This window comes from Trachinotus anak, unplaced genomic scaffold (genome assembly GCF_046630095.1).
Source record: "Trachinotus anak isolate AG129_WGS33_773 ecotype Australia unplaced genomic scaffold, CSIRO_AGI_Tana_v1 ptg000011l, whole genome shotgun sequence".
Lineage (NCBI taxonomy): Eukaryota > Metazoa > Chordata > Actinopteri > Carangiformes > Carangidae > Trachinotus > Trachinotus anak.
This window is the reverse complement of record NW_027273862.1, coordinates 9,843,053-9,911,923: the sequence shown is the minus strand read 5'-3', so window position 1 is coordinate 9,911,923 and position 68,871 is coordinate 9,843,053. Positions and strand designations below refer to the sequence as shown.

The 68,871-nt window shown below is 39.2% G+C and overlaps 4 protein-coding genes across 13 annotated transcripts; 2 read left to right on the top strand and 2 right to left on the bottom strand.

The window, feature by feature from the left end:
• Positions 1 to 6,177: 6,177 nt before the first annotated feature.
• Positions 6,178 to 8,032, bottom strand: serf2b (small EDRK-rich factor 2b). Its single transcript, XM_071489912.1, has 3 exons — positions 7,875 to 8,032; positions 6,962 to 7,070; positions 6,178 to 6,610 (listed from the first exon to the last, which is right to left on the bottom strand). Exons 1-3 carry the CDS (start codon positions 7,879 to 7,881, stop codon positions 6,538 to 6,540), a joined length of 189 nt encoding a protein of 62 aa, XP_071346013.1. The 5' UTR covers positions 7,882 to 8,032; the 3' UTR covers positions 6,178 to 6,537.
• Positions 8,033 to 25,120: 17,088 nt separating this feature from the next.
• LOC139627654 (RNA polymerase II elongation factor ELL2-like) lies at positions 25,121 to 52,029 on the top strand. The gene is made up of 12 exons (XM_071488638.1): positions 25,121 to 25,331; positions 25,949 to 25,996; positions 39,157 to 39,284; positions 40,468 to 40,631; positions 42,621 to 42,865; positions 44,269 to 44,393; positions 44,948 to 45,062; positions 45,439 to 45,925; positions 46,625 to 46,676; positions 47,194 to 47,365; positions 47,499 to 47,543; positions 48,917 to 52,029. The coding sequence occupies exons 1-12, from the start codon at positions 25,194 to 25,196 to the stop codon at positions 49,025 to 49,027; spliced, it is 1,830 nt and encodes a 609-aa protein (XP_071344739.1). The 5' UTR covers positions 25,121 to 25,193; the 3' UTR covers positions 49,028 to 52,029.
• Positions 52,030 to 53,330: 1,301 nt separating this feature from the next.
• wdr93 (WD repeat domain 93) lies at positions 53,331 to 60,409 on the top strand. Of its 9 annotated transcripts, none has more exons than XM_071488639.1 (16): positions 53,344 to 53,655; positions 54,035 to 54,133; positions 54,402 to 54,603; positions 54,801 to 54,865; positions 55,156 to 55,234; positions 55,335 to 55,420; positions 55,941 to 56,025; positions 56,232 to 56,382; positions 57,123 to 57,193; positions 57,542 to 57,631; positions 57,799 to 57,930; positions 59,100 to 59,316; positions 59,392 to 59,452; positions 59,568 to 59,724; positions 59,915 to 60,101; positions 60,234 to 60,409. In XM_071488639.1, exons 2-16 carry the CDS (start codon positions 54,065 to 54,067, stop codon positions 60,340 to 60,342), a joined length of 1,761 nt encoding a protein of 586 aa, XP_071344740.1. In that variant the 5' UTR covers positions 53,344 to 53,655; positions 54,035 to 54,064; the 3' UTR covers positions 60,343 to 60,409. The 9 variants fall into 9 exon arrangements, with proteins under 9 accessions (XP_071344745.1, XP_071344749.1, XP_071344740.1 ...); XM_071488643.1 differs by having other exon boundaries at positions 53,348 to 53,655; positions 59,100 to 59,307; XM_071488642.1 differs by having other exon boundaries at positions 53,350 to 53,655; positions 57,545 to 57,631.
• Positions 60,410 to 63,499: 3,090 nt separating this feature from the next.
• On the bottom strand, positions 63,500 to 68,257 carry LOC139627656 (putative gonadotropin-releasing hormone II receptor). 2 transcript variants are annotated; one of them, XM_071488650.1, is made up of 5 exons: positions 67,850 to 68,257; positions 67,105 to 67,237; positions 65,891 to 66,494; positions 64,858 to 65,062; positions 63,500 to 64,284 (listed from the first exon to the last, which is right to left on the bottom strand). In XM_071488650.1, the coding sequence occupies exons 3-5, from the start codon at positions 66,437 to 66,439 to the stop codon at positions 63,758 to 63,760; spliced, it is 1,281 nt and encodes a 426-aa protein (XP_071344751.1). In that variant the 5' UTR covers positions 66,440 to 66,494; positions 67,105 to 67,237; positions 67,850 to 68,257; the 3' UTR covers positions 63,500 to 63,757. The 2 variants fall into 2 exon arrangements, with proteins under 2 accessions (XP_071344751.1, XP_071344750.1); XM_071488649.1 differs by lacking the exon at positions 67,105 to 67,237 and having other exon boundaries at positions 67,850 to 68,254.
• Positions 68,258 to 68,871: the final 614 nt, after the last annotated feature.

Below are 68,871 nucleotides of genomic sequence, written 5' to 3'. Positions count from 1 at the left end.
CGCTTTTCACCTGTTTATGGAAGCAACAATTTAATCATCAACCGTCAGAGCAATAATTTTCTTCTTATAATATGTTTGGTCCTGACTTCTTTTCACACATTTTCAAAGACTAGCCGGAATATTAATGGACACAGGTAGACACACAGATCTGGATTCATACACAACTGCTTTGTGATTCGGCCATTAATCGAAATTTACAAAGTCAAGTCAAGCTGATCACATCAAGTATGCATTAAAGTATGGTTATAATCATAACCCTTGATCTATGCCCCTTTTTCACATAACACTTTCAAATTGTGTATCAATTTTTTTCTTGATGGTCAATTTACAACTATCAAAGGAGCAAATCAACCCTGGAAATAATTAAATGACCACACAGAGCAGGTCCACTGAGGCTGTTGCATGCAACAAAAAGAGTCTGTTTTGTGCTTGCATCAGGATAGGTAATTACAGCTCAATTCACGTAATGCACTAATGAGAGAGTTCATTTTCATGAACAAGCTGAGACTGACCTCAGTCAGTATTCTGCTGAGCCTCAGACCCAAAATCAGCCTCAACAGGTACAAAAATATCCTGCAGGAAATTCTGTTCATACAGGACAGTGCACTGTGAATAAATCTCAGCTTATTGATGTCCTAGCACTCCTGCTGAGGAAGAGATCTGCTGCCAGCAGGAAGAAAAGACCCTCACAGACTGCATATACCCACTGCCAACTGTGAATGTGCAGAGGACTCTCATCCAGCACCATTCCTCGAAATGACTCGGGGACAAGGGCTCTGCCCTTGTCTGTCTTTCTTTCTTCCTCTTTTTCTGAATCTCACCAAACCTCAATGTGTTCTCTCTCTTTTGATGCCCTGTGACAGATTCCATTTACTTTCCACACCAGCCACTCATCTGCTGTCACCGACCATTTGATGAAGAGCAAAGATGGTAATTTGCTATTCATTATTAACAAATCACTGCACTGTGAAAAGTGCCTTTTGGTTGCCGCAGCCTTGAAAACAATTACAGTCAGCGTGCATTTCAGCTATGGTTGCATTGCATATTTCATGGCAACGCTTTGTTGAGGGTGATATTGAAAAGTAGATTTACTTTTCACAGTCAAGAAAAGGAAATCAGTCCAGACACAACTTCTCAGGTCACACACCATTTCATCTCTCTTTAAAACGGGATGTTCACATGATAATTAATATTGTTGAATGGATGATAATTTTTACTTATCTGGTAATAACCCAAAACATCTCCTCTTTAAAGTAATCCAGAAATAGAACTGGCAATTTCTGACTTTCGTCCGATTCGGTTTGGTTCAGTCTTAATTTCAGTGAATAGGATACAGATTTTTCAGACACACTAGGCTTTAAGCGGATTTTGAGCGTTTGTGTACAGTGTAGTGCAGTGTTTATTGTCCTGCGGGGAAATTGTTTCCACAACTTGCACAATCTTGTGTCTTAAGCACAAGCAATTAGACACAAGCCTGTGCTTGTACATCAAGCTGAAGATGTGAGAGCCTGGTTCAAATTCCTCCTCTTTTCCTGCTCCTTTTATGTTCGGCAAATTATAGTTATAGCTTGAAATTTTTGGATATACACTTATTCACTTATTCTTGTTCTTGCACTTATTCTTATTCACCACTCTCATGTCTCTATGATAAACATGAAGTCAGCAGACAATTATCTTAGCTTGACACAAAGACTGGAAACTGGAGACTGCTAGCCTGTCGCTGTCCAGAGGGGACATGTGCTGGAGCAGTGACCTCCTGCAGTGGTCATGTCATCTAGCGAAGGTCAAGAAATAACATAACACATAAACACATTTCACAAAATGTCAAACTATTCCATTAAAGTACTTTTAATTCTGATGAGGACACACACATTTCCCAGCCAGTCAGAGGCCAATCATTTAGCTCCAAAGATCAATGATCAATGACACTTTTCATATGGACAAATATGCACATTCACACAAAATATAGGTATATGTGAGCATGCACTACTATCCAGGAGCTGAGCTGACTCTCTAGTTCATAGAAATTGTGATAGTGTAGTAGTGAAATAAGCTTCAGCTACTTGGATTTCCTTCATAAGAAATCGTTATGTGCAAGATGTTCATGTAAAATCAGTTTATACAACAATTAGTTCCGACCAAGTAATTTGATTGGACAAGAGACGTTCCATGACTGCTGACAGGCAACACCACGGGGACCTTTAACCTCATGTATCACTCCGCTCTACAGGTGTTCTATTAACTTTGCACCGCAAAGATGAATATATATTTCTAGAAATAACATTTTAATAAAATTATGTATGGTCATCAGAAGAGGATGAATGGCAGGAAGGAAGTCTGGATACTGGTGACAAGGCTCTTGACTGGCTGCTCCGTAACAGCTGACAAAGTAGCAAGCTAGTGTGCAGGTCAGCAAAATGTTTATGTGTTGCTCAGCAACAGTCCAGTACCAATCCAGCTGCAGAACTATTTGTGTTGGAGTAGCCAAATAACTGATGAAATAAACAAACAAATCATTTATTATTATCAACAGATCATAATCTGGTGTTCCTTATTACTGTTAACTAATAAGGTGCTCGTAGAACTGTTGTACAGGTCTGCAGCCTCGTACCACTGAGTCACAATGTTGATATTCAGTACAGCATCACTCCCTCTCCTGTGATATTGCTTAAATACAATTATATAGTGCTGTGATATTAAAATAAAAATTGTATTATTCAATTTTTACAGACATATAACATTTCATCAATATTGGTTGAAGCTGACTCACACAGCAGCTGAATGAGGTATCCCTGAGGAGAGTTTATAATTAATGTATGTTCCTCCTGCTCCATCATTGTTCATAGTTATACAAGTATGAAGATACAGTTACTGTGTTAATGCTCTGTGCACAAACTGTGCTACATTTCATTTCGGTTACATATTTCATAACACCATCACTCATTGTGTAGCCATTATCTAAGTGACTGCAACAGTGTTATTGTTTAAAGTGTTACTGAAACACTGTTCTGCCTTCACCCTCAAAATAATGAAACAGGAGGAGTTCCTGCCTGTGGCTATATTTATCAACAAGATGAATGTGATGATCACTTCTTTCTTTAAAGGAGAATCCTCAACGCACTGATTCTCAAGGGGGTGTTACATGTAGCTGGTAAGCAGGCAAGTCTCACATTATTTGCAGGCAATTTTAGTTTTATAAGATATTTTAACAGACATGTTAACTGAGACTAGGGGTTATGACAACAGTGATATGGGTTTTAAACTACAATCTCTGCCCTACTGAGCTCTGAGTACTACGTGTTCCTCCCCTGACTTCCTCAGTCTTCCTTCCAGTTAGTCAGATAACCACTCTGAACAGAAAAGCATCTCAGCATGCACAACATGTCGAACCTTGAGGTGGACCACATCAGGTTCCACTCCTGTCGGTCAAGAACAGAAATCTGAGACTGCAGTGGGCACAGTCTCACTGAAACAGTGACAGTTAAAGCCTGCACACTTAAGGCCCCTTAATACCAATCAATCATTGATCGAATGCCACAGTCTACCTGACTATGTGCAGCCCTTTAAGGACACAATTTATCTCTACTGATAGATACTTCCATATGATAATGCAACATGTCACAACGAAAGAGTTGTCTTGAAATGGTTTCATGAACATGGCAGTGAGCTCCGTAAATTTGTGATAGAGCAGGAGATGTGCAGCATAAATGTGCAGCTGACAAATCTGCAGAAACAATGTGATGCAGTCGATTCAAATGGAGCAGAATCTCAAAGGAAGGTTTCCAACACTTTGTGAAATCCATGCCACAAATAATTGAGGCTGTTTTGAGAGCAAAGGGGGGCCCGACCCAGTAATACTGTGGTGTTCCTGATAAAGTGCTCACTGAGTGTATGTTTTATCATTATCTACAGACCCTGCATAGCTGAAGTTGCCTGGATTACTGAAGTGCAAACGAATAAATAAAGCTTGACTACACTCATCTTTGCTGTGGGTAATTTTAGACTATATTTAACTTGTGTAAATCCAGCAGCTACAGAGCATTATTGTCCATCTTCTCCTCCCCTGCTTGCACTTTGACACTGGACTATTCAGCATTGTAAGTAGCATAAATGAAGCACCCTCCTTTCTGCGGCAGCTCTGCTACAACAATGCAATTTTTCTAGTGCTCCCGTATCTCAACAAATTCAGCAGACGGAGCATAAAGACATGAGGCGTCTTGTATGAATTTAATTAGACAAGCTGACTTCATCTTTTCTCTGCATTCTGAGCTCCTCTTGTGGTCTGCTTTAAGAAAACTTGCCAGGACCCACAGACAAGTCAGTCTGTTAGGCCTTATGCCTGAATTAAACTGAGATCCACCCAAAGCTGTAAGCAGGGTATCGTGTACGATAGAGGATAAGGTTTGAATTTTCTTGAATTTTAAGCAACCTGCTGATTCTGCATTTGTTCCTCATCACTATTCAGCTCCTCAGCCACATTCCGGCTATCTGAGATGGAAGAAAGCTAAACTGGTGACTTAATTATACGCCCTGTAATCCGAGGACACAAACTCACTGTATTTCAGTAAGTAGACACACAGCTTATTGACTATAAATAGGCTGAGCTGCAGCTTACTGGCTCAGTGAACACCATAAAATATCACCAATATGCATTTTGTGCTCATGCTGGTGGATGACAGTCATAATACAAAGGTTCTGCAACAGCAGTGCTTGAGCGGGGTACGTGCGTGTGTGTGTGTGTTTGCTTCCTTTCAGCAATATAAAATTTTCATCCAAAGCCTTTAAACTGACTCATAACCTTTTATGCTGTATGTTATTTGTAAGAACACGATACAACAAAACCAAACCATTCAAACACAATTTCCCTGCATAACCATTCTGAAATAATCCAATGCTCACCATTAAGAAAAAAAGAAAATCAAAAAAATTACCATGGTGTATGCTTCCACCTGGTGGTCAGTGTGTCACAACAGCCTTATGTTGTAAAAGGCTGCTGGCATATTAGGTTTCATTACAGTGAATCTGGCAGGCTCCAGTGTTGCACAACACAGACATAGCAGAAACACAACGCAGATGTATCCTCTCCTTAAGCACAAGTTATGTGGGCAGGGTGTTATTTCTTGTGTTATTCTCTTCTTGAAAGAGCTATTTTGCACAATTAAAGTCAGGATGTAACAGTTAAGGGAATTGTGTTGAACGTGACTATAAACGCACTTTAAATGCAATGTGTGCCACTTGTCAAAAAATGTATTTCAGAGTCCTTAAAGACTGAACAATGATCATAAATGGATACAATAACATAAATACCACTTTTAAAAGCCCAAATGGCATGTTGCTGAGGGAGTTTGGCAAGAATTTGTGTACTCCATGCTGTGCCCAAAATGTATTTTTCCAGGATGCACGGTACCTGTGCAACAGATAAAATCATTTATCCTGTAACAGTATCACATTGACGGCGTCCTGTCACAGAAGAGACTGCAGTGGCAATTAACCGATTCATTTGCCTTGCCTAATTTGTCCAACTTTTCTTAATGATATACAGCCATTTTTCAGCTAATTGCTTTGTTTGTGAGATTGCTGAATGCATCTCCATGAACCATGTTATCAAAACCCACGATGATGTACCTCCTTTAATAGAAATTGGTGTGTTCAAAGGAAAAAAATTATATTCTAGTTTTTTTAGTAAACATCACAAAAGCAGCTGATCATTGTGCTGTCTGCCCAGTAAATGCTATTTATAGGTTGAAAAGTTTTGCGGTGTTTAAGCGGAAGGTTAAAATGGTTTCAGCAGCATGGGTGAAATTATATTTTCCATTACTGTAAATATTCCCTTTTCGGATGTAGGAAATATTTACAAATAAGTATTTGCCATGGTAATTGTTTTAGGTTTTAACCACATTCCTATCCCGATATACTGAATCAAAGTATGAAACTCAAATAATCCAAAAACCAGAGTGCATAGAGAAATTTCTTGAAACAGCTGATTTACTTACAATTCCTCATTCCCTCTGCCACATTAAATATTCAGTACACTGCATATAAATGTGATGCCTTTAAAATGATGCCAACATTAAGAAGTTTGCCTTTCAATACTCCCACAACAGAAGTACAGTGTGATATATTACATGTATGTGAAAATATTATACAAACCAACATTCAAAGTAACTCAGACAAGCATGAACTAAAAAGATACACTTTATTTGAAACCAGCAGGGGACATTTTTGTACAAAAATACACAACTGTTACACAGATGTTTTGTGTCAAGATTTGTTCATCTCTCTCCTGCTGCTTACACCACTGATGCTCCTCTGCATGCAGCACCAACGTGGGACAACCGCTAACTTGCTCAGACATAATTTCACCAAGTAAAATAACAAATCCGACAAGCAATGTCATTTGCCATAGGGAAGAATGTAGGATCCTAGATTCTTGAGTCTAGACAAAAATGACAGATCCATTCTCATAAATATCAGGAAGAATGCTGAACATGGGATGTTCTTGAAACACTGAGTTGAATTAATCTCCGGTTTCATTCTTTACTTGGACTTCGTGGTACTTTTCCCAGTTTCATCTGCTTTTTTCTGCTTCTGTTGCATTATCTCGGCATCCCTTGAGGATATTTCAAGAGAGAATACACTTTGTTAGGGCAGACTCCACTACTGTGCAAAGCAAACCAGTGACATCAGTAATTATTTAACTGGAATAGATTATATAGAAAAAATAGCTTACATTGCTTTTTTTAACCAAAAAGTACTGTGAGGTAAGTTTTATTATCAGTAGCTACTGTATCATTAGCAGGTTTGAATTGTTTTTTTTAAATGCAACTGCATGATCAGAGAAAGGTAAAACAGACCAGAGGCCTCCGTTGACAAAACACGTCTTGGTTACAGAGCTGCAAAATTCCATTACTGGAGTTTGTGAGCATCCCACTTCTTCAATGTCGTGCACACTGCTGCTTACCTCTGCTTCCGTGCGGCAGCAGACAGCCCATCATCGCCCCTCTTCCCTTTACTCTGTTCAGTCTGCTTTTTGGCATGCTTCTGGCGTGCAAGCTCACGTTGGTTTCCTCCTGCAAGTCAGACAAAAAGGGAAAAATAACAATGTAGCTGAAGAGACTGAGTGAGCAACACATCAGACATCTGAGCTACACCCTTAAAACACCTGCATTTCTAGGCGCTACAAAAGAGAGCAAGGGACACCAACCACTGACGGGCAAGTGTCTACAAGCCATTTTTATAATGACTAATAGTCTGTTGATAATAAGTAGGCTGCATGATAGCTACAGTAACGCCGATCCAAAACATGCGAACAGCCGACGTGGCAGGGAGGCGCTCCAGAGCAGCTTCATGCCCAGAACAACAGGGAGCACTGTCCACCAAGGTTTGTCGCAGCAGTCAGGGAAATGAGGACAAGCAACGAAGGCAGAGCCATATTTGAACGAATACAAATAATTAGTGATGATCAGTTTGTCACCCTGTATGCTACAAGCAGCGTTAATACCCAATCAATCGTGTTATGTCTCTGGTGACAATGGCTTTACAATAGGCCGAGGCTCGGACTAATAGCTGGGCACGTAACGACCTATCGATGTTGACAAACGCACAATACGCACATAATGCAACACAGCTACGTTACACAACAACAGCACAAGCCCGTCTACTCCATCTAAATCAACACATCTAGTGGTGTGTGTGTGTGTTTTACTAACCCAGGCAACAGCGACGTGAATTCAAGTAAAATAACGTTATGTCTTTTTCAGCAAATAGACGGAACCCGGGTCGGCTGCGGACGAGGCTAGCGAGCGGCAGAAACAACAAGCACGGACCACATGCAATCGAAATAAGTACATGAATGCCTTACAGTCGATACCCACTGGTCATTTTAGTACTCGACGCTTCTCTCTCCCGAAATCCAGATAAGCTCAGCCACAGGGCCGCTGGCTCCCTTCCTGTCGCTCCAGTCGCTGTTGCTGCTTTGATCGCGCCTCACTGTGGCTGCCGAATGAACGCGAGACTTCCGGACGAGAACCAGAACATTCCGTCTCCCCGGGCCCCACTGCGCATGCGCCAGAGAAATCTGACATCGCGATAAACGAGAAAGATCGATTATTGTTATTATTATTGTTATTATTGTTTTTATTGTTCTCGACATATTCGAGAACAATTACGAAGAGCAGATAGGCCATATGAATACGATACCTAAGTAAAATTAATCAATTAAATTGAAAATAATGTGCTATTATTATTATTATTATTATTATTGTTATTATTATTATTATTATTATTATAATGGCAAGAAGAAACAATTTTATCAAAACCATTCCTCAAGACATGTCTGAGGATATATAAAAATAATCTCAATAACAAATTGTGTTTGATATGATTTTTCCATTTTGAAAAAGTAACATACCTGGTTAGAAATTCTTAAAATGAAGCATACTCCATCCTTCTCCTTCTTTCTTCAAAATTGCTGAATGTGAAATTATTTTTCATTTCAAAAGGGTAACTAATGGATATAAAATGTCTCTTACATGTCTGAATGTCCATTATAAGTGTATGTGCAATGCAGGCTTCACGTTTCCATATTATGTTTGTGTAAGTTACTGGACCAGGACCAGCCTCCTAGTTGCTATCACAAATGAACATGTAATGAAATTAAACAAAATGAACGACTTAAACTCAGATTGTAGGTGAGCACAGAGATATTTCCTACTTTCAGCAGAAGAATTTGAAAACAGTCTTCCTGTGTCAAACTCTAAGCATGCATTATTCTGCAAAATGAAAATCAAACATCCAAGTGAAGTAACAATGACTAAACATATTTGTGAGTGGAGCTGGACTCTTAAGGAATATTCCAGTGACTTTTCTTCTCCTCTTCTGCCATCGTGGCCAACACCAGGAAGGGGACACATACAGAGAGACAGATGGGCCCGCATGTCTTTGTACACTGTTACTTTGTATTCAGTGTAAAAATGTACTTCAAATCAATTTCATTTGCATTGATTGCACTTCGTGTCCTATAGATGTCTAAAGGTGCCTTTTCAGGTACTGTCATTTGGAACATTTTACTGAAATTTGTCATGTGCTACTATAGAGCCAGCAGGTGGCAGACCTGGACTACTAGCAAAACTATACTGCCAACAGGCAACTAATAATTTAAAAATTATAATTTTAGAGTTTAATTATATACATTATAGTAATATATGATATAAAAGTATTGTATACTGAAGTAGATTTTATGTAAAACACTTAAACTGATAAAATGAATTTCACTGTTGTGTATTGTGACACCAGAAAGAAGTTTGTATAACAATCACACAATATGGTCACATCATTACGACATTTTTCCACTGATAATATTAAATTACTGCCCAGCCCTGAGTTAAAGTGCAAAATGAAATGTTCTTATTTATGTTCTGCAATAAAAAAAAACACACACACCACGTTTTCCTTGCTGTTTTGGTAGCGTGACTTTATTGACTGTCTGGTTGTTAAATAGGCTAGATGACTGAGTCATGTCTGCCTAAAACTGAACTTGTATTGAGACACTGAAACTATGAATAGAAGAAGACAACACTCTGAATGCAGCTGAACCTCCATGTGCCTCATGCTCTGAGGGTCATGGCACAGTAAAACGACTGTGTTTTCCAAGTCAGCACATGTTTCATTTCAAGAGTCTGCAGCTGCATTTAACTGACCAGTGTCATAAACATGACAGGTTTGGTTGAAAATGAGACATTTACTTAAATGAAGTAAACATTGCTTATAATTGATGTTTAAATGGCAAAAAGCAATGGTTGGCAATATGATAACAACAACAGAGTCTGCATATTACATTTGGAATAAAAGTCTTAAAATGTCTTCATAATGGAGGAAGTGAGCTGTGGGAGGAGAGTGAGGACTGGTTTGGGTTTCATGCTGAAAGACGAACGCTGTATTTTAAGGACATAATTACTATTTGAATACAATGAGCCATCAAACTACTGCTGTAATTGTCTAGCAAACAGTTCATTTGGGTGAAGAATAAGATCTTTGAAATAAATTATATGCTGCAAGTTTTTCCTGGCCTGCAGGTCTCTGCAAATTATTTCTTGATTGATGTTCAGCTAAAAACTTACTTCAACTGTTAAAAGTGAGCCCAGATACTTTTTGGACATGTTTCTCATCAAAGCCGGGAGGTCAAAACCATGTGTATTCTTTCTGAAGCATATTGAGCAGTAATTTAGAAATGTCCTTGTGACGTATGGTCATGTATCACATTGTCTCTCATTCTCCTTTCTTTATTGATTTTAACTGTAGGCTGAAGTTTCAATATATTTTGCATGCATTTGACCTGACCTAAAGCCCGAAGCTCAAGCTGTAGTTAAGAATGCAGACGAGCATCAGCAGCCAAAAGTTATTTGGGCACAAAAAATCATTTGTTCACTGGTTAAACTCGAGCGAGCGACTACAGTCATGTTAGCAGCTCTAACATGCTTATGTATAGGAGGCATAATGGAGACTGTCCTCCTGTAAAAAAAAAAAAAAAAGAGTCTACAGGTTGTTTGTGCTGCAGGTTATTATGACCTATAGTTACGTTTTGTTGTTAGGCAACATCTAGCAGCCATAGTAATTATGACAGGAGCAAAGGGAAAAGTGCGTTGTCGCAGAGTGACACAGTTAACATCATGACGAGGTCTGGGCGGTTGGATGGGTCAACAAAACAGAAATATGTCACAGGAGAGCAGTCTTCGATCCCCATGTGATAGAAGTAGTTTATGTTGTTTCTATTATATGACTTTTAAGTTAACCACGTTGTTATTATTGTAACCATGACAACAAAGACAATCTAATTTTACTACTGTAAGTACTTATTTTAGCTGAAATCACAATAATTTCCTAGACCTAAGTAGTTTTAGTGGTAGGTACGTCGCTGTCAGTGTAGTACACGTGCTTGTTATTGTAACCATGACAACCAAGGTCTGGTACGCCTGCTGTAGGGGTGCTATTTCAGGAGACCCTCCAATGGGTCTCATCAGAGGGTTGAAAAAACATATATGGCTGCACAGGTTGGAGGACTTGTTGGTTTATCATATTCACAATTTTAGTTTATTGTGTTAGCATGCTAATATTTGCTACTTTGCAAATTACGGCTAACAAAACCCCCTCTATACAGATTGAGAAACTGAGATCTTAATGCTAGCAACTGCGGGGCATTCAGTGAACAAACAGCCACGGCCTGCTTGTGCCACATATGTGCTGGAGTGTGACGACTTTAACAGTGTGTACAACAGCATGTTGAACACTGTGGTCAGTTTATTGGGCTGGTGGCGACACGACAGCCCAGGATGTCTGACTCTGACTTGTTTTCTCCACAGCTGCTTTCAGTGACAGCATCCTGCTTAAAGCAAACTATTTTTGTCTACCAGTGCAATTATCACCACCTGGTAATTTTGACAATGTTGACTGCTTCTTCTTTACAAAGCCCCTAAATGTTAATGCTGTGCTTGTGTTACTGCTGCTGCCCTGGAGCTCCGCTGCTCCTCACGTTGCCTGTTATGTATCCAATTAGATTTTTTACATTTGATTTCATGATATATAAATGTTGATTTAATATTAAAAGTAAAAGAGTAAAAGCCCACTGAGCCCACTTATTACCTCCAGCACATTTGCACACTGACTACTAAGTGACAGGGATCCTTTTGCATGATCTCGTGTAAGTAAATAGTTCAGTTTAAGAGCCTACATGTGTATGTGATGCTTGTTTGTCCATTAAATACCTTTTTGTGAAATAGATATGTTGGTTCCCCTGCCACCATTAAATTGCACAATGTTCATACATGTAGGCTACCCTGTTTAGAGTAGTCTTTGTTAGAGCTGATCATGAAGTGATGAAGCACTGATGTGTGGCAGTATAAACTTAGTGTGACAAGCTGGGTGTATGGTGCATTCCTCTCTGTCTCATTTCACCGCTGTCATCCATCACACTGCCAGAGTCCTGCCTGCTGTCGTGGATGATTGATGGGACTTGCTGAGCCCATCTTCTGCGCTGCCGTAATGTCCCTCGTGCCTGGATCGTCGGAGCTAATTTTGACATGAGCCTGTGTTGTTCATGTTATAGACTACTGTACATGTAATTTTCTTCTCTTCTTAAAGAGAGAGCACACGTCACCGAAACAAATCCATTGAATGGCGTATGATCAACTGTAACACATATATTTGAAAATACATGTATTGTTAAATTTTACTAGGATTTGACATGCATTATGTGATCTACATTAACCAAGCTAGTGGTGCACTACATTTTTTTTTTTAATCAAAAACTGCAACTAATATCAGAAGTGTTGCTTGTTTTCAGAATTCAGAGCATTTTGTGAAAAGCACATTCCTAAGTACAACGTGAACATTTCTAGGTGGCATTACATGGATCCCAGAGATTTTTTATAATGCAAAAAACTTGTATGAGGAAACTAGTCGGCAACCATGCAGTGCTTTGAGCTAAATGGTAATGCTAGCTTGGCAATATGCTCACAGTGACAATGCTAACATGCTGATATTTAGCAGGTTTACTGCATTGAGCATTCAGCGTGTTAGCATGCTAACATTTGCTAATTACTATACTAACTGTAACTAACTATAACTAAACACAAAGTACAGCTGAGGCTGATGGGAATATCATTTGTTTTGCAGATATTCGTTCATAAACCAAAGTACGAGAGTGAATATCTACAAAAAATATAAAAAATTTCATGGCAATCCATTGAATAGTCGACTAAAGCGGTGGTCTGACCTGCTGATTGACAGTTCTAGAGCCACATCACTAGCTTGGCTAAAAATTGGCTGCTAACAGTAGCTGGCAGTGCTGATGGATGTTTTTTCCACTTTCCAACCGCAAAAAGAGCTGTTATTGCTTGATTGACACTATAAACCTTAGTAGCATAACATAGAAGAGAGTGTATGATGCCAACGCAGAGAACAATTCTGAAAATTATTTTAGGGAAAAATGATCACAAACGTCGTTAGGATGATAGTGTGGAATACTCCTTTTTTTCATCCAAGTTGCACAAAGTAGTTGTCCGGGTTAAAGTTGGGGGCATGATGTTGAGTTTTGCAACTGGAGTTTCTGTTGAGCGTCTGTCAACAATTAAGACTGGAAAAACTGAAACTTAATACATGAGTTCAGTCAAAGCAAAGACATTTTCAAATTTGCTGTTTCTTGAGACCAGAAAAATGAGTTACATGTGCAGCTCTCATGGGTATCACCGTTCTACATTATGCAATGCAGTGATTCATTTCACCTGCACCTTTGTCCTCCTCTGCACTGAACATAAAGCTTTCAGTAGCTTTCAGCAGTATAAACAAAGTTTGCATTGTGGAAAATAACACTAAAGTGGGTTAAAGTGTGACACTGTTGGGGGAAATAGGGCATGTTTGCATGTGTTGGCTTCTCAGCCAAAATGAGTGAAATCCTTGATAGGCTGTTGTACATATGTTAAACTTGAGGTGAAGGGTTTATTGATTACACAAAAAAATGTATTTAACCTTCTCATACTTAAAGTAGATCATGTATATAATATTCATTTCTTTTTCTTTTTTTCCTCTCATTCTTAAGGAGACATAACTGAAAACGCACTGCTAGGACATTAAAACATCCATTTGAACAATAAAACTTTGGTGAGTCAGGCCATCGAGTTCACCTGTGTCTTGCACAGACAAAAAGGGAGGTGGAGGAGGGAGATTTTTGCTATTTTGAGGCAATTGAGCCAGACAAAACCACCTTTTCCCATTCTTCTTTAGCATTTCCAACCCCATTTTGGTCGACCCATTGTTTCACCCTTTATCTACGGTCTAACTACCAAGCCTGAGGGGAACTAGTCTACTTGATCAAAAGGTATTTGGGCACAAAGGTAAGGCACATGATCGTCCAGGTAATTTCTTCCGAAGTGCAGATGCACTGGTTGACCCTGTGCTGTGGAAACACCAAGCACAATCCAGCAGGGGTGGAGATTAGGTTGGATTGAATTTCACTGACATGAATGTAACTTTCTGAAAGAACAGAGAAACAATTCTGAACTTGATATATTTAAATATGAACAGGTGATTTGGTGACTTGTTGCTGACGATTAAAAGTAGTTCTCATGTATTTTTCACACAAAAAAACATTTTGAGCAAAGAATGATTTTGAATGAAGTTTCACATATTTGGGTGTCTCTGTGGGTGGAGACTTAGCCCTTTTCATCTCTCTGAATCAGTGCTGTCACAAACACAATGCCTATGGTAGAAGCTGTGACACCAAATGAACATTGTGTTGTTGTTTAATTTGTCAACTATATATTTGTGAACTATAAGTCATCTAAGGAGAAAAAGATGGATTTATTTTTCTACTTTTTCACCAGATGTACACGCTGTCTTCTGGTGTGCTGCTCTGGTGTTTGTACCTTGGTTTAAGTCACCTAAAACCTGCTTTTAACTGCATGAAATGAAGGTGTGAATCACAAATTCAGTTCAAGTTCACAAAGTCCCCGAATCTGTACTACATTTAAAGCACTTGAGGAAAAAGAACAAAGCCCACAGACAAATCCATAATCCGCTTTTATGAATTTCATTGCTCACGTTGTCACTATGCTGAGCAAAATGGGCTTATATCAAGACCAGTCTCATTACAATAATGAAATGAAATCATGACATTGTCCAGATGATGTGTTTTCAAATGGTTGCCAGGGTAACAGCAATTTTCTCTGGTAATGCATTATGTCCAAAATATAGGGATGTCTGAATATAGGGAAGCCTAGATAACACTGGATGGTGTGCTGGATCATACAAAGAGCCTCTGACAAGGTTATGGTCTAACATCAAACTGATTTTGGAAATAGGGTAATTGCACCAGAACTGCAGTAAACACACACATTCATCTTTTAAGGTGATGTAAATTCACTTTCAAAATATGGATGATGATTTATTTTTGCGAACATATTTGCTTTCTGTCTGCGTCTTCATCATCCTGCTGTGGATGAGCTCACCACTGTCTCCTGGCTGACTCATCTTGGTTGGTTCCAGCGACAGACGATCGGACTGACGTGTCCCCACTCTGCATGTACAGAGAATCATCCCATCTCTTTGAAACCTGTAGAACGTGCAGCCCAGAGTCAGTGGACGCACTCTGTATGCATGAGGTGTTATTGATTCAGCTGAGCTCTCTTTTGGGCCAACGTGATATTGAGTACATACTGTACAACACATACAAGGTGGACGTGATGTGACAGACTGTAATTTTTAAGACAACATAACAGAATGTAATGTCCAATCCAATACATGTTGTAGCTACAGAAGCAGTATATAACGGCCTATGATGTAAAGCTTGTCACATGAAGCGTGTGCTTTTCTATGCCATTAAGTTGCGTTTAACAGTCAGCTGCTGCAGTGGCTGTACTGCAGCAGCTTAAGCAGAGTTTTATGGATGCAAATGTCTTGGTCAGTATACTTTGCTTCAGCTGAAGACTGTTGAATGGTTAGCTATGAAATTTGTATATACACTCACAGATTAATGTTAATGATCACTTGGTAATGCCCTGACCTTTCCTGTGGTGGCACCAGCAGGTTGACATTTGTGGTTTGACAACTATGGGATGGATCGCCATGAAAATTGCTAAATTGGGTCAAAATTTTGTGGCGTACATTTTTGGACAGTCTCTTCTGGAAGACATTTATAATATTGCACTCATAGTTAATCATGAAAAGTCAAAGTGGATCTGTACAGAATGAACAAAGCGAGCTGGAGAGAGAAGCTCAAACCCAGCCTACTTTCCCACCTCCACGGCCCTGGCCAACCATGGTGTGACGTGGGTGTGAATGTAGGACTGTCAGTTTTGGAGAGTTACAGAGCTTTTAAAAAATCCATCAGGTTTGTTTGGAGAAGTGGAGAAGTTATGATTTAAAATATAATTTCACTTTATCAATATCTATGGTTATGTAAAGAAATAAGCTACGAATGTGATACAAACCATTCAGACAACAAATGGATCCTTTCCACTGTTTCTCTTCACAAAATATAAATGTTAAGCACAAACCCACAGACGTTCCCAAAAGAGTGACTCTAAAAGTAGCACCCCAGATGTGGGAGTCTCCTCCATGGCAACTTGTCTTTACCAGGCCTCAATTAGCTGAGTGGCAGGACACATGGGAATCCCTTACCCATCCTGAGACAGGGCTCCTTGGACCGGAGAGGAGGGGAATGAGTACAGCAGGCTGGTTCTGTACAGTAAAGCCCATTATTGTTGGTCTGAGGTGTAACAAATATCCACAGTGCCTTTTCCCTGAGAGAACACGTGGAGACAAATATTATGAAGGGTGGAATCAGATGCAAGGTGCTCCTTTAGTCTTGTCGCTGTTCCCAGGGCTCTTCAGCTATAAAAGCCTGTGTAATGTGGATAATGATGACTACTTAACACAGTCTGTGTTGTGTGGGAGTTCATTATTTCATGCCTTCATTTTAAAGCATCATCAAGCAGATGTTAGACCTGACAAAATATATTTTGGTGTGAATTGTTGAATGAAATAAAAATAAAAAACTGCACATAATATCTTTAATTGTGAACTGTAATCTTGACATATTGTCATCTTTGAATTGATATGGCAAACTTGCCAGTAGTTTCTTTTTCACACTATAAGCAGACAGAGAGCAACATTATCATTCATTATTATTATCATTCATGTTTCTGGCCACCTGATGAGTTTAAGTCCAGTATTTTCTCTTCTTTTAGCTCTTTAGCTTTAGCTTTTTCGGTGTCCACCAACTCCTGAGAAAATGTATGGCTCTTTAGTTGTTTAATTTAGCTGGTAACATGTTTCTGTCTGCCATTTGGTGCTGAGTAGGTAGCATATAAGAGGTTTAAAGTGGTTTTATTTCACAGAAAATGACTGGAAACAGTGCTGATGAGAGCTGTGAGAGTGAACCAAAACAGTAAATCTGTGGGCTGTAAAACCAAAACAATGAGCCGAAAGACACTAAAACACTGCACAGCACTGAGCAAAATTTCATAGTTGAGCAATAATTTTCAGTGGTTTTGTTACTAGTGGCACAGTTAAAATAAAAAATATTGCTTAAACCAGCCTTAATTTTGTCCATGTAATTCAATGCATCAGTGTTTTAGGTTTAGATCTTATCTACAAAAAAAAAAAAAATGTTATAATAGTGCAGCAAAACAAATATCAATATGCATATGAAACCATTACTTTGAACATTATGTCTGGTCCCACTCATCCACAGTAACAATGAAGTTGTGCTGCATGAAGCAGGGCATCACATTCACATGCATGCAAGTGTTTAACCCATTCTTTTAAAAAGCAAAAAAAAGTAGTGATAATAATTCATAACAAAAATGACTGAAAAAGACTTTTTTTGCAATATATTTTAAAAAACAGAAGAAAGACTGAGATTTTTGCTACATGAAGCCCTCTTTCCTCTTCTGTCTTGTGCCTTTTTTGGCTCATTTAATGTATCTCTCTTCCCTTTTAGGAGATTTAACTGCCATGCAGCTGTGACAGTGTGAAGACACCTGCCCTGAATAAAATGACGTCTGTGGCCTGAGTGAGTCATCAAGCCCCCTAAGTGCTGGGGGAAACTATAGCTGGCTGACTGTACCCTCCTCTTCCCCCAATAAAGCCCAGGATGAGGCAGCTTCAATCATCCAGCTGAACAACCGGCACAGAATGAGCACTATTAAATCCTGAGATAAGTCACTGTCCAGCTCTTTTGTATGTTTCTAGTCCTTCGACTTTCAAGTATGATTACCTGGTTGTATAACACAGCTCTTCACAGGGCAACGACTTTAATCAAGCTTCAAAGGGAACAGCATCATGTGGTGCCCACGCACACTCACAAAAAAGAGCACACTGATCTGTTTTTTTTCTTGTTCACAAAAGCACAGAAATATGTCAGCTAGCCGGAGCTGGACATTTTAGTCACACATTGATAGTGTCGAAATATGAGCTTCTAAGCATGTGGTGTACAGTGACTAATGAGTGGACATACTCATCTCTGCTTTGATCAACACTGGTTGTCCACTGCTGCAAAGCTAATTTCTATCATCCTCTGCTGTAGGCTACTTTGTGTTGTGTGCTAGTTGCTAAATATGAGCTGTTGCTAACACGCATTGATAACATGTTAAAAAAGGATGGTAATTACACCAGCTAAACATCAACATGTTAGCACTGTCGTCCTGAGTATATTAGCAAAATGACATTAGCGTTTAGCTTACAGCACTGCTGTGCCTAAACATATCCTCATAGAGCTGCTTGACTCTTAGAAAATCGGCAAATCAGAAAATCAGTCATTTCCCTCTTTCACGAGTTTAAATGAGATTTATCTGTGGCTCACATTTTGCCTGATCCAAGACTGAACCAGTTCATTAGTGATTTGAGACAATGAAATCCCCAAAATGATATTACAGTCGCATTTCAATACTACAGTCACATCCTAATTTGGATTTCAGAGGCATGAGATTCATCAGAGCGTGAATGTCTGGTCACTGCATTACCCTGCTCCATCAAAACATGGAGCAACAAAGAGACACAGCCTCTTCCTGGTCCCTTGATATAAATGCTTCAGTAGTCTGGTGTCTGACTTTTATTGGATCGCTCGGCTCCTGCTCCCAATTACCCAATCCTGTTTCAGTGTCAGGCGCCGTTGCTGTTGTCTATTGTGTGTAGTGGCAGACTAGACTGATATTTTAATCAGAATTTTTCCAATTATGCCAATTACGCTGTAAAAACACAGACATTAACCATCCCACCACGACTGAGATTTTGCTGTAAGTAGAATGTGGTTGGTGGTGGAGTGATTGCAAACACTGAAGTGAGATAGATTATGTGTCCCTGGTATCTTTTTCAATACCATTGTTCAAATGTAAACCTCCTTAAATGCCAACAACAGAAGGGAATAGTAGTGTAGTAGTAGTAGTGATCAACATTGACTACATGATGTTTGGAGGCTGTTTTCCAGGGCAGGAAAACACAGAGCAGTCCTTGTTTGACTGCTGTCTCTTTTCATGCATGGAATGATCAGTCACACCTGTACAGTCACTGTAAAAATGGTGGTTGTAAAGGGCCTGTGATCTCAATAAAATACCAAACACCTGGGTCTGCTTAGCAACGGGTGTATATGTGTGTGTGGGTGATGGCATAGATACACACACACACACAAAGGGAATGAAAAGCTGATTTCTGTCTGATTGTGTTTCTTTGTGGGAAAGTTTGCACCCACCTTCACTTTGAAAACAGTAAAAACAAATGTGCGGATCTTAGATGTGAACATAATCCACAGACTCTGCTGAATAAGCCTGCTTCTCTGTGGTCACAGTGGACTATTACTAGGTCCAGATGTTTTTCTGTTATTTCAAAATTTTTGGAGGAAGGAGGTGGTTTGAGCTAAGCCGTTGTACTTCACAGCCTGTGAAATCATCAGGTAGAGTGTTTTGATTAAATCTTATCTGACATAGTGGTGTGACAGCTTCAGGGGCTTTTCATTTCGAGCCAGGTTACCATAGTAGCTTTGAGTCTGTTTGAGTCTCTCTTGCACGGCCCAAGCTGATGAAAACCTGATACTAATTTTGTTATGTTTATCAGAGCAAAAGATAAGGTCTCATCAAATTCCTTAAAAAAAGCAAATGTTACTTAGCTGTATTTCATTTATTGTGTTTGTTCTGTTGGCTATAACACATCACAGCAGATACAGGAAACCACCCTGAATACTTACTGCAGCTTTTAGTGAGAGATGGAGAGGTCTTGGACCCATCTACTGCCAACATGCCTTGCAAGTAACACACAGCCTTGAAATTCCTCCCTTTCTGAAACACAGAAGCCTTGACTGAGACTTGATGCAACAATATGAAGATTCCTAACTGATCTTTACTGTCAGGTTTTACTCATATGAACAGGTACTGCAAATTTGCATCCAGTACAGTTGTCAAACAAGTTTTCTTTCTTTTAACTTTAAAAAAGATTTACAGATTTTTGTTTTATGGTTGTTATTTTGTTTTGTTTTTGTTTTTAGATCAGTATTGGGTTTCAGCAGTAAAATTGGATTTACAGTAATCAGAATATAGTATTCTGACCTTGCATTAATCTTAATCTAATTATCAAGAGCATCTGTTAATGGGATTGTTAGAGCTCAGGAAGAGTGAAATGCCACAAGAAGGAATTAGCACAATAGATGGTATTTTGTAATGTTTTTTGAACCCACTTCAGTGAAACAGTGGGTTGTGGATGTTTAAGTCTTTTAAGACTTTTGTATATAAGAAAAGTAATCTTCAATCATCTTCCTATTATTAGAATATAACATGGATACTCATTTATACAGTTAACATATTACACATGAAGGCATTAATTTTGTGTATAAATGTTTTGCAATCAAAAAACCATACTTGTACTAAAATGTAGTGATGGCAGCTTTCTTTAATACAGTATAGAAGCATTTGCTTAATATCTTGTCCTTCTTTACAAAATGCTGAATGAAACGTGACACACTCTACACAGATGGGTGTGTTGCATGTCTTGACACATTTGATAACATGTCTCAGCTTATTTGGTTAGACGACATTTTAGCAATTCATGTTAACGATCATGAAAGTCAGTTATGCAAAAAAAAAGTGATCCAACTGACCACATCTATCTGCCTTTTTAAATTATCAGAAAACATGATGATATTATGTGAACTTCATCACGCTCATTTGCAAACATCACATGTGCCTCTGGGAAATATCAAATAACTGATCAGCTCAGCCAGCATCCAGCTCTCTCACAGCACATCTTTTTAACCGGTAAGGACAAGCAACAGAGTCTGACTTTTTACTGACTTTTGCTATACTTTATGTTTCTTTGTGTCCTGAGCTTCATAATGTCAATCCTCATGTTACACACCTAAAACAACCATTTCCAATTATTCAAATTATTTAAAAGAGACAGTCCAAATTTTCAGCAGTCTGTGAAAGAACTCTATAAACATGCTGTTGTGTTTGACACTAGGCAAAGTGTTAGTCTCACACAAAAGGTGTTAGAGTGTCTAACTCGATACCTTTCCCAAATTCAGTGCTTTCGCACTCTGCCAGATATACCATTCCTGCTAGCTGAAATAACTGTGTATGTGTGTGTGTGTAATATGAATATGACTATCACACATCCATTATAAGCCTCAGTCTTTCAGTCATTTGCTCTGTCTTTATGAAAATTTTACTGGGTTTTACAGCCAAATGTGTAGTGACTGAATGTGTGTTGTGTGCATGTTTGTGTTTTTATAGGTATCACTGAATATAGATAAACATATGCTCTATGTGTTAACCTGCACATGGGTGTGAAGACAGCTTATTTATATAATATATTCTACATGTACACTGCATTTTCGAAGACCTGCCAATATTTTCTCTGCAGCATATTGAACATGTTAAAAGGTAAATCTATAACAGTAACAATTGTATAACAACAGTTGAAGATAAAGAGCTGCAGATGTGCTACAATAGTCTTTTTAACTTTGGACATCTAACATGTACTCTTTGCAAAATTTGGTGACGTTCAAGACTGTGCTCTTGTAAAAATGACCCCATAGGTCGTCTGAGCAAGAAGTTTATTACAAAGTTTTACTCTTAAGTTAAGGCGTCATTGTAATTATGACAGGAGCAAAGAAGGAAGTGTAAAGTATAAGTATAAAGAATGACTAAGTCCATGTTAGGTGGAGGTTGGAGTGGATTGATCGATTGACAAAACACAGGACTGTCACTCAGGAGACCTGACATTCAGGAGGCCTTAACTATACCTGCATGTTTATTAGTGTAACAGTGATGATGAAGGTCCTCCAACCTTGAGGGAGAACTTCCATTATTTTCATTTTTGTGCATAAACCTACTTGAACTGTGATGCTTCCACAACCTTAACCACCTGTTTATTATTGTTAACAGGACAATGAAAGCCCAGGTACTCCTCCTATAGGTCATATCCAGGGGTACGGACAGACAACCTGTGTGGTCGCTTCCGTGTTCAGTCTCTTAAGGAAATTTTCTCGTCAGTTTACAGATCTTGCACGAAGTGTGATGAACTGTCTGAAGTGATCTTTATTAAAGCTACTAATTGCAGTGCTTGATTCTTCTGTTGGATGTGATTAGATAATATACCATAAGGTTTCAGTTCCAAACTGGTAATAAAATCGCCTCATAAATTAGAGGTTCTGTAGAGACATTAATTGCATTCAGAATGACTCTGCTTCTTCTAAAACTAAGTGAACTGTATTAAAAAAGTATTTCATCATGTTATTTGAATTCACTGAAGATTATGCAGCCTAATGCAGGTAAGACGTTGCAGTAAGTCTCCTCATCTTTTCAGATCTGAAACACATACATTGAAAACACATACATTAGCACAGGCCATCTTTGAGGCTGTGATGTAAACTGTATTTTTTAGCCTTTGGTGGTGACATATTGGACAGATTACAGTTTTTCAACACTGACTGATCTGCACAAAAGAGCGGAAGCATGAGGGACAATTGTACAATGTGAACAAGCTCTGCCTCTTGCCAGTTGCAGGTGTCCTCAGAGTCATTGACCTCAGGTGTGAAACGTCACTCCCAGGGGGTCAGTGTGCATTAGCGGTCTCCCATGCAGCAGATGGTAAACCACAGACAATGAGTGGATGAGACAGATGAGCCAGGTAAGAAAGAGGGAGGGGCTGAAATGTGTTAATCTCCCACAGCTTGGCTGTTGGAGGAGCGACTTTAGACCTACATGCATCAGTGAAAGGGGCAAGGACTGCTGTATTTAAGTATCATTATACAGTGTGTTGTCTTCTCAGAAGCTGAATTTACAGATATACAGCATGTTGTTAAAATACAAGGTTTATTGGACTGCAGAGAAATTCATAATGATCAGAGGAAATAAGGTTTTTTCCAAATCGAAGATTCATGGAAGTGAGGCGGGACGTGAAGAATCAGCACCACCTGTTCTCTGTTGACCTCCAGTAACCGCTCCCCCTCCTGTTATGTACTTTCATTCAGGGAATAGCTTAACAATTTAGCTAAATAGGCTTACTTGTCAGACTCATCTGCTTTGCAAACCTCCACCATCACTTGCTGGCTGTCTCACAGTTATGCAAACGCTTAAGGTGCTTAGATTTGCTGTCGTTTCAGCTTGGTCATGTTTGCTGGGCTGTGAGACTCATGAATTTGTTTCCTTAGCAGAGAACAGGTCTACTCAGTTTTAGCTGCTCCCATTCCTGTTCATTCACTGTTTGACCTCAACCTACGCCACAAAGGAAAGTTGGACAGACTGTCAAAAATGACGATTACTAAGCCCATTAGCTCCTCAGGATAAGCATCTTTTCTGAAAAGGATTATTTTCAAACTCACCCACAATGTGCTTGTTGATACTTTTTCTTTTTTGTAGCCCCTCAGGTGGTTCACCAGCCAATTAAGAGTGTGAAAAAAAAATTGAAATAAAAATAAAGATAATATATATTTGCAGATTTTTTTATGTCTAATTATTTGAATACTAACTCTCATTTAATTCAATTATTTGGCTATTTACTTCATATTGCTGTTCCAATAAGCCTACATTACATTTTACAATTTAATACACAGTTCAACCATTGTTCTGGTTGGTTTTTGACAATAAGTGTTTAGAGCATTTATCATCTATGTGGTGGAGAAAAATGTACATTCAAAATATACATATTACCTTGTGTTGTAGTATTAAATGTAAAATGACCTAACTTTGACCTTTTACATTTAGAATTAAATAAATGGCAGGCTATACCACTTCCTCACTCAAAGGCTCTTCCATCTTTGCTGTAGACATTTTGGCACAAAACCAGACCGGAACAGCATGAGGAAAGCATGGATTTCAGCTTTAAGGTGAAATGCCTTTGTCATTTGACTGAGATGCTACAGGATGTGTATGTTTTAGGCTGTAAAATGATAAACTCTGTGAATGACATTTACAAAGAGGGTGGTTAAGAATAAATTATCGAAGACTTTGCACTCTGTTAAAGTACTATAAATTTATTTTTGGTGACTTGGAGGCAGTGGAACAAACTGTTAACACAACACCGACACATTATCATCTGTTAAGGTTAGGCTACATAGTGAAATCTTAGCAAACATTTGGCTATTTACATGTTGAGCAAACGCTTGCAACATTAGCATTCACTTAGAGCATCTCTCAAGTGATCTCGCTCCACCTGGCAAATGTAAGTCCAATATATAATCTTCTTTTAGCTTTGTCTTGTCTTCACTAAGACAAAACAGTTTTTCTGCCATGAGAAAGCATGAATGTAGAATATCACATTATATTCAATATTTACTAATGACCTACCTCAGTGAAGAGTATGGCCATTTGGGGAGGATTTATCATCTTCATCTCCAAGTACATTAAATACAGTTCTACAATGCTTGGTTCTGACGAATCTAGATTTTGCATCGTTATCTGGTCCAGTGCAACTGAAAAGTGTGCAGAAGCTTCAGATAATTCACAATGGAGCAGCTCATCTGGTTCTCAACTTTCTATTCAGAGACCAGGTTGTATTGGTTGATGGTGTAGGAGAGGTTGGTGAAGGCAGTTAACCTTCCTCTGCATGGGGAATAGACTATACGGTCAAAGAAAGCGAAAAATGCCTCAAGAATATTTTTTACAGGGAATAGGCACTGTCCCAAAACTAGTTACTATGGATAACGTAGCTCTTCCTGAAGCTACAATTAATGCTTTAAAACTGTTCTGCTATTCAATAGAATAATTTACCATCATTTTTAAGAAAATCCATGTTTCTTAAAACAGTCTGTTATAAACAGATTTAAGGCTACGATGGGAAGTGCACTGTTCTGTATTATTTTTGGATGCTGGGTAGGTATGAACATTAATTGCAGTGTGTATGCTGCTGTTTTGCTGATCATAACAAACTCGCACTGTACTTAGTTTCATTCTGTTCTCTGTCTAGGTTTATCAGTAACAGTTGATGGGGATGAATGAACTAATAAACAAAAAGAAAAAATAGGAAAAGAAAAAATAGGAAACATTGCTCTGGATATTATATTGTATTGTACTGTCTAAATACAGTGTCTAGCCTGCACTCAGTTCAGGGTGCAGGGTCGTCGGGCCCCGCCCCCACAGTGACGTGCAGGGAGCGTGAGGGACGGGGAGAGGAAAGCAGCTTTAATTGCGGGGCAGAGAGAAAAGCCAGCGATGGCTTCGCTCGGGCAGGAGCACCGCTATGGGCTCTCCTGTGGAAAAAATAACAGAAACAGCCCCAGCAGGACGCTTTACCATGTCAAGCTCACGGACACGGCTATCAAAGCGCTGGAGGCTTATCAAAACCTCAAGGTACCTCTTCTTCGTGTGTGTGTGTGTGTGTGTATGTGTGTGCGCGCCTGCGTTTGGCGTTGAATTTATTCTTACACTTGTCAAAGTTGTCGCCTGCGCTTTTCTTCTTCTTCACCGCTGCACTTTGTTTAATTACTGCTCGGGTGTTGTTTTTACACTTGTCACTTCTTCTTTCAAACACCGTTTCGTCTTTCTTGTATTGCACGACCAAATAATTGAGAGGGGCTCAAACGAGTTTAGTGACTTATAACTGCGTTACCCCTTGAATCAGTTGGCTGCTTCACTGCAGAGCATACCAGGACTGAACCCTGGGATTGTCGGGAAAGAGGAGTCCGTCAGCTGTTTGCTGGGAAACCTCCGGGGTGCCTCAAAGTAAAGCAGATAGTCTGCCTGCTTATCTAATTGACAAGTCGGCAAGTTTTTTTTAGTCTCATAATTAGCTCCAGCTGAGACATTTACCAGCACGCAGGCTTCACTGGATGTGTAAATTCAACTTACTTTTAAACAAATTACAGGATAATTGTGTTCATGGGGCTAATTTAGGTTACAGAGCTTTCAGAGTATGTGCAGCTAAGCCACAACAAATGATTGATTTTTCTTTCTTTCTTTGACTTTAGGGATCTTTACCAAGTGAGCCGTCAATTTGTTTCAAAGGAAACCAAGGGGTAAGTTTGTTATTAGTTTTTATTGCTATTATTATTATTATTATTATTGTTGTTTTTAGGCCTATTGATATTTATGTTCAGTTTATGGTGCACTTTATCGAGCTTAATCTTGGTAAGAATACAGTCCAACCAAATGTTTTAATCACTATTTAAAGAAATGTTTGCAAACACATGATTATTTATGTGCCTACTACCACAAGTCCTCAGCTCAATTGTTCAAATGATTTAGACCGCATTAGATGTGTGAAAGGGTAACACTCAATCTGTCATCTCTTAAACTAGAGGTAATTTCAAGTAATTTCTTAAATTCAACAGCTTTTGTCAGTCACAGATTGCTGTGTCCCACCATACTGCTGCCCTCGGAGCGCTCGAGTGAGAGCTTATAGGTGGCTGTCTTAAGCAGATAGGAGACATGCAGGTTACTGGGTCAGGCTGGAGACTGTGGAGAGGCTTTGTTAGGTCAGTGAGCGGTGCTGGGTAAAGGAGGGAGGGAAGGAGCATACGCACACACACACTCACAGAGCCGGAGTCAACAGTGCAGAGAGGAGTTATCATAAGTCAAATGAGGAGCCTTCGGTGAGACAGATTACCGCTGTGCACCCTTTTCTTACTAAATGCACTTGAATAATATATCTGTGTGAGTGCGTATTTATTGTATGCAATACACTGTTACTATGTTACTGAAGCATAAACTGCGGCGCGCAGCCTGAACTATGTGTGTTAAGACTAAAGTCAGGAGCAGCTGTGTCCCTGGGGGATACTTTACTTTTTCAGTCAATGCTAATTGCATGGGCTGGTTAGCAGGAGTTGCAACCCCCTTCCTGTCATGACAAGATGAGCTGAGTGGTGGCGCGTTTTGTAAGGGGGCTTGTGTGGTTAACAGACTGGATTAAACCTTTAAGTGTGCACAGTGGTGAAGAGTACGTTGCCTACTTTCCTCTAAATCTAAGGTCCAGACAGACTTTGTAAAAGTTAGTTTTAACTGAAGTGTTGCACTTGGAAAATGTATTTTTCCAGAAAGCATTCTTTATTTTTCCCTTGAGGAATTGGGTAGTCAAATTAATTTTAACTCCCTGATGATTATTATTATTATTATTATTGTTATTATAATAATCTGGTGGGTGTGGCTTTAATTAGTACAGGATGTTTATGTAAAGTGTCCAAACTGGCTCCTGCACAAACTGTCAAGCAGGCTTGTCTGCCTTAAAAGCACTTCTGAATGTTTGCAGTCAGGTATTGGAGGTTAGGGGGTAGTTGGCCAGCTGCTGTGTGTTTTTTTTTTTTTTTTCTGGCTCTTTAGTTCCCAAATGCAACTCCTGCAGCAAAGCACGGGCATTGACAGGAATATGTGCATCAAATTAGAAGAAAAGCTGTAAATCCAATCCAAGGCTTCACAGCTCACACACTAAGCTGTGGGGCTGAGTTTGTGCTGAGAGCTAGTTAGCCATAAAACTTTGCATGATGAAACTACTGTCGCTGCAAAATAAAGTGTTTTAAATGGACACACATGAATATGGTTTCCTTAAGAAGCAGTTTGTGGACTTTGTCCTACACCCTAGGCAAGAGGGAAATGCCAGCTGGTAAAATCAAATGAAAGGGAATTAAACAGATTTTGTGTTGCACTGGTTGTATGTCAGTGTTTCTCAGCAAGGACTTGTGCTAGTGAGATTTAATTTAGCAGAGTTCTGTACTTAATACTGTATCAAAACATTTACGGAGACCTGAGTCAGGCCTGGGCTTGTATCTTAGGTTTGACACGGTGACAGTTCATCTTTGGATCTCTACTGTCATTGTGATGACTGAAGGATTTCACACCACTCCCTTGTATATGGCACGGAGAGCTGAAGTTATTGGCCAAATGACTGTTTAGAGGTAATTACAGGCGCTATGATGCTCTTGATTACAGCGTGAAGCATCATGACTTCAGTTTGCTTTAGCTTTCCCTGTCTGCCTGACTCAGACATTCATGAATGTGTGTTTTTGTATGTGTGAGTGTGTGTAGCATTGGCACACTTTTGCTGCAGTAATAGCTAGACAGATAAAATGAACTCTGGCCTGCTTTCCCATCCTATTCCCAGTTTGGAGTCCCACTTTTTCTGTATGTGTGTGTAATGAAAAAGAGAGAACACACTTTGATTGCTAAAGTGGTGTGTGTGAGCTATGTACAGCATACTATGCATGTTTTTTATGTGTTAAATGTGGGTGTGGATCTTGTTGTGTTTTCTGGGTTGTGTGTGTGTGTTTATGCTGTGTCCTGTGTGGCCTAAAGGCATGATTTATTCATGTCCCACCTCCTCTTTCCTGTCCTGCCCTCTCTGCCTATTGTGGGGCAGTCTTCAGCCTGGCAGGACCAGAGTGGATCCCCTGAGGACCCTGTGTATGTGGTGTGTGTGTTTGTTTGTTTGTTTGGTTTGTCTGTGTGTATGAAAGAACGAGGGAATGAGGGAATTTTTGGCACTTGCTTTTCTATAAGTATCTGTGTGTTTGAGCACATGTTTTTTTGTCTGTCTTTGTGTTTATGTTGTCTACGCTGGGATCCCCAGAGTCCCCTCTGATTGTGTGTTGTCTCCTCTGATTTGAATAACAATGAGTGGGGGAATGCAGGCGGTGTGTTTTCACCCTACTTGGATCACCCAAAATGAATTGAGTTTTTCAGCCCAACACATTACAGTCAGCCCAGATGTGTTGTGGCCTGCCCCAAGGGTTTGTTTGTGCCCAACATGGTAGAAATTTCCCTGCTGTGGAACTAATGGAGTGGAGACAAACATATTCATAGTCATAAACATTTAGTTATTGAACTATGACCACTGTTTAAAGTCTAGACTTTTATATAACTTCTGTCAGTTGTTTTTTTTTTTTTTTGAAACATGGGAAACACTGACGTTAATTCAATTATGCTATAAGTTGAAGATGCAAGTATAGAACCCTGAATGACTACAATGTAAGCACTGTTAAATCATTTAAATTAAAAAGTACTTAACAACACGGGAACATTTTTTTTAGGGCAATTAATGTCAGCACGTGCATACTTTAACATAGCCAAAGAGCTTTCACTGCATTCCAGTAATCTATTCAGTATACTGTATATGTTGTGTATGTCACTATTTGCAAATGTGTGTGTGTGTGCCCACAAAGAAGAAATTGTTGTGGGATTATGATGTTATAAACACTGGTGGTTATGGCTTGCCACTTCTTCTAAAAAAAGGCAAGAATGAAAATCTTGTGTGCCGGCAGGATTACATATTTATTTAGTGAATGTGTGAGTGCAAGATGAAGACAAGCGGCCCTCTGAGATCCAGCAGCAGCAGCAGCAGCAGCAGCAGCAGCAGCTCTGGAAAAATGCGTTCCTTGTCCAATTAAGCAGCTTGGAGATATGGAGCACATCTTGGCTCGCTGAGGAACATGTCCCGTCTAATTCCCTCATGTGAGAATCCACACCATAAGCTAATGAGGCATAAAAGGGTACAGACTCTCTCTCTCACACACACACACACACACACACACACACACACACACACACACACACACACACACACACACACACACACACACACACACACACACACACACACACACACACACACTCACTCACTCACTCACTCTCACAAACACACAAACACAAACGTATGGCTCTGCATGTCTGGAGACATAGTATTCTGTGGGAGGGGGTAAAAGGAGGGGCTTTTGTCAGGCACAGTGACCCACAATTTGTTGAAGTTGACAGTTTGGCCCTCAGGCACCTGCCAGAGACGTATCGTTCTTGGCATTGCAGGGGGAAACCTCAGGGGATGCTTGTGGCACAGCACCCCTTCCCATCCTCCTCCCCCTTTCTCCGTCATACCCAACCACCTCTCCCCCAATACTGGAGCTTGCGGCTCTGGCAGCAGCTCTGTCCCTCTGTGAAATTGCAAATGAAAAGGAATGGAAGGTGATTACAGGCTGGGGCTTGATTACATGCACTGTCTCCCACTCAAGGCAGCCACATTAATCACTCACTTCCAGCATGTGCAACTCAGCTAAAGAGAAGACACTGTGTAGCTCCAAGCGTTTACTGATTGACTGTGGGATCATCAACACACTTCTGCATTAAACGCACAAACTCTCAAAATCTTTCCTCTTTGTATGTTCATCTCTGTGTCTGCTGCCCCCATCCTTCTCTTGCACTGTCCCAGAGACACAGACACACATTGTGTTTTATATCGCTGGCCTCCATTGTGGAGGGGACTTGTCTTAAATGGCATGTGTCAACTTGTGGCCCTGGGAACGATTGGGCTCTTTTGTTTGTGATGAGATGATGAGAAGTAGTGTTTACTGAAGTGTGGTGAGGATGAGGGTGGTGGCTGGCTGGCTGGCTGTCTGTCTGAGCATGTGTGTGTGTGTGTGTGTGTGTGTGTGTGTATCTAAGCCACTGGCGGAGATGTTTGGCTGATAGCTAGACTTTGGCCTTTCTCCCTCCTGAGTCTTATGAGTGGCAGTAATGCTGATTACACCCTGGTGAGAGGAGCTGGAGCTGAGCCCCTCTTTGCTCACGCTGGATTAACACAGACACACACACACACATACACACATACACGGAGTTTGCATTAGCACCAGGCCCAGAGTGACTTGCCTCCTGCTGATAACAGACAGCGGTGGTGGCGACAGGTTTCACTCCCTCCTCCACCTCCTCCTGCACCACCTCCCTCTCCTCCTATCAACCACAAAGGGGAACCAGTGCCATGGCATCCCACTCTGGAGCCGAGGAGGCCAGAACAAAAGACGGCCTGTTTTCAGAAGGCCATTACTCAGGCTGCAGAGGATGTGGAAACAATAGGCTGCATGAGATCTACACCCAGACCCCACATTCAACCAAAAGCTAGCAGGAAACATAAGCCCTGTGCACCGACAGCAGTCTCTCACAGCTTTTGTTCAATCGACTTTATAGTTTGATAAAGCCAGGAAAATGAGCCTTTCCCGTCCTGCAGCTTCAACATGCGGAGACATTTATGACAGTTGAGGGTGAACTGTGGCTCATTAAGATAGTGTCGCCACACATACTGACAGTCTTGAGTTTTATTGTGTCAAAACTTTAACTGCTGAAATTTTACAGTGTGGGTCTCTGTGTTACTTGGCAAGTATTTCTGAAGGGTAAATTTTAAATCTGATGCAGGTCAGTGTTGTAGTCTCTCGACCATAGACCACTGAAAGTCACCTAATTATGTTGGAAGGTCATAGGTTGCCTCAACAGGCTTGTGTGTCCACAAAATAGTGATAACAAAATAACAGAATAATTACAAAAAAAAAAAAAAAAAAAAGGCGAGTTAAAATAAGAAATTGATGAGCCAAATTGTTTAGAAGAATAGTAGTTTATATCTCCGCTCTCTGTTTGCTGTTCTGATGTTTCCTGTAGGTTACCACACGGCCTCAACCATGTAAACTTGGGTTTGTGGGGGTTAAGATAAAATGACAGGTAAGAGTTAAGAAAACTAAATTCAGTGCACACACACACGCACACAGGCATACAGTTGCAGAATTACGTGTAAACACACAATTGCAGATATCACTGCACATACTAGTATTTCTGGTTTTTTCACAGAGGTGCCATTCATACAGAGGTGCCTAAGGAACTGCAATTAACATCTCACCAAACCCTAGACTACTGCTGCTGCTGCCGCTGCTTTGTTCCCTTACATATGCTGGCAGGGTGGGATGTCTTCACATTTATTCAGCCTAATTTCTAATGTGATGAATATAGTGAGATCATCACTAACGGGGCTTCTTAACAGCAAGATAGCAGGACGTCTGTATTAGGCTTTGGCAATATCAAAAAGTAATATCTCGATTCAGTCCTGTCCACTTGGGAAGGGTATTTTCTGTTTTTAATACATAATTATATTATTGTATATTATTTTTTTCGGTGGCTTTTAATAACATTTCTTACAAATTTGAAAGTTTTCAAATATTTTTAGATATACACACATATTTTCTTATTTTCTTATATCATAATATATGATTATATTGTTTTTCAAAGTATATTTGTCACATGCAAGGTACAATGTACAGTAATCAAAGCAGTGAAATGTGGGTCAGATATTATGAAGAATATTGCATATGACAGAAAATATAAATTGAATATTATAAAGCCTACTGTGTACAAAAGGGGCTTATGACTACATCCGCTGCCGGCAAAAAGGCAGAACAACAATGCCCTCCATTCCATGTACGTACCTTTTATATAGTACGGTGAGACAGAACAAAGGTGAAACATTGCCACCTTGAACCTGTTTAAAAGAGGCTTTAATTAGGCTGATCAGGCCCCCTCTCAGGACTGTGTTCGATTGATTAACACCTTTCTCCTTTAAGCTTTGTTGCATCTGTTGGGGTTGGACAAAGTGCACCTTCAGGGTTATTATTGTGGCCCAGTCACACCAGCATTTAAAACAGCAATTGTTTGAAATTAAATCAGTTCTTGTCCATGTTTAGATCTATGTGATTTTTCTGCGCGCTGCCAACATCTATATGTAGAATAGACCTTAATTAATTTTTTTTTTTCTCCAAATCTGACGTAAATTTAATCATAAAACTTGAAAGGAGTCAGACAAAAAGATACCAATAAACTGCCAAAACTGTGTTGAAAGAGAAAAGTGTTGTGAAGTTTGCAGATGAAGAAAACAGATGGACATAGAGGCCTACGCCAAGAGTAACGCCTTTGAGAGAGATTGATGGAGACAGGGTGGAGAGTCGGTAAAGGCTTGATATTTGCTTTTTTACTGAGGCAGAGGAGAGATTATTGGAAAAACAGAGAAACTGTCCTAGCTTTATGAACTAGAATGAGACACAGGTGGGCTCAGGGATAAGACTGAATCGTCCGGATGTAAATATGTGAAGTTACTAGGGGACGGGGGCATTGTTTGGGTTAAAAGAATGAATTATATATGTTTAAGCACTTGTCAGATTCAGGATTCTCAAGGTTCGCCTCTTTGTCTTTTGGCCTCTAAGGGTCACTGAGCATTACTGAGGGCATAAGTCACCCCCAAGTGTAGGGCAATTATTATTATATTCATTTCTTAAGAATAGACTCTTTCTGATAAGTGCTTTTACACGTAACCACCTTTGTAACTTTATCTGTGCTTGTTATTTGCTGTAGTTTTCTCTCTGCTTCATTCAACGATCCCAAAGATCAGAAGCAACCCACAGATTCCCTGAATATTTAACTTGAAAGGAAGACAATAAATATTTCATTATTCATGGTCAGTTGAATTCTTGAAGTACCAAGTCCTTTGTAAGAGTGCCTCTTTGGGTTTGAATTGCCATGTGTGCCTCTCAGGAGGATGCACTAGGCTTTGGTGTGGGCCTCAGTGGCTGGGAACGAGAGTGCTTGTCGTAATTTGCACAGCGGGGGTCTAGAAGTCTATCCATGCAGGTCGTATGAACTGCCATCGCTGGCTGAATGACAGCGAGTGCTCCTGTGTGCCCTGCATGACTGTGCGTTTGCAACAGCTGGAATCCTGCAATGACAGAGTCTGTAAATTATTGATTGTTACCACTTGGTTTGAGGAAATGTCCTCTTATGATCTCCTCTCTGACTGAGTGGTACAGGGTTTGTATAAAAAGTGGGTGTTGCCTTAAAAAGAATGTATAAGGTATAAAGTATTTAAGACATTTAATTTCTACCTAGATGTGCATTACATCTGCAGCTCTTCCAGGCATCCTCATGTAGAGATGCGTAAACTCAGCACAGACAAAAACTAATGATGCAAAAAAATAAATAAATAGTGCTTTCAGTTGGTGTAAACTGAGGGCATTTTAAGTTTTGTTTAAACCAGACCAGTATAGTTTTATATCTTTTTTTATGGAATGGTTTCTTACATTTTACAGATGATTACTAGATGGCTTAACTTTCTGCTGCCCTGATACACACTTAAAAAGAAAGTTAGTTTTCACTGGAAGTGGAATTCAAATCAAGCAACAAGGCTCTTAACCATATTTGTAGGCTGTTTCAAGTAATCCATGTAAGAAGCCAGGTGGACTGCGAATCTTTCATTACGGCAATTCTGCTTTCTTGACTCAATAGCTAAATGGACTCTAAACCCAAGCCTAAGCCCTGTTCTTCTTCATTGGATGTTGTATTCTTTTGTTATTGGGTGGTGACACTTATTCATCAATTTTGTTTTTTTTTTTATATATAAAAATAACTTTTTTTACCTGCATTTAGAAAGTCGCTGAAGGGAGTGACAGGAAATGTGGGCTTGTGTGCCAAGTGACATTAATTGAATGTCTTGAGGCTGCTTGTGTCCAAACAACAGTCAAAAATCCAGAGATATTCAATTTTAATTGACATAAAACTAAAGAAAAATGCGTAAAAGTTTTAGTTTGGGAAGTGCTTTTGCTGAAAGCAACAGCCGCTGCAGCCGTGAACAACAGTGATCACAACATTGGAACTTAACCATAAAACTAAGAGTCTAAATCAATGTATGCAGCTCTGCGAGGCTTCACATGCTAACATGCTCATAATGACTATGCCAACATGCTAACATTTAGCAGGTAATGTTCACCATCTTAGTTTAGCCTGTTAGCATGCTAATATATTCTGGTGCTAATTCTCTGTAAGTGTTACTACAAGAAGCACCTTTAACATTACATGCAGCCATTTAAACTTTAAAGAATTTGTTTATTAGAATTATTCATGATTATTTTTTGCCGGCCCCATTTATTGGTTGATCGTTTTAGCACTTGTAAGCATTCAATTATTTCACATTTGCAAGAACTGAGACATGACTTTGTGTTTTATGGGGCTCTTACTAACAGCTGTTTCTCTGGTTTCATAGCTAATTAAAAGTTTCTCAGTCAGAGGAGGGAGACTGAACAGATTTGTTGGTGTAAGATGAGAAAGATGACCAAGAAGTAAGTGTTTACAGTGACATCGGTATCACCGGCATTATTTGTATCACCATAGTGGCTGTTGAAATAACAAGGCTTCAAACTTTATTACTATTTAGTTAATGGATATGCCTAAGTGGTCATTAAAAAGAAAGTGCATGCATCATCTTGTGAAAAGTTAACAGGAAACAATCCTTTCTGTGATCCCCTCCAGTGTGATTACAACTGTGTCTCTTATCAGCAATTAGATCTCTGGTATTAACCTGCAGGCTTTAAGCATGTATCACTGAAGAGCAACCCACAGGCAACTATTACATAATCCAGGTTATGTTAGAAACTGAGGAGATCCACCTGCGTGGCTACATGCAAGCTGGTCTATATCTTTTAGTGCTGTTTGAGCTCAGCTGTATATAGTTTGTATAAATTCCTGCGGTGAAAGGCTGCGTGTAAAGACATGTGCAGCGGGCTGATAACAGAACAGAGCCAACGTCTGTGTTGCTTTGTTGCAAACATGCGTCAAAACATCTGATGTGACTTTTAAAGATGTCCATCCTGCCGAATGTTGGCTAAGCAGCATTCACTAAATTGTCAGTTCAGATCAAGTTCATGGCCTTTTAAACATTTATTCTTTTTAGTGTCAATAATTATATAGTACCCTACTTTCATAAGCAGCATGCTGAAACTGACAAGCCTTTACCTGACTACCTGCAGGATGGGAAGTTACACTCTGACTGATAAGGACACAGGTTACCCCACAGGCATGGTGGAAATAAAAAAAATCAAATATGAAATTAGAAAACTGAAATTTGATCAGAAAGGTTTTTATTTTCAATAGGTATATACATTCAGCTTTGTTTACATTGTGTGACAGGAGCACACAGATAAAAACAATCACACAGTACAGAACATTGCAGCATCTGGAACACTAAACACCCAGTTTTAGCCCAGCCATTAAAACGTTTTTTGTATATATGAGAAACCTCACAGCTTTAGTCTGAATGCATTTGAATTTGAATCATACAATTACAGTAGAAAAAAAATGTCATATTTTCAAGTTTCTCATTCAGAAAAGATGTAATGATTTCAGTGGAACTAGCTGAGAAAATGTTGGCAATGGCAGATAGAGGATGGTTAAATACATTTGCATATTAGGAGATGGTCAGTTAAGCACTGCAGCACTACAGAGGTAGGACCAAAGAGAGAAATCATTTGTAGTTTTAATGTTTAAACATTTGCAGTCCTTTACAGATTTTTGTCCACTTGGTGGGCAGTAGAAACGAGCTATAAATACAACACTCACATATTATTAAGTTTATGGCAAATATGTTAGCAAACACCTGAATATCCCTATAGTTCTGTTTCTGGTCTTTACGGACTCCTGAGGAAAATATCTGGCTCTAGCAGCTAAATTCTACACCATTTTCATTAACTAGTTGCTAACTCTGTGTGTTGGTCTGCTGCTTGGTGCTGAACAGGTAGTGTACAGTGAGATCTTAGAGCATTTTTACCATTTAAAAAAAACAAAACATTCACACTGGTGAGAGCAAAAAAATAAATAAAACAGTGAGCCTAAAGACGCTGCATAGAGCTACAAAGATATTTTTGTTTATAAAATAACTAAAATTATTATTTGTCACAATAGTTGCTTATTCATTTTCTGTCAATTGACTAATTATTGTAGCTCTAATATATTGTTAATACAAAAACATTTATTATAGCAGCTTTAAGAAAAGCCATGAGTCAAATGACATTACACACATCATAATTAAATACTTTTTTAGTTTAGTGTCTTATACCTCATTTAAACCATTTTCAGTTAAAATAACTGGGGGGAAAAAAATTACCCTCTGTGATATATATTTTTACAGTTCGGTGTTAATGTCCTACCCCAGTGTGTGTGGATGTGAGTATCACATGCACACATACACGTGGACAAACCTGAACAGGCACTGGACATGGTTGGCTAAGGGAGTTTGAAAAAGGAGGAAACCAGACCCATATGGGAGCTGGGGGAGACAACAGGAGAAAGTAGACGAAATCAAACACTTCAACTTGCTTCCTTCCCCAAAAAAGATGGCACAGCTTCCTGCAGCATGAAGAATGAGATTGCTGTGAAACTGCTGACCCCCCCGCTACTGCTATGAGGCAGTGAAGAATACCTGTGATGACAGTGTGGATCTGCACTGGCACCTTCACTCTGAGATTTACCTTATTTACTGTATTCACTGCAGCTCCTGAGAAGCTACAATACTGCTCTGCATCCATTTCTCTCTCACTCTTTTTCATGTGTCCCTAAAAACTCTGTAGTGCCTCTGTAGCACAGTGCTGCAAATTTCTCATAAAACTAAATGAAAGTACCAGTGAAGTTTTGCAGAGTTTTGCTTTCATGAACGTGCAATTACATCTTTTTCAGTGGTCAAATCAGTGTAGATCCTGACTTTTTTCTGATCCTCAGTTTTCCTGATCTGTTATTATATGTCTCTGTGTGTGTTCGTGTGTGCATTTGTCTGCCCTGAAGGTTGCAGCTTTGGCTCAACTGCGCTCCACTGAGTCTGCCAGTAGATCTCAGTGGAGCGGACTCTTAAAAACACTGTTTACCCAAGGAGATTTATTTAAAGTTACAGAGCGGCACAAAGTCTCACTCTTGATCCTCTATGTGCATGTGTGTGAAACTATTGTGGTATTTATGTGTTCATGTGTGCACACATAAAAGGCTGTGTTGAGATGCTGTAAAACAAAGATGGTGCAAGTGACAGATTGTTGTTTCCCTGAACTTTCTCAAAAGGCGTAGCTGATCTCATAATTTCACTTCAATTGAATATTTCTCCACAGCTCATTTATCACAGTCAGGGTGCTTTCTAGTCAAACAACTGGACTGTGTGTTCACAAGTTCTCATTTACTCCTAGACTCTCCCCAGTGACAATCATCAGGTCGAGCCTGTACTTTCTTCCTGCAGTCTGGTGTAAGACTCATATGCGAGTCATCTAGTTTCAGGACGCTTTTCCCAACCCAGCCTCTGTGGAGCATGAATCAGACCCTGCTGGTCTTTGAACAACACACAGTGGGGAATTTTTTTTTTTTTTTTTTTTTTACACGTTTGAATGACTGGTATCAAAGATTCTGTGTAATGCAATATGATTCAACATATGTGGGTCTTTGAAGGGGTCATTAGCCTTCTACTACAGGAAAAATAAACATTGTGCTAATAGCAGAAGAAGAAAGAGTCTGTTGCCTTAATTTGGAAACAGATGAGGTTAAATTACACAGGTGCGTTTCCTGTGTCTTTGGTGGTACAGTATCATATTTTTACGTTTAGATGGTATTTAACCTCCCAGAGTAGTGAATTGTCAACAATGGTAAAACATTGGTTGGTCAGTTGGCTGTCCAATACACTGAGCAGGAGCAAGACAAGTCAATTTTCAGGAAATTAATTGTTGCTATACAGAGTCTTCAGAGGAGCGACATAAAACCTGCAATAACCAAGCAGATTTAAGTTAATGTGATGAACTTGTCAGTTGCTTATTTAACACATCCAGCAGCCGTGAGCTGAATAGTTAAAACAACTCTGCTTCTGACGAGTCGCAGGGAGCTGCATATTCAGGTGATAATTTGCCGTCTGTTCATAACTACAAGCAAACGCTTTCACATTGTCACATTGTTTTCACATTGTTTTTTATTATACATATGTTGCTTGTAGCCACTGTAATGTTTCTAGTGAGCCCCCTGACCTTTCTTTTTATGTGCCACCATCTGACCAAACTTTCCACTTACCCAAGAGACATGTTAACTACATTTGTCCAAGTCTGGTCTTTGCAGTGGGCTGAAAGTTGTGAAAAAAGAAACTTCATTGATTTATGTTGATTGCAAAAACCATGACTTTGGACAGCTTTGTGTCCTTGGCTACAATGCATTTGGCATCAGAGTTTGTCTCTGAAATTCTGCTGAGTAGATAAATAATTTTCCTTACCAAAAGTTGACAGTTTGAAAGATAACAAAAGACGCCTGAACTCTAAGGAAAACATTGACAAGTTAAAGCAACAGGCTGGTACCAGGCCAGTGAAACAATATAACTCTTAAACCCAGGTATTCAAAACTACTTGTGTGCGCATGCATTATGTCTTTGTAGAGACAAAAGCATGATAAAAACAGGCAGGGAAAAATCTGGCATATGCTTGACTGTACACTGAGATGTGGATGCATTTAACTTGTGTTGTTTGTGTACTTATGCAACAAATTATCAGTCGTCTTCCTGTGTAATTGTTTTGAATAACATCTGACTTTCTTCTGTTTTTCTTCGCAGTACATCAAGATCCCAGCTCCCACACCAGAGTCGCTGTCTGCTCTTCGCGTCTTCTCATTCTACTTATCCAGCGACAGCAAAGACCAACCTCAAGCCAGTTTTGACTGTATCCATCAGTATGTTTCAAGGTATGGGGTCAGTCAGTTTATTTTTGCATACTGCATGTCCTTGCTTTAAAGAGCACATCAGGTAATTTGTAGAATTTACTTCTTCTAAAACCGTTTTACCAAACTATGATATTTTTCCTGATTCAAGGTCCTGCATCAAGCTAGAAATAGTTTTTTCCTCTGCAAAAATGTATTTACTGTAAAAATTGATTTAGTGCAAACATTACAGATTGTCAATTTAATGTGAAAGTGCTTTATGTGATCTGCTGGCTATGGGACATGTGACCCCAGGTGACAGCTTTTTGTCATCTTCATAGGTCAGCAGACTTGCACCATGTGTTTTGTTTTGTTTTTTTTTCATGATTCTTTGGCGCTCTCTTAATCCCCACGTCTCTGAGACCATCGTGAGAGACAGTTCTACACAGGATGGGGCAGTTGTAATTTCCTGTATATTTCTGGGCTGACCCTCTCATTACTGAGACCTGTGATGCCTTGTTTATGGGGTGGATATGCTTGGAAAGTGAGGGTTACGCTCTGTTGCTGCCTCCTGCTGCCAGACGGCTGACTGTGGTCTGAACGGGAACTCGTTCTGGTTCCAGTCAGCTGCTGGAGCCAAGAGCAACAGCGTAACCGTGTGAGGGCAAGAGTTTGCTCTCTGTGCCTCCTCAGTAGTTTTGATATTTAGAGGATAAAGAGGGGAAAGTATATAGTTGTTTTGTGAAAATGAGTATTGAATCAGGGAAAAGGACTCTCATTTTATTTATTATTTATTTATTTATTTATTATTCATTTATATTTTTTTAAACTAAATTTGGCAGCACAGTAAATCCCTGATTTATTGACAGCATTAATGCAGCCCTGTTCAGCCCTGTTTTTTTACTTTTGTCCAAGATCATCTTTGTTTTGCGAGTGTGCAGGCAGGAGCCAAGCTAATCCTGGTGGTTTTACATAGGCTCTATCCTGCTTTGAACCAGGATATCTGGCTTTCTCACACATAGTGGACTGCAGGGCTATATCCAGCCTGTGACATAACATACAGTAACTATAGACCTTACTTAGCCAGCTTCCACCACAAAGCCACTTTATGCTGCATGGGTCGGTATGCTGCTCTAAGATAGGTAATAGGACTGTGTTTTTACAGTGTTTACTGTACAGCCAGCAGAGAGCCCCACGGTTCAATTGGCTCTGTGTTTTTGTCTTGCAGTGACGGCCGAGAGCAACTGGAAGGTCAGGGCATCATCCAGGACAAGATCACCGTGTGTGCCACCGACGACTCCTACCAGATGACCCGTGAGAGGATGTCTCAGGTGGAGAAGGACAGCTGGAGCCGCTCTGCCATTGAGATCAAACCTGGAGCCACACATCCAAGTAAGAATAGACTGGAGGCCTCTGTGGAGCAAAAACAGAGGATCAGAGGATAATACCACTGCAGATTTTCATAAGAAAAGGCCAAACAGCTTTAAACTTGGAAGAGGCATCAGCACATTGGATGTGGATACACTGATTGCATATAAAAATAAAAATAGAAATATAATAACACCAATAAAAGTAGGAATATTTGCCTTGCTTGAAAAATATTGTTCTATTCATTGTTCAAAGCTAAAAACCAGACAGTTTCCCATCATGCAGTGGAATAAAACCAGATGTAAAGGCTATATTTTTGGTTATACAATTGAGACCAAAATCTAACTCTTGTCTCTCATATTGTTCTTGTCACTATTCACACATCTGGCTTTGAAAAGATGGATGTTTGGTAGAGGTCAAAGTCAGCAACATCTGTCTTAAAACTCATTTCAGAGGTAGAGGAGCAGTGGGAGATTTAAAGTCAGTTTCTTGGCATTTATTCTACTGAAAGGCATATTTTTTATGGAGAAGTGATGAGGGTGTATCTCCAAAACAGCGCTTGTGAAATTAAATGCTATCTGCAAATGGCCATAAATAGTTTCATCCTTGTAGCAAACAACTTAATTTGCTGCAGGGTGGTGCCAAAAGCTTGTGCAGAAAATGCTAAGTGTTGTTCCAAACACATCACAAGTCTCTGATAATTGTAAAATTTTAACCAGATGTGCCACGCGACTGAAAAGCATAAATTCACAGGTGATAAGTTGTTGCTTTTCAACAACTGTATTGCCACATATGCCAGGTTTGTGTGTGTTTTTATCATGGAGGATATTTTACAGTATATTAATAATATGAGAAAATGAACTATCGAGCTACTTCCTCTTTTCTTTTATCTTTTTTAATCTTCTCCAACCTTTGCCATGGTTATGCAATATTGTTTGTTGGCGTGATTCTAGACCCCCATGTCAGTGCTGGAGCTCCAGGGAAGTTGAAACTCTGGGTGGTTCAGACCAAATTTAGACTTTGCGGATTGTGTAACATCGGGTCTTAAGGTGACGATGGCTTGCCAACATACAGTATATGCCCAGAGGGAAACATTTAATAACTGCACTCTACACTCCCCTTTCAGCCTCAGGAGCTGCTTGTGAACACAGCACATATTATTATACAGGCATGCCAAAACTTAAAAAGCATGCCTCTGACACTCCACATAACCCACACCATAATAATTACACAATTCAGAGTATTTTTAAAAAAATCATGAGTAATGGCTGGTGGAAGAGTGATGATAACGCATAGAGTTATTATCTCTTGGCAGGACAAGCTTTTGTGGTTGGAAAGGAAAGCCTTCTTCTCCTGTGCCTCTGCCCCTCTCTGACCTTCAAAGAGCAGATTAACCCGTAATGGGATTAGCACAGAGAGATAGCTTTCACTGCTCCAACATGCCTCCTCTGTCTGTAGCATGTAGGATGTGGGCAATAATCATTTGAGTGTTTACATCTGAAGACAAATAGCTGCAGGCCAGCATGCTCATGTGTTCTACAGATAAAGGTTGTTAGAGGATATTTTGCTGAGTGTTTCCTTGTTAGCCAATCAGCTGTCAAGATAGTTTAGCCCAGAGAGCAGGTGCGTATGTTGAACGGGGAAGGGCAGTGGTATGAGTTTAAAATGAGCCTGTGACAAACTCGTGTCCGTCACATCACTTATTTTGTTCGATCTCCTACATGAAAATTCAAAAAGCTTTGTTTTTTAAGTGCTTAGGACTCACAAATTAGTTCCACTGATTTCAAGTTTAAGTTTCTCTAAATGTCTGGAAACTCTGAAGATTAGATTTCTTGTGACTTACTAAGACATACTTGAAGGCTAAGAATTTGTTTTGAATGTAAAATACATATAAACACACATTTTATATAGATTGCAAATCTACATTGTATTGTGTACATTTTCGGGCAGTGTAAATACAACTAATTAATTAATTAATTATAATAGCACATCCTATTTTTTTTCTGTGTTCAGGTAAATGTGTCAAGGTCCACAAGAGGCCAGCTCCTCCTTCTGCATCAGACAGCAGCTTCCATAGGCAGTCTACCAGCATCCGCAGGAATGGCGGTATGGCCGTGCTGACCCAGAAGACCCTGAGGGAGCGTGTCATCCACTTGCTGGCTCTCAAACCCTACAGGAAACCAGAGCTGCTGCTGTGGCTGGAAAGAGAGAGAGCCGGTCCCAAGGACAAGGCCGACCTGAGTCCTATTCTGGAGGAGGTATGTGGAAATAATGTGTGTGTGTGTATGCATCCATGGATATTCATATAATGTACTGTATATACATACAGACCATTAACTCTTCACATAACGCACAAATGGATTGTACATGTTTTTTGGTACACTAAAAAAAAACAAAAAAACTCTGGAAGGTGTTGTTTTTGTGAGTGCCCCATCACATTTGACCTATAATTAGCATTTGTTAACCAGCATTAACACATAGTAAAATGCATTTAATACGATTAAAATATAAATCATTGTTTTCATTGTTCTCAGAGGGGATGTAAAGAACTGCAGTCATTCCTAATACAGCGGTAAAAATGCTTCACACCACCCTTTCCATTAAAAACAGCAAACCAAAAAAAAAAAGTGCTAAATTTTTTTGATTATGACAATTTTAAAGTGTATGTGACTCAGGATCTTAAAAGTAGAGATCTACAGTTCATTCCATCTAACAAACATATAATCTTGTGCTGAGGGACACCCAGGGCCAGTTGTGCTTTAATTGAACTTGTGATCTAATTTAGAAACGTTTACTTTACATGACTTTTCCTGTATACATTTTTGGGTAATTCCTAAATGATGTTTGCGTGTCAGTACTGCCATCACTGGTGTGTGTGTTTCGGTGTGTATATTTTCTGGTCCTTGTGCTTGTTGATGTGTGTGCATGCATGTGGTTTTTGTGTGTGTGCGTGTGTAATTAGGTCGATGCTGTAATTGTCTCTGCAGAGATTGTGTTTGCAGTGGGGCGGGCCGCTCTGTCAGGAGGCCCCAGAAAGATAGATGTCCTCAGAGAAAGGCAGTCTGACGAGATTAGAAAGGAGGGTAAAGTCTCTGTGAGACAGAAAGCCTGACAGTGGTTTTCTGTTTCACAGAATTGGAGAAAAAGGGTTTTTTACTTTTCAGGAATATCATGTCCTTGACTCCGGTTAGTGACAGTGCTATTATTTCACTCACTTGTTGTTTTTTGGATAAAAAAACTAAAACTAGTTTCCAAGAAACCCTATTGTGATGGTTAACAAAATAAAAGCTGGAATAGTGTGGGCTTTATTGTTCATGTAGGCTTGATTTTTAAATAAAGAAAGGGATTTAATATATTCTTAAAACTTTGGATTTTGACTAATGGTTTGGTGCCATTTTAGATATTTTGGTTTAAAATATATTGACATATTGATATATTTGGCATATTTGGCAAATAATTATATATTTGTGACGTCTTTTTTTTTTTGTATCCATCCAAATGGAGAAAAAAAACGACATATAAAGGAAAAGACGACGTCTTTTCCTTTATGTGTTAGGGCTCTAATAGATTTTGAATAATTTGTTAAGATGCATGCTCAGGTGTTAATTAATTTAGAAATTGAAGACTTTAAAGTAACATCATGTGGTGTCTTGCATTTCAGGTGGCAAAAGTGAATCCCAAAGACAGCAGCTACCTGCTGAGGGATGACTTCTACAAGCACGTGCAGAGAGACTGGCCAGGCTACAGCGAGGAGGAGAGGCAGCTGATCAGCAGGCTGCTGGCCAGGTGGGTCAGAGGCATGGGCCCAAAAGGGATGCCATCTCTATAATCACATTTCCCACATCTCTCATTATGAAGCTTGTTTTTCTGTGTCGCTTCACTTTTCAATATGTCAGGGATCAACACTAAGTACTCCTTAGTGGTGGTGGTGACACAATCATTATCATGACTGACAAAACAGACCTGTAGTAACTCTCATAAGTGACATAATTGGACATGACAAGTTTCCTTTTAAGCAGTACAGTTGTTTCTCACAGCTCAAGGCAGACAGTGACAGCTCCCATCTTTATCTGCTGTCTCTTCCTCTCTCCTCCGCATCTTCTTCTCTCATTCCCACACATCTCTGGACATGCACTAATCAACACTGAGAAACAAGACGTGTCTGAACCTGCTACACAAAGAATCTGTTTCTTTTTCATGCTCGGCTTTTCTAGTTCTCCTGCAAATGCACATACCTCTGCAGTGACACCAGTTACAACTGAATGTTTCTAAACTCCACATAAAAGGATATCTTTTTGTCTCATTGTCAAATGACCATGTTCTTTCTTTCTGTGTAACAGGAAGCTTCAGCCACAGGTTGGCAACCAAGTGAGAAATCTTCAAGCAAATGCGTCGATACTAAAGACCTCAGAGGATACGACACTACATCACAGCACCGTGAAAAATCCTGCAGCGGTAAATGACAATATTGTTTTTCATTAACTTGTATGAACATGTATCAAAGCGACTAATGTGCTTTTAAATGGGTGCTTTAAAAAAAATTGTATTACAAATTACTATCTATTTACCAAATATAAGACATATTTAACATTTAAATGGTTGCCTTCGTCTTTGGTTTGTCGGATTTTGATGAGCTCTGGTTTTTACTTTGTAGAAGTTATGTGAGGTTGTGACTGGTATTAGGTGTAAGTAGTAGGTGTAAGTAGTTCGACAGTCAGAGTTACATCAGAAGCTAGGTTGTAGGTTATTTGTGTGGTTTTGTAAGGATGTATTAATACATGATTTGAGTGATAAAGGTTGATCTCTTAAACTTTTTTTCTCACTCTCCCAGAAACGCCCCGTGCCTTTTGACTCACTGGAAAGGCTAGCTGTTAAGAGGCAAAAACTTGTGGACCAGAGGTTGCAACAGCAGCCCACTGTAAATGGACTCTTAAACAATAAGGCCGGACACAACAATGCAAATCCTACCCCCAACCCCAGCTTCCACACAAAGACTGAGTTTCAACGGACAACTAACCATACTGGTAACCAGAATGGCTCACCAGGGGGCCATAATGGCTTTCCCCTAATGCCCAAACTGTCTGGCACCTCTAACACACCTGTTTCAGAGAGCAGGGAGCAAGAACCCAAAGTAAGCAGCCATCAGCCACCGCAGGGGGACTCTGACTGCACTCACCAGCAGCTCACAAACAGCCAGCACAGAAAGAAGAAATCTAAAAAGCACAAAGACAAGGAGCGGGACAAGTTAAAAGACAACCAGGGCAGTGATTGGATGGAGACAAGTCCTGATTTTAGGCAGAGCCCACACAAACTTGACAGTAAGGCCCCTTTTTACATAGATTTGTTTTAACCAATGATATCCTCCAAATGTGCTTATACTGTTTGATCACACCCTGAAACCAAAACAGGGATGTAGGGGGACAGTCTTGATCATTTCACCTATTTATTCTACCTATTGTAGCCTCTGTTTGAATATTCTGTCACATTGCTGTGGTCACATCTCTATGTTGTCATGTGTCTGACCTGCTGTTTTTTCTCTGCTCTTGCCTACATAATAATAAGTTAACCACCAACATACTTAGAACAGATGACCAGTGGTAATTGTGTGTGAGGTCTCTCTGAGCGACCATTTATCTCACAGCTGGCTGGTGCATTTATAGAGTATTATCTCACAAGCATGTCCGTGTTTGCTCCCTTAAGATCAATCTCTTGAGTCCTTAGTGTGTTATATGGCTGATTGACTCAACAACAGCTCGAGCACTGCTTTGGGTCTCTAAGCTGAGATGTCTCCTGATACCCACAAGATCTCACACACACACACACACACACACACACACACACACACACACACACACACACACACACACACACAAACACACTCACACTTGCACTTTGTCTTTTTGCAAAACAAAAACACATTGCTTAATATTCAGACAGTGGCACAGTGTCATGTAGATGAGTCTTTCACTTCAACTCAAGCTAATGTCATTTTCTTTATCTTGTTGTTTTTTTTCTAGATCCAGACATCACAAATGCTGTGGCCTCTGAGGAGAAGCCAGACTATGTGCTGTGAGTGTACACATGATTTAAAATAATTTTGTTATGATTATTCTGCTGCACATGTAACAGTCATAAACATCCCGATTTTAACTGACTGCATATTTTATATTCAGTTATCAGAACTTACAGAACTTATATTGGCTGTGGTTCTAGATTTTAGACAGACATTACTTCTTTACACATATAGATTGTTGTACTGAAAGATTTGATAAGGAATTGTCTCCAGTGGTAATGAATAGACCTCTCATAGCAGCATATTGTAGCAGCACATTGTGGCCAAGATGGCACACTGTGCCATCTTGTGTCAAAAAGAACTATTGCACAGAAAAAGGGTAAAAAAAAAAGTATAAAAAATATTAAATTGTATATGTGCATGAAAGAATGATTGTGACTATTGAACTTTGTCTACAGGAGAAATTCAAGCCTTACCTTTACGGCCAAGATGAATACCGTCTGTAACTAGTATAATATCACTTGTACATACATCACTAACTGTAAAAGTGTTTGGCTGTGTGTCTCCCTCTAGCACTTATGGCACCATAATGACTTTGGAGCAACGTCAGCGGTACCAGGAAGATTTCTGCGCAGAGTATGATGAGTACAAAGACCTACACTCTCGGATCGCCACCATAACCCACATGTTTGTTCAGCTAGGATCCAAGATCAAGAGCCTGTCCCCTGGCACACAAGACTACAAGGTAGATACAACTACAACTCATCTGATCTGTTTTGGCCACACACACATGCACACATATTAAAACATGTAAACACTGGCATGTATATAGCTGAATAAATATTTACAATGTAATGATTTTTTTTTATGCCATGTAGATAATGGAAGACCAAATACTAGAGAAGTACAACAAGTATCGGAAGGTAAGTCAAACTGCCATTTTAATGATTAAAGTCATTTTCTCTTTTAATTGATTTTGCAAACAGGTAACAAGTTTCCATCCACTTGTTTTATCCGCATTTTAAAATTATTGAGAGGCAACACCAAAGTTCAGAAAAATTCTCCATTTATTTCAAAAAATGTATACAATTGGCTGAGGTGGAAAAGTCAATGTAATGCTAAAAGCAAAATGTGAATGTGAAGTGCAATGGAAACAGACTTAGCGAAATTGTGACGTGCATGAAGCATGTGTCTTAATCGTCCAAGTGAAGAGACTAAAAATAGCAGCAGATGAAAACATCAGATCTGTGTGGAGCAGTTAACATTACATTAATCTATGAAACAAACAAATATGCCATATTCCTTCATGTTTTATACATTGTTTTCCACAGTTTGAGGTTTTACTGCTGCTCTTCATTTTGTAGCACCCTCTTTTTCTGCAACAGTTTAATAGTACCCAAGTGCAGAATGGGAGCATTAATCCACGTTTTCTTTGGCTGGTTTTCTCAAAAGTTTTGCACAACATTTGGATGGAAACCCAGCTATGGTGAAAAGGTCATTACTTCCTTTGAATAAATGACTACATTTGTAACATTCACAAGCAAAGCAACATGAATTCCTTTTACTAGTGTAGTAAGTAAGACAAATGTTGAAAAATTAAATGTTTTACAGAGAAAATTCATTGCATCAAGACAAAGACAAAGCATGTTTGTATACAGCTCCAATCATCTTTGTGGCCAAAGCACTGCGTAACCACAGCACCTCTTTTTAATGAGTGTTCAGCAGCTGCATGAAATTCCAGACACATTACTCTGGGAAAAAGTATTTCAAGTATGGTACTTTCTTTTTTGCCAAAGTTTAAATGTTCATAAGTGTCAGTGGTCAGTACACTCTGTTACAAACAAATGGAAAAAAACGTCTTACTTATGATAACCCTAACCATATCATGACCTTGGAGAACACAGAGATCTGGATCAGACCAGTTCAGATAAGATGAGATGAGATGAGATAAGATGAGGTAAGATAAGACAGCACTTTATTAGTCCCAAAGTGGGGGAATTTGCAATAATTGGTGCAGACTTTCTCTAAAATGCATCTTTGCTTCTTCAGTCTTTAAATTAGATATACAGTACATACACATACATGTTTTTTTTTAATTGTTAAAAGCGTGCCAGTAGTTGTTGACTCTTAGGTTTACATTAAGTGTCATTCAATTTAAAAGGGTTCATGCAATGGTTCTGCATTCAGCTCCATGTGGTTTTTGACCTCTGCATCAGTGCCGAAATTTCACATCCTAAGGTCACCTAGCAGAGGAGACCTTTTTATTAAAACCTTTTTATTTCTCCCGTCTCCACAGAAGTTCCCAGGCTACCGGGAGGAGAAAAAACGCTGCGAGTATCTCCATGAGAAACTGTCCTACATCAAACAGCTCATCATAGACTATGATGTCTCTCAGGCTTCTTCGTAGCACAGGCTCTCCCCTTTACACGTTGACGTCCGAATTTTTTTCTCCTGTGCATAAGCAGCACAGGTATCAAACAAAGCATTTTTACCTGAGAGCGAAGTTTTGGATGAAACTTCAGGCGTCACCACAGACTGCTTCTGCTGCGACCACGGTTGATGCTGTGAGCACAAATTAAGTCAAGAACAGATTTCACTCTGGTATTTGTAATTCTATTTGTATTGAAGTTATCATTTATTTTAAATGTTATGTTAATGTGAAAGGGAGAGGCACAGACAGTCTTGGGATTATGACAGTTGTGCATCTGTGCATATCACAATGACAGGACAGTTTCCCTGTCATGTCATTACCAATGTCAGTGTAAGCCATTTTGTTGAAAATACATGAAAGGTAGCAAATATGACCACACCTCATTGACTTTGTTTTTAACAAATTAAGTCAAACATTGCTCCAGGCAAGTTTTCACTTTACTTTTTTTATACATTTAGAGATTTCAGTATGTAGCATGAAAAAAGAGTGTAACTCCATATCAAAGTTGCCTCATGCGTTATATATGATTGAATCAGCCAACTGTAAAAAAAACAAACATCCTCTCAGATTAAGCCTTCACATATTTTTGAGTAAATAGGGTGAGATAACTCCAATTGTCTTCAGTGCAGTTTTACTTAACTTTCCAGGCAAGTTTAAATCAATCACTGCATCCGCATCAAGACACTGACACCTGATTTTTTTTTTTTTTTTTTTTTTTTTTTTTTTAAGTCTTAAAAGAAGTGGATTTTGTATTGGAAACAAGTGAAATGATCTCATCCTCGGGGAGAGAGTAAGGGTATTAGGACTTAATAATATACAGTGATACAAATGAAGTTTTGCAGTTGGATTGGATTTATCTGGTTAGCTTGGTCTCAACATGTTAAATTCAAATTAAGATGCTTTCTACTATTTTGAAAGCAGCTGAATATAATGATATAAATATTCAAATGGCCGGATATGTTAATAGGTGCAGGTTCACATAGAACCTGATGCAGTACAGTACAGTGAGGTGTATGATGGCTCCCAAATGCACTTGTGTCTATCTGAAGTATTCACCACACCCCTCTCTTTTGAATAATTTGAACAGGGACCAAAATGCTTGGCTTTACTGGCTGTTGCAATAACTTGGTGAGGAAAGATTTTTTTTTTTTTTTTTTTTTCCCTCCCCAAAACAGTTACCGCGATCGTTAATCAGGCGTCAAGTCTAATTTGAAGTATTTCAACCCACTGGAAAAAAGTGTGTTTCTCTCTTTTGCTTCGAACTACTGATGTATTTATTTTAAGCCTTCTTCCTCTATCCTGTGCTGTTGAAGCGTCAGATCTTGTTAGATCAAAGTGTTTGTATCCAAGCAGCTTGGGGAGTGAGTTGGGAGAGGTTGTGAGTAGATGAAAGGTTTGGCTAACACAATGTGTTGTATGTTTTGTCTCGGTCTGACTTGACACAGTTGTGGAGAGTCACTGGGTTAAAGCTGCCCCAAAGTCCTTTAAATATTAATGTTGAAATGGAAAAGGAAGGCCTCAGACGGGAGCTTGATGGCCATTTCACCCAATATGTAAAACATGTCTGAAATTGTTCACTTGTGCTCTATAAAGAAAAAGACACACACTACAAGAATACAGTGCAAAGCATGATGGTACATTAGGTATTTGTTCACATTGTACTGCATTGTTGGATTATTTGGGTCACTTGAGAATTTAGACAGCACTAAAAATGGGAGTCAACAGTACAGTGGAGAATTTATAGTGTACAGTGAATGATTTCAGAATAGATTGTTGGTCTTCATGGAAATCTGAAGCCATATTAATAAACATGTACATTTGCTACATCATAACCAGTTTTGGTACTTGGGTATTTTAAATACTAGTCTGGAGGCTGTTATATCTTTCAGTTTCTAGTTAATAATCAATGCCCACTCAGGGTTTTTTTGCACTAAACCCGGTTTGAAAAGAGGGGGGGCGGCAGGCTTGTGAAATTTCCATTCAGATTGTAATTGTTCGTCATGGTTGCAGTTTTTTTTATCGAATGTTATCACAAAGTCAATGATGTACGTAGAAGCCTTAACATTACACTTTTGTAGGACAAAAACCTTCAAACTGCCAATTTCAACATGGAGTTATTATCCACACTCATCTGTTATCTGCCTTATATTACTGTTAGCTATTAAACCTGTCTTTGCCATTTTACTGTTCAAGTGATTGCCAACAGTGGCTTTCTCACAAATTTGAATATTACTTTCTGGAGGAAATATTTCATAATGTATCTTAAAAAATTGTTTAGTGCACACTTTGATTCACCATGATGGCGTAGCTTGATCAGCAGCTGCATTCATAATTCCTCTGGTACTCTGTTTTTAAGTCATGATTGATTCATATGGTCAGGCATCTATCATTAGGAATATAGCAGTGGTTTAGTTTATGACTGATATTCCTATTTGAATTCCATAAGACTCAGCTTTGAGCATATTGATTGATTGGAAGACCATCTTCAGTGATTTCTGCTACATTTTGTGCACAAAAAAAATCCATTGTTAAAATAACAATACTCAATCACTTTCAGGTAGTGGGAGGTAATTATACAATATTTCAGGTGGAGAAAAATACAATAGTGTCAAGTGGTTGATTGAATACCATAATTATCTGGGGATTATTGAGTTTGATGGAGACCATATATTGACTATAATGAAAGAATCACTGCTCTTGAAGACAGAATATTTCTTACAATATCACTAAATGAATTTTATTTATCTGTGCAAGTCTTAATCACAAGCTACAATAACAGGTTCATACATTTTCTTTTTTGGACTGGTGCTGAGCACTCACAAGGCGCCAGTGTGTACTGCACAGCAGGTGTTTTTATGTACTGCATACCTGCTGAAGGGAAGGCAGAGGAGTCAGAGCGTTATGAATTGCATTTTACAAATGTATACTTTCTCTTTTCCTGATGTGCAAAGTTCTAAAGAATAAAAGCATTAAAGTGATTTTTGCATCAAGACTTGATTGTGTTACAAGCCTTGCACTTTGAATTGTATTTACAGATAATCTGTGTCATTCACTGATCATCATTTTCTGTTTTCCTTAATCACAACATTGTTCAGCCATGTAGACCTCTGCAAATCTAGTGGACATTCACAAAATCAAAATAATGGTGCTGTAAAGGCTTTATATAGTTGTTGTCAATAACAATAACTCTTTACAATTTTTAGGTATTGTTGAGTTTCTTTTGGCAGTTTCTTTTTTTAATACCAAAACACAGTGACCCATAGACTACATGTGATTAGAATAGCTCTTTTTCCTCACTCACAGACACCCCTATGAGACTATGTGTGCCTATGTAGAAGGACAAGAGTGCAACCATTCCCTTATAAGACTCTAACACTTGAAATAAAGAAATAAAGAAAACCTGTGTTTACTTCTCGACGCACATGCTTATGTCTTATGAAGACAACACATGGCTAAGTACATTTTCTCAACAGATTATCATTACACACTACAACTTCATACAATTGTATAGTAACATACGGTTTACCTAAAAATAGAAAAGATTTACTTTTCAGAAATGCACCTTTAACTCACATAGCATGTTTAGGGCTGTCAACAGGATAGAGAAATTTTTGTCCTGTTTATGTTGAAATGCTGCTCTCTTGTGGTCAGTTCAAGTCTGCCACTGGACCAGTGCAGCATTCAAGACCAGGAGCCAGTATGGAGATTCAATTGTATTATGCTAATTCATTTTATTATCTACTGTCGCAGAGTAAAGCTGTTTGTTTACTCAAAGTCACACAAAAATTATTATTAATAATAAGAATAATTACTGGCCAATTAGCTTTTTTGTGTATCTATTTAGCTGATGTTCCTCAGGAGTTCATATTAAACCCACAACAAAAATCTTTACACAAATGCTTTAGGCTATAACACAGGTAAGTGCAAGTGCATCATTACCAAACAAATGACAAGGCAAAGGAAAGGCAAACCCAAAAGCTGAATGATTTATAATGGTTCTAGCGGCTTTACAGCACAATGTTTCACTAACCAATAATAAAGCCATTCGTTAGGCCTCTATATAGATAAGTATAATATACACCCTTAATAAAGTGCAACTTATGAAAACAGGCCTATTGTACCCAAAATATTTCATACTGTCTCCTGTCTGTTTGGAGGATAATCCATCAAAATCCACACTTTATCAAGGTGTGTGTGTGTGTGTGTGTGTGTGTGTGTGTGTGCGTGCGTGCGTGCATAAAAACACCAGCTTGTGCCATTTCTCTCTATTGATCCTGCTCCAGTTTCACGGCGGTGAGCTGATATTGTCCATATTGATCTCATGCGACGATCCCGTTTGACACATATCGGCCGCCGTTCATCCGTGACTACATCGTAACCACGGCGAATTAAACCCTAAACGAACATGTGAAACATGAACACCGTGCTTGTCTGTAAAAGATGACTGAGTAATCAATAGTCGATGGTATTGACCCGGAGCTGACGGGTCTCCGTAGACCTGACAACAGTGAATCCATGGAGACACTGTTGTCAGGACGACCGTGAAACAGTTAGCATTCTCAAAGAGTGCTAGCTTGACCGTCCTCAACTTGGGCTAAATTAAGGTGAGACTCTGCTATGCAGTGATGATACATACGAAGCTTTTGAAACGATATTAATTTGCTGACCAAAGGTCACTGTAGTTCACTTTTCCATGCTCTTAGTTAGCTTTGGATATAGGAGTATATCCTGTTGGTTAGCAGGAACCAACTCACCTGTTTAGTGTTAGCTAATTGCTAATTAGACGACTCATTTAGGTATATTAGACAGACATCAGAAATTATTACTAATGTACCGACATTACCTTAGTCACTGTATTAGTGTCTGAGTTACTCTATGAATAGATTATAGTTACATTGTGGTATTACAGAAAACAAACTTGTTGATATAAGTACAAAATTAGCTTTTTTTTTTCCTTTTTTTTTTGCTAATTTGATGTCCTAGTACATCATAAAAGGTACACCAGACTCAGAAATGGAAGCAGCTTGCAAAGAAGCAGAGAAGTCAAGGTGGGAAACTCTGGAACCGTCCGTTGCAACAGAGGTACAGAGCTCATATTATATGTTAAACATCAAAGACTTAACAAGTATGTTATTTTTAAGAATGTCAAAATTTGTGTGGCACAATTTCAAATATGTCCAGAGGTCTTACAGACACACACAGCCCTTCCTATTCATTCTGCTAAAGAAAATAAATAGTTTATTCCAAGGAAAATTGAAACTATATTTGAAACTATATTTGAAACTATATTTTCCTTGGAATAAGTGTTTTCCAAGGAATAGTTATTCTGAATGTTTTGCCTATCCTTCAGCTTCCAGAGAGCACCAACTGTCTTTCATTCTCAGAGGATGGCAGGTACCTCAGTCTGGGTCACTCCCAGGGCTTGTCTGTGTGGTGTGCATCTTCTCTGACCTGTGTTGCAGACTGGCTGGAGGACAGACTAGAAATTACATCTATTCAGATGAACAGAATGGCAGAGATGGCTTATCTACTTGGCACTATTGATGATATGGGTGGGTAGTATGAATCTGATGAGCCACCATGCTTCAATTCTGTTTCTGTATCTCTAAATTGTCAGGATTTCTTCATTTGTGAGCTCCTGAAGTCATGAAATATGAAGCACCAGACCGAAAGAAGGGGAATAAGAAGAAACACTTTGTTAAAAATGTATTATCATGATTACGTCAGTAGCTATTGTGTATCACTGCAGGTGTTGCCAGAGTCTTTGCATATCACTGTGACAGCATTCACCTCCTCAATGTTGTTAACATTATGGTGCGTATTGTCATTCAACATTGTATTTTATCAGTCATCTCTTGAGATATGCTTTCTGATACTTTTACAACTAATGAATTTTTGTAAGGATTAATGAATTCATGAGTCTTAATGTGTTTTTGACAACTGTACTTATAGTTCATTTGGTTAAGGATAAATCCAGTTGTTTTTTAGTATTGTTTTACAAACATTATGTCAATTTTTGTTGCATATAGGTTTCATTTTTGCATTTAAAACAGAAAAATATTTTTTAAAGAGACATTTGAAAATGCTCCTCTTGTTGAGATTAGGAAGACATCAACAAAAGGAGCATTTGTATGACCTTTGAACTATCTCAAGGGGGACATTATGGAGCGGCATCAATCAGTTGTAAGTAAGGACTTCACTTATTGTTTGAGCTGTTTTTATAGTCTGATTAAAGACTGAACATTCAAATACTGAATCACATGAATGTAATATCTGCTATCAGGCAATGGTGCTGTTTGGCTCGAAGTCTATCACTTCCCCTTAGAAGCCTGGCTGAAAGAGTTAGAGATGGCAGTATCACAAACACAGGTATTGTACTGTAATTTAATTACAGGCTTGCTTAAACATGATTGCATATTAGGCATCATATGAAGCATCTTGTTAACACTGGGATTTGATTATCAACTACCATTTGAATGTGAACTTTTTTTTAAATAAAACATTTTATTTGATTTAATGCAAGAAATTGAGAAGATGCTAAATATGTGCACAAATATATAATGACTTGAAGCAAACAAAAAGGCTTGGACTCAGTGCTGCCTGTGGAAGAGCGAATACTGAATGTGTTGAAATCCAGAATAGCTGCCAGTCCATGTCTTCTATCTCATTAAAAGTCTGTCTTTGTGCACATCTTCGGCACAAAAATGTGCCCCTCCTTTGCTCTTTCTTAATACCGACTGAAGATTGGGATGCATTTTTCCACTGTTTTTTTTCTCAATTTTTTTATGTATGTTATTGAATTACAAATTCTACAAGTCAACTGGGAAAACTATTGGATAGCTATATATTGGATTGTATATTGGATTGGTCTGTCTTGTTTAATCTTCAGGAACCAAACTCCTCTGAAGATATGGATGTGAAATGGTCTCCATTGGCAGTGGCAACTAAAATCAAGCCACCCAAAACTCCAGAAGGTAGAATTTCATTGACACCAAAAATAATAATCAGACGGAGCATGGATGTATCTCTCTCTGTGGTTATACTGTATATCTTTTGTTGAGATGTCCCATCAATTTTCTCTCATTTCCTGCTGTTAATGAAAGAAGTGAAGGCGTGACAACACACTCCAGTTAAGAGTGCAGCTAAGTCAATATCGTGCCATATTTTTACTGTTTTGCAGGGACGGCATTGGAAGGTCCAGATGAGGTGCAGATGACAGACTTTTTGACAAACTATTTGGCTGTGGACATAGTCACCAAGAGTTGCAGACTGGATAAGCACTCTGTCAATACAGATGAAGAAAAAACAAAGGAAACAAATAAAAGCCCAAGGTACGATAAAGTTTACACAAATAAAATCACTATTTTACAGCTGAGCTGCCAAACACTGCCTGACTGACTGAATGCTCTGTTTGGTGCACATTCATCATGTAGATGGTCTTTGACCAGAGGTTTTGATTGATGTGATGTGATGAAGTACTTTTTTATTTTCTTGGTTGGGCTGTGTCCACCCTACTTCTGGAACCAGAATTGTGTGTGATGTTTGTATTTAATTGGTCCCAAAAGCAGACACAGAGACTCAGGTGGTATTAAAGGTATTTTGATAATGAAAAGGTTGTGGGGAGATGAATGGATAGAATGGGGCTGAGGATGGAGGCAGGGGCAGGCAAGCTGGAGAGGTTGGGGGTTTTGGCAGGGCCAGCAGGCTGGAGTGATGAGGTATCGCTAAAGACCAGGGAACTGGAGAACGATGGTGATCGTAGAGCATAGGTGAGGAGATGGTGAAGACTGGTGATGGCTGAAGGTGAACAGCATGGTGGCTGAAGGGAAATGCAGTGCCAGGGAGAAGTAGTCATGCCTACCAACACACACACACACACACACACACACACACACACACACAGACTAGGGAGGTGAAGACACTCAGAGGAACTAGAACACAGGGAGAAAACTAATTCACGGCCAGGGCTGTGGCATTGTGCCTTTGATAATATTGCCAGTAAATCACTTAATGTAAATGCAGACTACTAACATTTGTAACATTGACTACTGTGATTTTTGTTTGTTTTTAGATGTTGCACCCAGCACTTTCTTCTGCCTTGTGGTCAGTTTCCTGGTGACAGTAAAGCAAAGTCTCAGCCAGGTTGGTAATAGAGGAGGGATGGTGCTGGGTACTCCAGCACTGTGTGTTGCTGTTTGTGTGTTGATTTGTGAATTTTCTATAATAAAGGATCATTTAAAACAGTTGGCTAGTACTGTTTCCGAGGGCCCTTTCCACTAAAAGTATTTGGCAATTACCAGAAAAATAGATCATAAACAGGGTCTTTCAGTTGAAGTGAATAACCTAGGTAGGTTGACAGGCACATAGGTGTCGTCTTGCTGATTATTTTGATGGCTTTTATCCTCATAATCATTCAACTCCTATTCTCAAGTTTGTAGTGGCAGGCCCTGCTCCTGTCGATATCATCTTTAATCTCTGGCCTTTTCTCAGCAGAATTTCCTGTTGCTGTCTGTGTATGGTGGAGTGGCAGTCATAATCTTTTTCAGTATTTCCTGCAAAAAGCACCAAAGAGCAAACCAGGTAGAATATTAACTTGTTTAGAGGTTAATCTACTTGATGCTCACAAACACATCTTTAAAATGTGGTGCCTGTTGTTAATGGCTCATGTCTACTGTGTTTTTTTTCTTTGTATTAGTGAAAGCAATAGGCATATGTTTTTGGTTTTAACCATTGTCTTTTTTAAGCAGATGTCGAACCCATGCCAGATCTGTTATGGCCAAACGCAAAGGAAATCCTCTGCTCTGCTGTTAGTAGATGCACCCGTTACATAGCTCTTGGACTTGAAAATGCTTTAGTGTGTGTCTGGGACAGACAATCAGGTGAGCAAATCTTATGGTGAGATACCTCTTACCTCCTATTGAATTTGATCCCAGTGTTGTCTAGCTACAGCAATACAGTGAATTATATTTCTCTTACTTGAAAACTTTTCTATTGATATGTTGTGAAAAAAAAAAAAAAAAAAAAAGCACAGACCTTTTAGAGTGTATTTAGAGTAATTTAGAGTTTTCACATAACTTCTAAACATCATATTCTTGGCTTTACAAGTAATATTAGGAACATTTATAGTATAGTACAGTATCTATTTGATGTCATCACAGTGAAAAGAAAGAAAAAACATATTTCAATATTTAAAGACTTCTATATAAATATTTCTACTTTCACACTTTCCTCATTGTGCCACCAGTGGTCGGTAGGATCAGTAGGTCAATAATAGTTTTGCTGTGTTTCAAATCAAGGTTGTTTAACAGATATTTAAAGCAGTGTTTTGTCCTGTTTAGCTTCTAACCATGTCTCTAAACCACTTTACTGTTGTTGATAAAACATAGTGAACACCAATCTCCTCTGTCTTCTCTAGATACCTTTTTTTTTTTTTTGGTTTGTTTTTTTTTTTTTTTTTTAATTTTGAAACATTTGTAGGCTATCAAATATGGTATTCATATATGTTAATGTCTTTTGTATTCTGCCTACAAAACCCCAGTCTGAAAAATGACAATTAATATGAAACACATGTACATAAATTTATATAAGAACAGTTAAAATAACTCAGACTGTTCCTACTGCCCGAGTCCCCATTGTGTCATAAATCATTGTCATAATGCAAGCCCAGCATGTATGATTTTTAGCATGTTAAAGCTCTGTGTGATGGTTTGGTAGCCTCGTCATAGGTTGCAGCAGCAGACCAATAATCTGATGCCACTTTTGATACAAGTGTGTGTTTCCTGGTGCTTTCAGATCGAAATGCATTACTTCTTGACTCAAACACTACAGTGCACTATCCAGTCCAGTATTGACTGCAAAAGGCAAATTCGGAAGGGTTTACTGTAACTTAAAGAATTTACTGAAAGTCAATCAAAGACTGAATCACAGTGTGGAGAGATGACAGACTAACAAGCTAACAGCCATTTTGCATGTTAAAAGTTTGCAGTATTTATTATGTTAGTTGTGGCCTGTTTGATTCTTTCTGTGACATTTTCTTTCTTTCCCTCAGGCTCCCCTTTGTCTGTTGTCTTAATTTCAGCAACAGACAGTGCCTTATGCAGGATGCAGTTTGTGGATTACCGGCCTGTGTCTACTGATGATTCTCAGACTTTTACCACAGCAGAAGTCCATCTTTTGGTGGCGTGTAAAAGTGGAGCACTTCACACAATCACCACAGGACGAGGGACGCAATCCTGCACAATGCTGCTCACTGAAAGGTTACTTGAGTGAGTTACATGCAGTCATATTGTGTCCAAAAAAACCAAGAAGTATTAACACCATTATTCCCTATATCTCTTCAGACCAAAAGACAGTGGGGACCTCCCAACTATCACTGAATCAGTGCCATTCCTGCAGGGCTTGGTAGGAAGACTAAAGTTCTTTTATAAAAGGAATATGGAACAAGGAATTAATCCAATCAGTATTCTCATTTTAGTCTTCTTTGATCCTGCTGTCTTATTTTTCTTGCCTCAACTAGTTCCTTCAGGTACAAAGAAATGGAAAAATGTTCCTTCAAGATGTCATCAACAAACAAACTGTGTGCTGCTTGATTCTACCTAAAACTCATCCAATTGCTACTCCCTGCAACCCTGTTTATGCTCTGAATAGCAAACAGCAAACTCTGCTCATACGAGGTAAATCCAAAGCCAAGTATTTGTTTGTTTTTCATTATACAAGACCAACATTTTGTTTGGTTCAGGAAAAAGTATTGATAAGGGAGTCCCAAGTGGTCTTCTAGAGGAGTATGACCTTCAAGTTAAGTCCATATGAAAGTGGATATGTAAACAGAAAAGCTGCATTAACAAGGTAATGTGTGTCATGCAGGTGATCAGGACCCCAGCTACAGAGCATCTTCAAAAGAAGACAGCCAGAGTCAGCTTTTCATCTTCCATTTTGGAGAGTCAGACATCCTTAAGCAGTATATTGTTTCGGCTCCATACTCCCCACAACAACAAAAAACACTGAGTTTTGTCACTCTAGAGGAAACCTGCAATCTCTACCTTCAGCAAAGGTTTGTTTTCTTTGTGTCTTTATGCCCCTATAATGTGAATATATGGTGTCCATATCTCCCTCTCAAGGACAAACCGTAATCAATTCATATTTTAATAGTCTTGTCATGTGTTTCCTGTGTTTTAATGTGAAGAGCACTGTGTGCGGATGAAAGGAACAAAGCTATCACACAAACATGGACGCAGCTACAGGAAACTGCTACGATGGCACAACAGGGACACCACAGAGCTGCAGCCAGCTGAAGTACTGCATCAAATGGTACAGTCATGTATCATTTATGTAGCAATAAATAAAGAAACATTGAGGCGATTTGAGGAGATGATCCTGAATTTGTCTCTCATTAGAAAAAGGAATTACTTTGTTTCCTGTGTTGAATTAGATGATATTATGTGTGGTGCTGGAAGGCGATCTCCAATATGTATTTTAAAAGGATTAGTGTGTTCAGGTTGATTATGACTGGGCTGAATTCAGTCATGGTACATTGGTATTTTGTTGCCTTTGGGGACCTTGAATGTTTCATATGTCATGTTTTTAATGGCAGAAGACACCAAAAAGAAAGGACAGGATGCAGACATTTTAAAGTTTAATATTGTCACAAACTGGCTCAGTGAATGTGACAAGAAGGAAGCCTACTCAAAGTTATATTAAAGACAAACAATTTAATATAACTAAAAGGTAAAACAAATAAGCTAGACAAATCAGCAAGTTTAGCCTGAAAGCAGTACATCGATGAGTAAAATGTGTTGTATGTGCAGAAGCAAAAGATATCAAAATAGATGGATGTCAGCAGTTGGTAAGAGAGAACAAGTGAGCATAATCACTCAATTTCTTTCTTCTAGTAAACCAAGGCCAGAAACTGCTTTTCAGATTATTTTGTACATGAGATAAATGGAGACTGGTGAGCAGCATTAGTAGCCAAGACCGCTAGTTTAATGTCTGATACATTCAAATGCAACAGAGCATAATCAACTGCAAAATATGGCCATATTTATTGAGTACCAGGGTAATTAGATTACAAATTAGATTAAAATTAGATGAAAATAATTAAGTGAGATGGACTCACGGAGTGGAAAGATCCTAATCTGTCAGAGAGCATCTTGTTCATCTGTACCCATACATCAGTTTTGTTCAGCTATAGCACTATTCCTGATAGGCTCCATCTTTGAGCTTAGATTGGCGGCAGAACGTCCTTGTGTCCATTTCACACAGCTCCTTTTAGATCTCACAGAAACATTGATGTACACTGTTGCATCATTTGTATTCCATTTTCATAAGTCGTATCAGATCATAGTGTGGTGTCTCTCTGTGAAAGGGAACTGATACTGATACAAATTTTAATATCTGCTTGAAACATAATTTTAATTTCTGAAAGCTTGACTGTGGGTTGATACCAAAGGGCCACACGTCATTGAGAGCACTATTCAAAGGGCTTGGCATGTGTTTCTGTCAACATCAGCTTTGTACTGGAAAAAAAGAATCAGTCAATCAGGAAAAACAATACAGCAGTGGCCTCTTATATTAAACCAAGCACCTACAGTGAGGGAGAGACTTTAATCCTTGCCACTATTTGCTGTTGATTTTACTCATATACTCATTTGACTTTTCATCTGTCTCCTTTATATTTTGTTCTTTAGAGATCACGTATTTGTGACATTTTTTGCTTCATCAACATTTTCTGCAACATGCAAAACAAACCTGCCATCATCACGTGTACTGAGCTTATTTTATTACAAAACAATACTGAAATGGTGGTATGATGTCACTAAGAGAAGCTCAACATTTTGCTAAATACACCTTTTCACCATATTGCTGAGAGTTAGACATGATACAGTATACTGTTCTCATGCTAGTATGTTTTTTTTTCTATTTTATAGGAGGTTTTGTCCTTGCTAAGAAATAGTCCACAACATAATCCACCGGAAAAAACAGCAAATTGCTTTTTACACTTTTTTTATGGATCAAAGCCAGGCTTGCTGTCTGTTTCCATATCCTCATATTTACCATGCAGACATAAGGGTGGTATTAATGTTCTCAATGACAATGAATAAGTGTATTTATGTTAAAGTAAATTTACTAACATATTTTATAGTAAATTAATCATTAAGGCATTTTTAAGCACTGGCTGCAGCCATATATTTTCTGTATTTATTTTCTATTATTTTCATAGTCATCTCTCTTAGTCCTTAGTCCTTTGATAGTAAACATAAAAACTTTGGATGTGGAACTGTCAAATAGACAATCTGAAGACATCACATTGGGCTCTCGGAGCTTGTTATGGGTAGTTTTTACTACAGAGATAGCAAGCTATTGGTTAAAAGTAATTGCAAGATTAATAGATAATAAAATTAACCATTAGTTGTGGCCCAAAGGAATTGAAAATGTTTTGTCTAAAATCTAGTATTTAGGGACAATTTCCACGGTCCTGCTGGCACATTGTATTTATCGCTGAATCAAGTAAGAGTTAGTGCAGGCAGGATTATAGTTAATGAAAGACAGGTGATACATGTAACAACTGAATTCAGTCTTAACTCTGTTTAAAATAGTTATGGCTCGTAGCCACAATAGAAAGTGATGTAGAAAATTTTCCACAGAAGGCCTGGAGGATTGAAATACACCTCAATGACAATACAGCTGTTATTTCATCTACAATTACAGATGATTTACCTTTTCTAGACACATTATTTCTTTTGTAACACAAGCACAAATTGATGTTGAGTCACAGTTGTATGCTTACAATTGCAGCTATATCCACAGTCTTATCTCTGTTTAAAATAGTTATGGATTGTAGCTACAATAGAAAGTGATGTAGAAAATTTTCCACAGAAGGCCTGGAGAGCTGAAATACACCCCAGTGACAATGCAGCTGTTATTTCATCCGTAATTACAGATGCTTTACCTTTTCTACACACATTTCTTTTGTAACACAAATTGATGATGAGTCACAGTTGATAGTCTGGTTGAATGAGATGATATAGCCCACTGCATGTAAACCTACATGTCTTAATTGTCCTTTGTTCTGAACAAAAGATCATCTTCTGTTCCTAAGAGCTCAGGAGCTGATCATTTTAAAGTTATTTCTTGTCTCTGCCACAGATCAATTTGTCACAATTACAGGGTAGAAATGGCCTTTCCGTTTGGGTGCTATGACTCAACGCTGATTATAGGCAGGCTCCCTGCGGATTTGCCCCAGGGAGCCTACAACTACACATCAGCACAGACACAGAAACGTGTTTGCATAACAGATTTACACACAAATTGCTCGGCATTGCTGTGCAACACAAGCTTGCGTGCTTACAATTTCAGCTATATGCATGGATTTCTCTTCTGACTGGGCTTGTGAAATTTTACATCTGAAAGTCTACATTTCCAATAGCAACAGATTCACAATAGAAACTCATCCCAGTGAATACATTTAATTCAAGATGACAACAAATTACAATTTACAAACCACATAAACATTCCTTTAAGAGCCCACCCCCTTACAGAAGATACAAAACTTCCAACTTTTTTTGTTTTGAGGTAAGCCAAAATGACACATAGTGATGATCAAGGAATACAGGACCCCACACATTAGACAGTCAGACAATGAATAAATCTGAATACATAGTATAGTTATACAACAGTGGTAGAAGCTGTGGGGAATATTTTGCCCTCTCCTCATATGACACTCTCGGGGCTGGACTGGTTTAGATCTCTTTCTACATCATTGTCCATTGTTAAAAAGATGCTCCCTGGTGACGCTGATTCTGTTTTGCTGTGATTATCACTGCACAACATGAACCTCTCCTGGCTGGAAGGGCTCACTTCTCTTTTCGGTGGTAAAGAATTGGCAGCACAAGTGAAAGATCCAGTTATAACAGTGTTGGCATCCTGGTCAGATGCTGTGGCAGCACTGCAGTAATACCTCCGGAGCCCCTTTCGGAAGTGAATGGTGAACAGGCCGTAGATGACTGGGTCCAGGCAGGCGTTGACGAGACCAAAGATGAACAGGATATGGGTCAGGGAGTGGGAGACCTTCCCCTCCAGGTCATCTGGGAAGAACCAATACCATAGACCCAGCAGGTAGTATGGAGTCCAGCAGATAATAAAAGACAAGACAATTACAATACTCATTTTTAGAGTTCTCATCCGGGCTCTGGGGATGTTATTCTTCGAACACCGTAAATGCACTTCATTGGAGGGCACTGGGGACAGAACGGTTGACAAAAACAAAACACTACACATTATAAATGGCTTGATACATATAAAATGAATACATTATGTAACATGTGGAAGCTAGTTTAGTGGAAAAGACAAGCAGTCTTCTTTCCTCAAGGTTATGAGTGGTTCACTCTTGGAGTGCTGTGGTACAAAAATAAGAAAAAATGCCTTTGCTACAACTGGCTTTTCCATTTGACTTTGTGACCAGAAGATAAAAGCCGGATCAAATCATGTAGCACAAGATTTGCTTTGCCAAAGTACTCAAATTATAAAAAGTTTCTCATGTATCATGCAGATAGTTTTAGCTCTTTTATATTTCTAACAGCACTGAAAAATGCTTAGTCAGTAGGATTCATCCTACTGACTAAGCATTGCTCTCCACAACATTTCTGTTAAGCAATAAGCAATAAGCAATAAATCAGCCAACAACCACACACCAGCCTTTATAAATTCAGTTGATAAAAGGGTCAAACGTAGAGTGCAGCAGCAGTTATGTTTTAAGTGCTAATCATTCATGTAACCTGATACAATGGGCTTCAGGCTCAGTTTGAACTTACAGTTGTCCTTTTTCAGTCGCTTGGAGATCTCACAGAAGATCCTCGTGTAGCAGGTGATCATGATGACCAGAGGCAGCAGGAACAGGCAGGAAAAGGTGAACATGTTGTAGGAGGTTTCATGCCAGTGAGTGACAAAACTTCCACGTGTTGTACACTGAGTGAAGTCCTCGGGATGGTTGATGGTCACGTTGCGAAAAAGGAATATCTAAGGAGGGAAAGAAACAATATTCTAAAAGCCATCTTCAGGGATGTGAGGTAACATCCATCGCTACTACCGTGCGTTTGGTGAGCATATCATCATTCTGGTTGACCTGCCAGGGACAGATCCTGTCCCAAGACATGACATGTAGTAAGCAGCCTGATGAGAAACCTACTTTCCCACTTCCCTGTGGTGCTATTTGGTTGTGCAAATTTCCTTTCCAAAACAGCTTCATCTGATGCATTTTAACCAGGAAGATGAAGACAGAAAGTTTAATTTGCTATATTTCATGTTATTATTATTTTGAACATTTAATCAATTAATCATACTAATTGTGTCACCATGGCTTGAAATTATTCCACTGTAACACAGGCCTCCATGGAGGTCTGAGCTGAGAGGGAAAAAGAGAAACTGGAGGGAAATGAAAAAGTTCTGGAGTGTGTCTGTGTGCTACCTAGCTATCTAATGTGCATTTGGTAAATTGGTCCAATTTCAAACAGAAGCAAGGTTAAAATGAGCTTCATGTTCTGAGAGAAATTATAGAAGCTCTTCTTGCTCTTCGGGTGACCATTTATTTCAGACTGAGGTTGGGAAGCCAGCTGGCAGCCACACTTTTCATGTGTCTCTATAACATGGTTTTCTGTCTTTGTAAAATATTTCTTGTGGAACATTCTGTAAATCACAGGTTATAAAATATTCAAATAAGGCCCTTCACCCAAAGAATTTGACCAGAGTATAGAAAGAGGCCAGGTTTCTCTGTAAATACAACAGGACACTTAATGAAAATCATAGGATCACTCCCACACCCTTGCTGGCTGGGCTACATGACCTTACCTGAGGGACTGACAGCACGGCGCTCATGCCCCATGCCACAGAGAGCATGACTCTGTTCCTCTTTCTGGCCTTATTGATAGCCAGAGGGTTGAGGATGGCTGACTGCCTATCCAGACTGATCACCACAGTGACAAAGGCACAGGAGTACATTGCCTGCAGCTTAAGAAACATCAGGAGCCTGCAGGCAAAGTCGCCAGCAAGCCACTGGACTGTGATGTTCCACACTGCATCCACAGGCATCACAATGAACGTCACCAGCAGATCAGCCACCGTCAGGTTGATTATCAGCACCCTGACATGGGATTTACGCTTCCCATCGCTGCGTGCCGCCCACAGCACAGCCAGGTTGCAAAAGGCCGATATGGCACAGAGGATGAAGGTAATAATCACTCTGACTTTGGCCGCTGTGGTGAATGAGGGCAGCTGCAGGGCGTCGCCACCTGCTGTCCAGTTGCAAGGGGGAGAGGAGCAGTTGCAGCTGGCGTTCAGTTGGTGCTCTGTTGTCAGGTGGTACATGGTCACTGCAGAGTCACACAGAGTGGTGTCCATTTTCTGAGGCTCGCAGAGGAAGAAACATTATGCTCATCCACTTCGAAGAGCAGCGCTGTAAACAAGTGTGAAACATAAAGAGGGAATCAATCAGGTGCAGGATGGATGAGTCAGTGGCGATGAAGTGGGCGCGGATCAACACGGTGTCACAAGAGAAACACAAACATCCCATGAATGAATAATACAGCAGCTCATCAAGAGGAAGTAATATGCATATATGGAAGCCTCATTCGCATTGCAATTCAGTGATGTGGAAGGATGGAGCAAAAGTGACATGGAAAATATGAATACAGTGCATTTAGTCAATATTACACTATATAAACTTCTGCACGGGTGCATGTTTCATAAAGTGCATGTAATAGTAATTATCTTCAACCACAACCTGCAAACTTTATGTGCTATTCAGAATTCCTTGAAGGCATGACAACATAAATAATGGCAATATTATTTTTTCAGTCACCATGGTCTTTGGGGTGGAAGCCCAAAACAAAATTGTTTCCCAATATAAATGCAACACGCTAAAATCATCATTACATTTTTACTTCAGATTTTAAATGTTAATAGGATGAATGTAAATAATAATGTGCAGATGGATTTAATCCCTATGGACTTTGTTCAGTATCCCAGTATCCCTGTTTTTTGAGTTAGTATCGTAGTGCCCGCACCTGCATAGCACAGCAGAGCTGGAAGGCTGACAACAAAACACCTCAGGCCTTTTTGAGAGCACTCATAAAATCACAGGACACATGGAGTGTGTGATTTCAGCCATCTTCTCCTACCACCTCCTGGTGATAAATTCTGTGAAAGAGGAGCCATGATCATAAATTAAGAGGGGGGGGGGGGCTGATGGAATTGGCACATAACATCATGTAAATATTATTTATGTAAACATATTCTGTAGTGCATTTGGAGATGCAAACACCCGTTTAAGCACATTAGGGCACTCACACGCTGTTTCTTTGCTTGTTTTGAGAATTTTCAAATTTTGATACGAACTAAAAAAAATAAATAAAGACTGATCTCAACAATGAGATGAACTCAACATTTTCTGTTCATATTGGGTTTTTTTTTTTAAGAGAAACTCGGCCTTCATGACGTTTAAATGTGTGGAATATGTGGATACAGGAGTAAGATTATTAATTAGAGACATTTTACTGTTCCGCAGCCAGATCACACTGAATATCCCACAACTCTTCACCAGAGAGGAGAGCGGTTTATTTTGGTCCATCTGCCGACCCCCACCACTTAGATAACACTGAGACCGAGTGATTTTAACAGCCTAATCAGCTCAATAAAGCATATCGGTGATAAATGGAAGATAAATAGCCCATTTTCATTTTCCCATGTAACCACGAACTACAGGGAGCATATAGACCACTGCATCCAAAACAAAAACAAACAAAAACTTACGTTCATGTGCAGTGGAGGCTGAGGGTTTAGCCTTTTGCGCAGGTCTGGGACCCCAAGTACTTCAAAAATCCCCGGAAGAGTGAAGCCACGTCGGTGTCAGTGGTCGTTTGTTTTCCATAGGTGGGATGCTGTAAGTTTGGCGAGGCAGCAGGTTCGCGCACAGCGGCTGCATCTGCGCGGCTCCCCCGCTGTCCCCGAGTCCTGCGCGCTCTGCGGCCGCTCCACCTTTATGTCCGCGCCAATCAGAGGCCGAGGACAGCACTCGGGGGAGTGGTCTGACCTCAACTTTAATATTCACTGACATTAGGGGGGAAAAAGGAAAGAAAGGAAAAGAAAAGACAGGAAAAAAGAAAGTAAAAATAAAAGAAAAAAGAAAGAAAGAAAGAAAGAAAAAGAGAATTACTTCACAATAAATACCAGGGGGAAATAAGTTGTAAGGAACCACAGGAGAAACATTAATTAGAAAAAAAAGCCCCAGTTTGGCTGCTGTCTGTGCTGTGTGAAATCCTCCACTAGAAACTGTTACATAAGACGTGAATCATGAGATAGGACACAGGCAGCTGAGACTCAGAGCTGCTGAAAAAAATCATCTCTTCCACTGTGAGAAACATGAACAAGTCTGTCAGCTGCAAGAACGTGGAGAAATGAGTCTCTTCGTTGTCCTCATGGCCTACTCAAATCTAAACTTATCGTCATATCAAAAAGGAGATGGGGTCAAAGTGACAGAATCTAAGCTCAAGTATCTAAATCCCAGTGAGCTATCTGGTCAAGGCTTCACATCTGAGGGCATAAAACTTCTGTTTCTGTATTTTCTGTTTTATGTGGCACTCCCATCAAAAGGGCACATTACCTATGGCTTGCTGCTTCGGGTCTTTATGCTAAGCTAAGCTAACCGGCTTCGCATTGCTGTACAGAAATGAGTGTATCAGTCTTGAGGATATCTCCTGACCCGTGTTTACACCTCATTCAAAATGAATTACTTTAAGCACTAATTCCTGTCATTCCTGTGTGGGGCTGACATA

Excerpts from the sequence above, each read along its gene's own strand:
- LOC139627656 (XM_071488650.1), bottom strand. The coding sequence starts at position 66,439 with ATGGACACCACTCTGTGTGACTCTGCAGTGACCATGTACCACCTGACA. Across the intron at positions 65,063-65,890 it reads CCGTGCTGTCAGTCCCTCAG|ATATTCCTTTTTCGCAACGT; the intron begins GTAAGGTCATGT and ends TTCCCTCCTTAG. Across the intron at positions 64,285-64,857 it reads GCGACTGAAAAAGGACAACT|TGCCCTCCAATGAAGTGCAT; the intron begins GTAAGTTCAAAC and ends TTCTGTCCCCAG.
- wdr93 (XM_071488639.1), top strand. The coding sequence starts at position 54,065 with ATGGAAGCAGCTTGCAAAGAAGCAGAGAAGTCAAGGTGGGAAACTCTG. Across the intron at positions 56,026-56,231 it reads GCCACCCAAAACTCCAGAAG|GGACGGCATTGGAAGGTCCA; the intron begins GTAGAATTTCAT and ends ACTGTTTTGCAG. Across the intron at positions 59,725-59,914 it reads GCAAACTCTGCTCATACGAG|GTGATCAGGACCCCAGCTAC; the intron begins GTAAATCCAAAG and ends TGTGTCATGCAG.
- LOC139627654 (XM_071488638.1), top strand. The coding sequence starts at position 25,194 with ATGGCTTCGCTCGGGCAGGAGCACCGCTATGGGCTCTCCTGTGGAAAA. Across the intron at positions 44,394-44,947 it reads ATCAGCAGGCTGCTGGCCAG|GAAGCTTCAGCCACAGGTTG; the intron begins GTGGGTCAGAGG and ends TCTGTGTAACAG. Across the intron at positions 45,063-45,438 it reads CCGTGAAAAATCCTGCAGCG|AAACGCCCCGTGCCTTTTGA; the intron begins GTAAATGACAAT and ends TCACTCTCCCAG.
- serf2b (XM_071489912.1), bottom strand. Across the intron at positions 6,611-6,961 it reads GCTGCCGCACGGAAGCAGAG|GGATGCCGAGATAATGCAAC; the intron begins GTAAGCAGCAGT and ends AATATCCTCAAG.